Consider the following 72089-nt stretch of genomic DNA (forward strand, 5'->3'; position numbering starts at 1 on the left):
TTATTTGGTATTAATATGTAACACAGGCGCTCCTTAAACGACCCTTTAGATGCAACATAGATGTTCCATGTTCAACAGATGTCCTATGGACATAAAGAGTACGGATTAGACCAGCGTTGCCAGATTTCGAAAGCCCGGTTATCGTACGGAGCTATGATATGGATCGTATTTTAAAAATTGGGATCGTACGGCTCCTCAACCGCCTCTATTAATGAAAACTCCCCGAAAATAGTCACATGTTTTGTGACCAGCAATTTTTCTTTTAAATTTATATAAAAAGATTTAAAAATAAATAAATTTTACGATGCACGGTGTAAGGAAACGTATGTAAATTACAGACCAATGGTTTTATTAGTTTTATAATAAACCAAAGGTTTTATTAGTTTTGTTATAGACCAATAGTTTTAGTAGTTTTGTTATAGACCAATAGTTTTAGTAGTTTTGTTATAGACCAATGGTTTATTAGTTTTATCAAATGTAACATAATCACTCATAAGTATGCCATAAAAGCAATTTCTTTAATGAAACCTTGTTCACGGGATATGACGTAAATTACGTCACTTAGAACTCCGTGATGAAATACGCGTCATCAACTTTACCGATGGGAAACGGAAGTTAGTGAGAATCCCTCTCGCGTTTCTGGCTTTGCCCATGTCAAGTTTAGCACATGATTTCATATCCATGGTAACCTTTTCAATAGCGCAAGGATTATAAGCCTTTTTTCCTTTTTTGGGTCCGCTCAATGTATGTTCCGCGTGAAACAAGGTCTCATTGATTTTTTTTCAATGGAAATATTATACAGAGGCTGAGTAATTATGTTACATATGGTTTTATTATAGACCAATGGCTTTATTAGTTTTGTCAGAAAACTATATAGGTATACACCATAAAAATCAGAAAGTAGAACGATTTTTGCAATGGTATTCCACGCGCCGATTTGTAACTTGGTTATTAGTCAGTAACGCCGTCTTTTAACAATATCCTTTATTCGAAATGAAGGTAGCCCTTTTTAGTTAAATTAGCGGGAGAGGCCGCTACGGGCGGATTCCGCCAAATTTTAGTAAAGCCAAACCTACGTTTCTAATCGGCCGGCATTCAGGCATTCTTTGCCTCTAAATCGAGAAGTGAAGACAGGCTTCCGTTAAAATTAGCGACGACTACAGGGCTACCTTTCACGAGCTGCACTTACTCTGATCCCTGGAACTAGGCTGTGCCTGAATTTCCCTAATTCAGCGTAGAAGTCGGAGCTCTGCGGATATATTACTAAATAAAAGCTCTTAACAAGCGTCGACTAAATATGCCTAGCCGGAAATACGGCCCTGAATCTTGGATCGTACTTTGGATCGTATTTTATCTCGGGATCGTATTATAGACGTACAATCCCGCCTTCGGATCGTATATCGTACCGAGCGTCTAAATATCGTACAAATACGATCCAGATCGTACATCTGGCAACTCTGGATTAGACCACTTAGAGTACACGTTGAACATCTGTATTGCATTTGTAAATAAGTAAATAGCATCTAAGTCATACGTAAGGAACATCTGTAAGACATATGGAGGCATTTTATATGTTCAACCGATGTTTTTAGGCGCACTTTAGATGTCATACAGATTTGCAGTGTACTTATTGATTAAGTAAGTTTAGCTTTTGAGTAATTTTCAAGAAGATGAAAGATTTTTGCCTATATTTGGCTATAGAAATATACAAAACATCTCACTGCGACGGCTTTAGGAAATTTTTGTCGTGTGAGTGTGGCCTTCGAATGCTATATCACATGTATCGCTACTTAGAGTGGTTATGGATTCACAATGGGCTGAAGTCGGTCCTTTGTGGCTAAGGGTTATTAGAACTTGAAAAGCTACATTCCCGGACCTTACTGTAGGGCATATCGTTCACACTGATATCAGAGCTCGCAGATAATTTAATTTTTGTTTCAGGATATTAGTTTTCTTTCAAGCTGGAATCATGGAGCTACAAAAAGCACGGTTAACTGCGAAATGCAGCTCTTCATTTTCACCTAACAAAGTGATCATGGTAGCTGCACCATTGGGCCTGGTCCATCAAGCCCCGGCTCTGAATTTCCTCTTGTGCGGCTTCGCAGCTGGACTTCTCGCTTTTTTCGTGGAAGTAATTGTGGCAACAGTCGAAATCCAAAACCTACAATGTTAATATTTTTACAATATTTGTGTATAATTCCGTATTTGGTTTTGTCATCAGATTCGGGACCACAATTATTAGACGCCCTTCTAAAATTTTATTTTCCATTAAACGCCTAAGTCTAGTCTAGATTACAACCTCTGATTGTCCCAAAGATTTAAAATCAAATAGTATAGGCTTTAAGAGTACTTAGATAAAAGAATTTCAATTTCTTAATTTATTTTAATCATAGAATACATGGTGTATTTATGACTATTATGTAACAAATATATTAAGTTACATTAAATAATTTAAAGCAAATCAAAATTTCGATTGCAACAGCTATTGCAGTCTACCCTCTTTTTATTATATTTCAAAAGCATGTAAGAAACAAACTGTATCATATAACCGTTTTATTTATGGATTTCAGTTTAAACAGCAGATCAGTTATGATATTCCCAATCACAAAGACATTTCAACAGTTAAGTACACGTTTTTTAATTTTACATTAACTGTGAAATTCAAAATAGAAATATTCATTGCAGAAGCATGTTCCTTAAAAAAGAGGATATTTAAATCGATTTTTATTAATTTTAAACCTTTATTAACGTTTCATTGTTAATTTTGTTTAATTCACAATGTGCTTCTGATTTGATCTGTTTGTATTTAAAATTTAAATATTCCGTTCTTAATGTTTGCATAGCAAATTTCGCCAAATAAAATTTAACAAATACTGTTAGTTAAAGACTAATTAAAAATAAAATAAAATTCAATGAAATCTTATAAATAATTTAGAGACTTTATAGATTTATGAGTAGGTTGGTTTTTGTAATACACATCTAACAGATGGCTCAAACACTTCTACAGGCGGCGGTGGGCCAATAATAGACCAAAACGAGATTAACAAAAGTTCAGTTTGAAAGGTCTGAAATTCAATGTAAAGCCGACCATTTATAAATAAGAGAAAACAAAGAGTAAAGTAAACTTGAATGACGAACATTTTTAATATAATGATAAAAACACACAAACGAATGCATACGTTTTATTAACAATTGATAGGATCACCCTTAAACTAAATTTATATTTCCACACAAAAAAACTTTTAAATCATTTAAATTATAAATGTGGAGCACGTATAAATAAAATTTTCCACAGAGTTTGTAAAAAACAGGATGATTTTCAACTAATGTTAAATATGATAGGAATTCTGTTTATAAAAATATTTTTGAAATTAATTAGGGAATTTGAAAATATTTGCTAAAAAACTTTCAAAACAACAATTTACTTTGATTGGAGATATTTAATATTAATTATATATTTACCAAAAAACCAACTTTACAGATAAAAAATAATTAATTTGGGACTAAAGTTTTAATTATTATTTTTAATATTTACAAATAAATTATTTCTTACCTCAGATGGTTTTCAATCAATTTTCCTGCACAGTCAAATCTCTTATAAAATTTGTGACAATATCACCGAGCTCAAATATTACCGACATTTTTGTTAATCCAAAAATCAAGCGAAATTGATCGATATTTTTGGTTATAAAGGGAGAATCTCCGCCTGTATGCGAGTTGTATTGATGGATTTTCAAGTGTACGTCTGTTAAATGTAATTTTTTTAAAATTATGTTTACTATTAAATCTAGAAGTGACATACAATAACTTATCATTTTACTAAGTGTTTGTTTAAATTATTTGAGAAAAATCAATTACAAAACTTTATTTTTTCATCTTGTTTTTTAATTGTCATTATTTTTGGAAACAAATGTCTTATTTCATTCTACTTCAATTGTGATTCCTGGAGCTGTAATTCAAATAAAAAATAAAAAGGAGAAACCTGATAGTTTTGTTTTAAATTTAAAATTTTTGGGAGTTTGAACGTGTAAATTGTTGAGGTAATGGGGCATCTTAAAAGTACGGGGAAACTTTCCATGTAATTAAACTTCAAATGCAGCAACTTGCCTCAATTGTAATAATCACATAGATTAGTAGTGTACATGAAAATAATTGTTAACTTAGGTTCCAGTATAGAATATCGATACGTCATTTAACATTTAAGTGACTTTCTTGTACAAAACCCTCAATACTGTGAAACGTCATTTTTGAAAGGCCTCTTAACAAGTTCGTTGACATTTACCCAATATTAGAATGTTCACGCTGAGCTACGGCCGTGAGTCAGTATTTGAAAGAAATTTGATCTAAAACAAAACTAGTCCCGGGGTCTTACTGAAATGGCAAATATCACTTTTCAGACCTTCGTTTAATTTATCGAGTAATAACTGTAATAAAATTGTTGATTTTCTATAATTGGAAATTAGTAGATAGTCATTTATCTGTGTTATTCCCGGATGTGTTGCGCTAATTGACCTCTGTGAAATAGAGATTGGCTATGTAATTAAGGTATAAGTTACGATTATTAAATTACAAAATAGCACGAATCAGTTATATTGGTTTTAAGTTTCGCACTATTTCCTTCATCTAGGAATTAAAAAATCTATAAAGAAAATATTCTTAAGAACTTTAAGTAATATAAAAGGTAGCCATGTAGTCAAAGAGCGAGCATTTTCCACGATTAACAGAGGATCCACGGCCAATGATACACCGTGGCAAGGTACATGGCGTTTATTTTGGGTGAACATTGCTTAAAAACGGGAATATCAACTGGCATAGCTATTTGCTTTAAGATAATGAAGAGAAGAATTTAAATTTACATACTTTTAGAAAATAGAGTACTTTCAGAACCATTTCGAATTGGAATAAGATCCTCCGCGTCGAAGAATAGAAATATAATCTGATTTCTTATTTCTCCAAATTTAATTTGACTTTTAAAATTAAGCAGGCATTCTGAACGCTTTGAAATACGGTTTACTGGCTACCTCGTTCACTAGAAGGTATTAAGCTGCATTGTTTAGTCAACCTGGAGATAAGTAAAATAAAATTGAATTACAAAAATTAAAGGAAACTTACTTTAAAACCTCTATCCTTTCTGGAGATGTTATTTGGGGAATACTTAAATTAGGAAACAGACTACGACCACTGACGGTAATGTATTTCCAAAATGTTACACCACCTCATCAGTGGCGTATTAACTGTCAACCGGCCCCTTGGTTTATGTTTATTCGACCTCTCTAGTCTTGTTTCGTCTAGGCTCTCTTGGGGCTACCATTGACAAGTTCCGGACCAATAAGCTTAAGATTAATTAGTCTCTCTGTTAATCCGTCACTGGACATTGCAACTTATTGAAAATAATTTCATATTTCAATTTATTTTGGCCCATAACAAATAAAGTATAGAAATGAAATATTTCTCAGCGTTAAATTGCATTGCTTAAGAGTATTATTATCTTACAAATAAAACTAGGACATACGATAACAATCTTTGATTTTCCTCCTTTCTTTCACATTCAAATGTCCAAATAATCTGTTATTTTCGTCAAATTCACGTTAATCTAAGATTAAAATAATAAAATATCTACAATTTTTTCAATTAGTAATCGCAACAATAATTAATGGGATATGACTAAAATACAAACTTTCCGCATAAAGTTACCATCGAACCTTATTTATCGGTTTTAGCTTACTAGTAGATGTTCGGCAAAGTGAATATTATAATTATGTAAAAAGGTGTGGTTTTGCTCTGACTGCGCATTTTTCTTAAAACCTATAAAAGTTCGCGTTAAGATATTTTAAGATTATTATGTCTTATATCATTTGTTTTTGCGACAAAACGACAAGAACCCTTCCCATCTTAGTTACGGAGAATCACCTCTATCGTCTGAACGCGGTGTCCAGAAAGGTGACCCTTTGGGTCCTGCCCTCTTCTGCCTCATTGCCCATAAAGTGACTTCCCGTACTACGATAAGCAAATTCTTGCAAATGTGTATAATTAGTTATTTTGTTTTGGCCACCATTGGAGAATATCTTCAAAGGTTTCAAGTAAAAGTTAACTTCTTTATTTCCAGAAAAATATAAAAGTGTCTTCAAAGTTTTTATCATGTAGGGGTGAATTATGGAAGCAATATGTGTCGCTACGACACGCATTCCAGTTTTCCGGTTTTATCTATAAATACAGAGACATAGCGACATGATAGGATATAATTCCCCCTGGCAACTTCATATTCTTATAACGAACGGAATCAAATTCAGAAGGTATAAAATCTATCGCGGTGCGCCTTCTTTTGTGGATTGACAAAGCAAGTAAAAGTTGTATCGCGCTTATATGGGTGAAAATTTCTATAAGCGTCTTTCCGATTCTAAAATTTCAAACGCTCTAAGTTTCTTTCCAAGAAGAAATGTTTCTTTAGTTAGAAAACTTATAAAAGGAAGAAGCAATAGCTGATATTTATAATATTTATTAATTACAAGACTGTGTTTGTAAAAAGCACAACAGTATTTTCCGATAGCTTTCTACATCAGTCTAAACCAGAAACTGGCGATGTTTCACTATATAATGTAAATCCCGCATTTGCATCCGCAAATATAGGCTTTGTCCCTAACAGTCTTTCCCTTTACTTCAGAGAGTTATCTCGTTGTTTTGGGCCATCGCTGCTGGGGAAGGTAGGGATGACTCAACATCGCTCGCGTCGTCCACCTTTGGAATTCTCCGAAAGTGGCGACATCTGACCCGAAGGGTTAAGAGCGGGGTAAAGTTACCGTTAACGCTTACTATTGCACCACAGTGAGTCCGCAAATATTTCTTGGCGGGCTTTCTTCTCCAACCAATTAGGTTGGAGACCAGTAGCATCATCAGAAGGGCCCGCTATATAAGGGACGTCGGGACAATGGACTAACTCCCTCTTGGTTACGGACTCCGACCTAACCAGTCATATCTTTTGTATTCTCTTTTCTAGAGAAAGTTTAGTTGCCATGCCTTGTAATATTTGGTAAATATATACATATATATATAATATATATATATATGTATAAACCATGTACGAGAGTCAAACTGTAAAATACCCTATAAAAATAATAATAATAAAATAAACGTATTAACATTTGCAGCAACTAAACCAACATAAAAAATATCAGAAATATATGTGTACAAAAAATTCCAAAATCATATAGAATATTACACCAGTTTTTAGAATATAAACAACCTTCGTCTAAGTTTAGAGTACCCTGTTTTTATAAAGAAGCCCTCATCAAATTTTCTCTTTTACGAATTACTCTCTTTGTATAAAACCTTAGCCCCTTCCCAATCTATGTTATGGTTCAAGGTGTATTCCGACTTCTCTTCTGCTGTTGCTGATAATAACGGCCCCGCGGGTTCAACCCATTCACCAGTCAGTATCTCGAAAACGTCTCGCACGGTGAGGATGTCGACTATTTGTCGTTTCCAACTCCTCCAGTTCTCCGGACCAGACAGCTTTTCAACGTCTTGGCGAAGTAGGCTATCCATGGTGGCTTTCGGGAACTGTTGACCAGGATACGGATTACTGTGATGGTAACTGGGACCAGGATACCGGATTCAGCAAGCAGTAGACTTGTTCATCAGTGTTGCTGTGGCGCAGTGGAAGCGTGCTGGGCCCATAACCTATTGGAGTTTTAAATCCAATGTTAATCAGTAGAGTTACCCTACACTAACTAACTAATGAAACTAGTAAGAAATCATAACGTAGTAATTTAAAATGACAAACGTTTATTAAGAATGAATACTTTACAAGATGAACGACATATTAGGAGTGACGGTAATAATAAACGCTGTAAGCGAATATATATACACATAAGGTTAAAAAATAGTAAGATAAGATTAGTGATTAAAAATATATCTTATTTACAATAAACATTTTTTAACCTATTAAAAAAACTAAACGAGAAAAGCCGATAACGCTTTTTATCTTCAACAATTGTTTATTCATTAAAAATATACTATTATTGATGGCGAAACATTTATAAATACTACATAATCTTAAAAAGTAAAAGAAACCAACATTTGAGGGGAAATAGAAGCTAATAATAATAGTAAAGCTATAGAATAATTTTTTCAACTCTTGAGATTTTACTTTGTAAATTACGGTATTAGCGTCAGGGTAGATATAGAAAATTTCGTGTCTAAACTTAATAAACTTTCAACTCCAACGCTTCTTTGTGGTTGTTTTGACCATAAGTATTAAGCAGAAAACGTAATTTGCCGGAATGTAAACCGAATTTAAAAAGGGCTAAATTAAACAATCGTATCGTAGCTCTACGGGAAATGCACGTTCACATATATAATTTGTTTCAACATTTCTCTGAAGCTATATCAAATTATTTAATAAGCATACTTAATAGTCTGTTTAAGTAATTTCAGGCTAGCAAATTGGAAATGGACTACGCAACGCAATGTTTAAAAAAATGGGTGGTAGCAACCGACCAACCTTTTAAAGCAGTCGAACACCCTTCATTTAGACGAATGTTAATTTCGATGAGCCCAAGAAATTTATCTATTGTAAATAACGTTCCGCAAAGTGCCAGAACAATCAGAGAAGAATTACTGAGGTCTTACGATTCTGAATTTCATAGTCGTTGAATTATGCAAAGTATGTTTCCGTTAATTGTTTTAACTTTAACGAGTATATATTAAAAATTAGACTTCAACCGTGTTAATAATTACCGTTTACGGATATCGGTATTTCAGGCTGTTTCTACTCAAGTTTCATATACCATAGATGCTTGGACCTCAAATAATCGACTTCCATTTCTCAGTGTTACCAGTCACTGGATTGACGATAACTGGAAACTAAGTAACACACTTTTGGGATTTTTACCGTTTTCTAATCGACACACTGGAAAGAATATATGAACTTGGTGCAGACTACTACATCAAAGGTATGTTTACATGAAATATTGAAATGATAAGTTATATACTGCCATATATTAATTTCTGTTGGGTTCTAGTCTTAGTAAAGTATCGGTAAACGGCTTCAGCTAGAGTATCGTAAATCTTTGAAATTATTTGTATATAGAGGCGGCTGCGTTTGACCCAAAATATACCGGCGGCGTACTCCAGCGTTTATAAAAATTCGGAACCACTCCTTCTGCGTAGAGTTTGCAAACTCTCTCCCCACGGGTTAAAGGGGTTTTCCCCCGAGATCTTCGGTTTCCCCTTTCCATCAAAACTTGCTGAGGTTAACGGTTATAGTACGTGTAGGGAGCTGTCGGCTAGTTCGCCTGGCATTAAATGCTTGCCACCACCCTAATACGCATTATAACCCGGCCACCGGAAAAATAAGGCAGTAAAAGTCGCAAGCTGACTTGGGCCAGTGGTGGTTGAATTAAACGTAGGGTGAGTGGTAATGTGTAGTTTCTCGGATTTTATTTTCCTTAAATCTCTCCACGCAGCAGCGCGCCTCGACTTAATTTCGACAGCCCAGACTTTTATATCTCCCGTCCCCATTAAGTATATTTTAATTGAGGGCCACTGGCCTAGGGGGGAGAGAAATTGGCCAAAATTGGTTACGTTACTTAATTGTAGGTTACGGTTTTTTTTCATACTCATTTAATGAGTCTTGTTTTCCGATATATCGGCTTACAACTAATTACTTAGAGCCGACTTGATTCATAAACTATAATATCCGATTCAGCTTATCATAATACAAAATTAAATATTTCGAAAATAAAAATTGTTTTTAAAAAGGTTCTGGCTATTACAATGGATAGTGCTTCCAACAATGACACCTTCACCAAGGAACTAGAGACTACGGGTACTGAACTTGGAATTAGATTCAGCTCGGAAACACGTGTGCGATGCTTTGCTCATGTTCTCAATCTAACCGTTCAAGAGATATTAAAACATCTAAAATTGGAACCTCAGTTTGACAATGAATCTGACTACGAAGAGTCTGCGGAAATTTCAAATCCGACAATTTCAATTGGAAAGTCTGTTGCTAAGGTACATACAATTTTAGTTTAGTAGCGTAACTAGAAATGCTTAAAGGGAGGGGAAGGAACTATACCGAACACAATGATACAGGCAAAGTGAAGGGGTCAAAATTTAGTACAGTCAAAGATATATGGCAAAGGGAGGGGTTTAAAACCGAACGCCCTCCGCTTGTCTGCACCACCGTGAGTTTAAATTTCTATCCACCTGGGGTAAAGAACAATCATCCTAATATTAATTTACGAAATTCGGATTAAAAGCCATATACTTTTGACTTCTAAGGGTAATTTATCAAATGAATAGATTTGGTTTTTAGTTCTCTAAATGAAATAGATGACTGCACCTCTACATTATTGTTTAGATTTAATAGTATGATTATGTATAAACAACTATTTAATTATTGTAGATTTGAGCTGTAGTATTGAAAATAAGACTTTCGCATCAAAAAGAGAAAGAGCTGTCCAATCTCAATAACTCATTTGAGTTGAAGGATCTTAAAGTTGTACTTGATGTCAGGACAAGATGGAATTCGACGTATGCTATGTTGTGCCGTGCAGTATATTTGAAACAAGTACGCTGTCTTGTGCTTTTTTTAATAAATTGGTCAAATACGCAAAGTAATACACTAATACACTTAGCAAAAGTCTATACTACCGTAAAAAAGGACCAATACGTGTATGTTTGCCATTTGATGGATTTTTAAAATGAAATTAGTTTGACTATCCATGGGAGACAACCCATGGATTAATTAACAAAGGGATAGTTTTCTTTGAAAATACGTTTATAATTATAGCAGACGAATTTGAATCGTTTTTGGGTAAAACGATTCAATTTCCTCTGCTAATTGTAGTATTCTACCCGCTTCCATAGGTCTAGTTCTGATTTTTCCCGCAAGGTGGAGTTTATAAAAAACTTATTTTATGTTCTCAATAGAATTCCTAAATGAGAAAACTATCACCGTGTTAATTAATCCACGGATACCTAACGTAAATTAGTTGTATGGCGTCGTCTGTTTGCCTTAATGTATAAATGCAATAGCTTTAACCACAGATTCAAACAAAACACGATCAAAAACTTGTTTTTCTTTGATACCTTTTAAGTTCACCAATTTAACTCGCCGAGATATTACCAATTGGAAATAAAAATAACCTTTCCTATTTTCTAAGTCTTTACAGTCGATAATGAAATCTGACGGGGATTTAAGAAAATTATATTTAACCGACAGTGAATGGGAGAACCTCGAGAAAATCCTCACACTTTTAAAGGTAAGCAATTTGCTCACTTAATTTAAAAAGGCAGTGGCGTAACTAAGAACTCCGGGCCTCGCGCGAAAAACGACTTAATGGCCTTTTTTTCCTTAATCATAAACTTTTGGGGGCTCCCTAGTTCTCTGCCCCCCCCCCGCGCACCAAGTGGTCTGCGGGGACGCTATTTACGCCACTGTAAAAAGGCTCTAATTGTGTTGCAACGTCTCAAACACATAATACCTAGGATTTTGACCACGCTACGAAAATGTTTTCAAATAGTCACTATCCTACTATATCTGCCGTTATGCTAGCCTATTTCTGGTTAATGGATACACTTGAGAAGGACCACGTTGGCACCGTCATAAATGATGCTTGTATGGCTGCTAAATCTAAATTTTCTAAGTACATGGATATGTCTCGAGTTGGAAATATTAACCGAGTTGGAAATATTAACCGAGTTGGAAAAAATAAATAAAATTTGCCAATAGTATTTCCCTAAAGGCCTTTTCACACGAGTGAACTCTTTGATCCAACTAGTTGGTTCGCGTGTGTAGAAGTTCATTGACTTAATTCACCAAAAAAGTACAGGAGAAAAAAATGGTTCACTGATACATTTCTGGTGACTCGGCATTTTGATTTGAAAAGGTGGCACATGTGAAAAGCCTTTTACAACTGGAGGATCATATGAACCCCTGATATAGAAACCGAAGTTATTTTAACGCTAGGCTGATGACTAGGTTAGCTTGACGACGTAATTCCTCCTACAAAAATCGATAGCTTTATTTTTTTATGTAAAAACAATTCTCCTGTGTTTCAACCGGACAATGGAAATGGATAATTTTCCCATACTCATTTTAAAGGAATCTTGCTCGTAGCGCCATAGACTCACGGCTGCTGGGCATAGATCTGTTTTAAAAGGACCCGCCATTTTATTAAGTTGTTTTCGTAAAGAAATACTTTTCGTAATTTAATGTAATTATTTTTAATTCAGGCTGATAATTTGCCAGTTACACCGTTAATGGTTTTTGAATCGAAGAACGTTTTGTCAACGAACGTCACTGTGACGTTCGAAGATCAAGCCATTTTTTGCACGAATTCAAAACGAGCTATCATTTTTATATTTAGCGCATATTACGCTTTTCATCTTCAATAACCCCTCAAATTAAAAAAAAACTATGGAATATGTACAAAAAATTATTTCCGGACTTGAGGCCCAAAAAGTATCAATTTCTGTAACAAGTTTTGTCAACAAGATTGCTTAAATAAATTTTAATTTATTCACTTTCAAATGGTTCTTTTGTTATTAAAAGTGCAAGCCAAGAACAATATTAAATTCTAACTCGAACAAAAAATAGTGTAGTACGGGAACTGTATACAAATAGAACAGTATGAAGTTCCTTACGAGAACGTCATTTCATTCCAAATGGAACGGTAGAATGTTCCACCTAAGAACGTCATTTCATTCCAAATGGAACGGTAGAATGTTCCTCCTAAGAACGTCATTTCATTCCAAATGGAACGGTTGAAAGTTTCTCCTGAGAACGTCATTTCATTCCCAACAAAACGGTATAAGTTCCAAATAAAACCGTATTTCGAAATAGAACCGTATAAAGTTCTGCCCGAGGACGCCATTTCATTTTTAGTTAAACTTAGTATAGTTTAACTCGAGAACAGTATTACCATCTGTTTGGAACGGCATAAAGTTCCGACCGAGAACGCCATTTCACTCTAAATGGAACCGTATAAAGTTCCAGCCGAGAACGGAGTTTCACTCTATATGTAAAGTTTTCTTCACGAGAAATTATGCTACAACTTAACGAAACCAAAGGTTTATTTACAAAATTTTACAAGTTAAATGAAAAATCCGACTTGACAAAAATGGCCTCCGTTCGTCCCGACATTTATTCTTCTTCTGTCCTTTTCGCGCTTTTTTTCGTCGAAAACTGTTCAGTACCAGGCTCGGGGCTGCCCTTACAAAAGAAAGTACCACTCCCCGTTGAAATAAAGAAACGCGAAAAAAGGCTATTCCCGATGAGAAAAGTTCTCGTTACAACGACCTTGAAATGTTCGAATGTCCCTCTTTTGGGAAAACAATTTGGGTCAAAACCTCATGGGTTTTTCTACACTCCCGGGCCATGAGCTTGCTCATCACGGAATTTTTTTTAGCAGTTATTAATTTCTAATAAGCACAACAATTTAACCGCTCTTCTAATCAACGTTCCCGAAGGTAATCTCAACAAACAAGACCGTGTTTGTTTATCGCGCGATCTTCCATTGTTGCCTAGGTAACTTGTCATCAGATATAATGACCACATCTCCGGCCTTCAGTTCTCCTGTTTTCTTCACACGTTTGCTTACGTGTGCCGTCTTCAGCGCCAGCAAGTATTCGTGACTCCATCTCTGCCATAAGCGATTCAGGATAGTGTTCTGATACTTCCATCTTTTCCGTAAGTCACTGGAACTAACGTCTCGAACCGTCAGTGGGAAAGGGATAGAAGATGATCGGCGCCCGATAAGGAAATTGGCTGGGGTTAAAGGTTCGGGATCAATAGAATCGTCGTTAAGATAGGTTAATGGTAGCCTCTGTCTCCGTTAAGACAGTGCCCATCTCTTCAAAATTGAGAAACGCATTTCCCAACGTCTTCTTCAAAGCTGTCTTTATCGTCTTAACCAGTCGCTCATAAAATCCTCCGTACCACGGCGCTCGTTCAATGATGAATTTCCATTGGATGCCTCGAGAGCCTAGAAATTAACCCATCTTTTTCACGTCCAAATGCTTCCAAATGGTGATCAACTCTCTATCGGCCATCTTGAAGGTTTTAGCGTTGTCTGAATAGATCGTTTTTATTAGACCTCTTCTAGAAACAAACCTCCGTAGAGCTAATAGGAAACATTCGGTTGTCAACTTGGAAACCAACTCTAAATGTACAGCTCTAATGGTTCCACAAGTGAATAATGCGATGTAAGACTTCTCCCTTTTTCCATTTACTCCCTTAACGTATACGGGCCCTGCGAAATCAACACCGTTACCTCGAAGGGAGACGACTCGCTTATTCTATCTTTCGGTAACGGAGCCCACTCTACGTCCATGGGCTTTAATCTCCATTTCTTACAGGTAAGGCAACCTCGTAAGACTTTCTTTGTTGTTTGTCTGGCCTTTGGAATCCAAAACATCTCTCTCACATCTGTAAGCGTGGCCGCCACTCCCGAATGCATTACGTCGCGATGGGCGGCCATGATTACCATTCGAGTAAGTTGATGGTCATTCGGAAGGAGAATAGGATGTTTGGTTTCAAACTCTGTCGTCGTCTCTGAAGGGTTTTAGATTCCCAACTTTTGATCGAAGTGGAAAATCCTCTTTATTTTCCATGGCCAGTAATTCTTCTCCAAATCCTTGCAGCTGACTTTGTCTTATCCAGTAGAGTTTAGCTTGCCAAAGCTCTTCCGCTGTTAAATAATCAGGTTGGCTTTTCTTTCGGACTGCTGCTAGAGTATAGCGCTTTACCCAGGCCGTCACTCTGATTAATTTTCTTAAGTCTTCATACTTGTTAATATCTAACAAGTCTTCTCGTTTCGGTTCGATCACCACGCTATTCTGAATTGTCTCTTGACGCGACACTCTTCTTTCTTCGTCCAGCTTCTCCGGGTCTGATTTGATTTCAGAGCGGTGTACCCAGAATTCACGAGGCTGACTGAGCCACTGGGGTCCGTGCCACCAGGTTGCGTTTTCTCTAAGTTTCCTTATTCCCTGGCCTCGACTCAAAACATCCGCTGGGTTCTCTTTTCCTTTGCAATGTTTCCAAGCCCTTGGTTCCGTTGAATTTTGAATTTCGGAAACCCGATTGGCGACAAAGGGCTTCCAATCTTCCGGCGAACCTCTTACCCAGCTGATTGCGATTGTTGAGTCGCTCCAATAGCAAACATCGGATTCTTGAACCGGAAATAATTTCTTTAGTCGAGTAGTTAGTCGAGCACCAACCAACGCTCCCAACAACTCTAATCTAGGAAGTGTCACCCTCTTAAGTGGTGCAACCCTAGTCTTCGAGGAAACCATATTTACGATTATCCGTCCCGTCGTTGTGACATATCTGACATAAAGGACCGCTCCATATGCCTTTTCGCTGCCATCCGAGAAGCAATGTAATTGACATTTGGTTTCTTCTTCATTCGAATTCGGTCTATAACATCTTGGAATTTTCACCTGTTCTAAAAGTTCAAGTTCCAAGCACCAATCACGCCATTCACTGGACAATTCTTCGGGCAAGGGATCGTCCCAATCTACTCCGCATTGCCAAATTCTTTGAAATAAAATCTTGATCCTTACCACAAAGGGTGATATTAGACCTAACGGGTTAAATAGTTGGGCGGAGGTTTTCAATACACTTCGTTTGGTGTCTTCTAAAGTTGACGACAATTTTATTAGCTCTTTGGCGTCGTACGAAAACTCATCCGTCTGAGGGTTCCAAGGAACCCCCAGTATCTTCCGGATTGGGTATTCTTCTATGGACGATACCTCAATGCCGTCTTCCTTTAAACGTTTGCAGAGTGATTGCGAATTCGACTGAAACTTTCTCAAGTTCATTTTTGCTTCTCTGAGAATTCTTTTGGCTTCTACCGCGATGCGATAGGCTTATTCGTCATTTCTTCCTCCCGTTAATAAATCGTCCGCGTAAGTATCGTCGTTGATTATCTTAACAGTTTCTGGGTACTGATCGACGTACTTCTCCGCGTGGTATCTTATTGTCTTTGCAAGTATGAAAGGGCTGGACGAGACTCCGAAAAGAACTCGAGTGAATCGTAGTTGAATTATCTTCATGGGTTCTTGCAAATTAATGGGTTCTTGGAACCACAAGAATCTTACGGCGTCCCTGTCTTTTAGTTGAATTCCGATTTGAAGGAAGGCCTTCTCGATGTCCGCCGTAACTACCACTTCATGAACGCGAAACTTGACCAATACGTCCTGAATGTCCGGGTTTAAATGAGGTCCCGTTAAAACGCAGCCATTTAACGAGAATTTTCCCTTTTCGTAGACTGAGCCGTCAAATACTAATCGTACCTTCGTCGTCGCGCGTCCTAGGTCAACTACCGCCCGATGTGGGAGATAACTAATCGGCCCATTTACTTTTTCGTCTTCCACTTTCTCGATAATTCCTTCTTCAAGATATTGTTGTAAAGTATTACGGTATTCCGAGAATAATTCTTCGTCTTTCTTGAATTGAGGGATGAGGTTCATAAGCCTTCTTTTAGATGCCAGGTGATTGAGCGATAAATCTTCAGGAGGTCTTGCCCACAGAAGCGGTACAGTATAGCGGCCATTCTCGTATTTTACCGACCCATTGAACAGCTTTATCGCTTCTTCATCCAGTGCACCTACTTTTGAACCGGAATCCGCTATTCCTAATGATTCCAATTCCCAGAATTTTCGTAACTCTTTCGATATTTCTTCTTGTTCGATAAATTTGGTATTTATCAAGTTAACACAAACTGTATTAACTCTATTTCCAACATTCTGATTCGAGATTTCCGTGGGTCCTTGAACCACCCACCCAAACGTGCTTTCTACGGCGGTTAGCCCATCTTCGTTTAATTTTTCTATTCGGCCCGTTATTATTCTCCAATAAAAATCTGACCCTATTAGTACAGATAATCCGTCCTTTCTGTCGTTCTTGTGTAATGGTTTATCAGCCATTGGTAGCCTTTTGTTTTCAAGCGCTTTCTTTATTTCCGTTCCTGGAACATTGAAAGCTGCCATATTAATAGAGGGCGTTTCCAAAGCTACTACTTGAATCCATTTTTGAGGATCTAATAGGCTCCTTAAAGTCAGTAGAACCTTCTTACTTCGCACCCTTTTCGGCGCCTTCTCTCCAAACGTATGTATTTCCAGATCTATTTCTCCCACAACGGGGAGGTCGAGCTTCTTAGATAAAGCTTCTGAAATGAACGTCCTTTGACTACCGCTGTCAATCAAAATCCGTACGGGAAGGTTTTTATTTTCCCCCTCCGCTTTTACTCTAGCCGTTTGTAAGAGAACGGAATCGGACCATTCATTCTCCTCCGTCGCCACCGAGTTGTTACTCGTGACGCTGCTTTCTGTTTTGGGGGGTATTTCCCCTTTCTTCCTTTTTTCTGCCTCGGGGTCTTGGCATACGGCTTCGTGATGCCTGCGCTCACATCGTGGGCACTTAATTTTTTCTGCGCAAGTTCTCGCTAGATGGCGCCCATATACGCATATGTAGCAACGACCCAACTTTTTCATAATCCCCTTCCTTTCTTCTACGTCACCTACCTTAAAACAGGCTTCGCTTTTGTGATTTATCTTTTGGCAAAATAAACATGGAAACTCTGTACCCGTAGCTAAACTAGCGGCCGACGCTCTGCTCGGTTGCGTACTCGAGAGGTCCGTTTTCGGTGGGTCCGACCGTTTGTAATTTGAATTTCCCGCGCCTCGGGTTTTATACCTTTGTGCTTGCGCGTCATTCTTTTTCTTCGAATCGTCCCCCTCCTTAGCTTGCGCTGCCTTCGTGCTTTTATAAGATCTGGCTCGCTCCCTACTTTGTACCTCTTTCCTCAGAAATTCCATCAAATCCAATAGATTTAATTCGCTATCATTTTCGTTTGTTCCAAATTAATGTCTTCTGGTAATTTATCTAAGATCATGGGACATAATATCGTTCCATAGCTATCGCCAGCTGCTACTCCCAGTGCGTGTAGGCTTTTTACTTCCACCTCGCATTTGTCAAAGAAATTTCGCAGCCCCACTACGTCCTTTGAATTTTCTATCGGTTCCATGTGTCTTAACTTATTAATGTGGACTATAACCCGATCGTTCTTTCCTCCAAATCGCTTCTTCAGTAGCTCAATGGCATTTTTGTAATTTTCTTCCCCTAATTCTAGACCTTCTATTACATTCGCCGCGGTTCCCTCCAAATATGATCTGAGGTAGCAAAACTTATTGATGGGGTTTATTCCACAATTGTTATGAATTGCTGCCTCAAATAGGAACCAAAAATTTGACCATTTGTTTGGGTCACCATTGAATTTAGTGATTTCTAGTTTCGGGAGATTCGTGATTTGAGGAGGACCGATAGGGTTCTGGGTTCCTTGACTTGGCCCAATTTGTTGGATTTGAGACGGTAAACTAGGATTAAATATTAAAACTGGGTTATTTTCCACAGATCCTGGATGATTGGAGGTCGCCGGTAGTCCAGCGCTGATTGTTTGATTAATCACGGTTGGTGAGGCAACAGCAGTCGCTTCGAGCGATTCTTCAATCTGGTATGACCAAATTAATACCGTTTCTTGAAATTCTTCGGATTGTGATATATCCTCTTCAATTTTTTCAATATCCAATTCGTCTTGAACCATAGTATCCATTCCTCTCAGGGCTTCCGCTTTTTCATTTAGTGTCTTAAGCCAGGCTTTTAATTTATTTTTGTTTACACCCTCCGGTCCATCATATTCCTCTTTCAACTTATTTGCCGTCTTCGTAATTTGTCCTCTAGCCGCCGCTCTCTTTTTTATTAACCGTTTCAGATCTTCATCTTCTACTAATAAATCTTCGCCCTGTTGTCCGTCAGCCATAGCACCTTCTTGTATTTCTCGTCCGTTATTTCACGTATTTTTTAATTTAACATATTGGTTAAAGTTAAGATCAAAACCTTTCGGGGGCTATTTTGCTTACTTTCACTTAGAAGAGCATCTACGAAGGAGGAAAATGTAATGTATTCTGATTGATTCTAACCATTCCCTTACACTTCTTCGAAACTTTTCTGAAAAAAGTTGCTGAATTGAACAATTGTTAGAAAAATTTCGATACAAGATATAATAAAATGTTCGCTGTTACTAAGATAAATAAATCAAACTGAAAAGCATATGAAATGAAGATTGAAATTTACTTTTGCGATAAATTGTTAAAATGACGAAATTAATCAGATCTCCAAGGATAAACGGATTGGCCATAGTTGATTCTTTCAAACGATTGGTGGTTTCAACGAAAGCAAAAAACGGAGCGACATTCTGTTTAATAATAATAATAATTCAATATAAAAGAGAGATTTTGAAAGCCATTTATTTTCAAAATAAAATTCTACCTATTTTCTGCAAATTGTTAATTATGGTTAAATATACATGAAATTAAAGGTAAAAAAAGCCCTTCGGTATTAGCAAAGTTATTATCACTAGGTGTACAAAAATTACTTAAAGTTGGATATGAGATTTAAGGGTTTTTTCAAACATATAAATTAAAATTATCACTCGCAAAATCAAACTTTCGTCTTTGTACTAATTTTAAATATCAAGTAAATATAACTCCTGCGGAATTAAGACCTTGCTCATTCACAGTATACTTGACAACAATTGTAGCAATATTTTCTAAGTGGCAAAATTTTACCTTGAAAAATATGGTTTAGAAAGTCCCAGCCGCGATATGGCAACGATAAATAATTATTAATTAGCTATAGCAAGAATTGATCTATTTATATACAGAGATAATATTTCTATTCCGACATGGAAATGGAGGCGTTCTTATTTAACGCGTCACTCACGCGAATGTCAATCGCGCCAAGAGGACGTAATAATTAGGGAGCCAATAATGTGCCGCCTGGGGATGGTCCAGGTTCTTATCCTGGAGCTGCAACGGGAGCGAAGGGAAAAATCGACGAAATATAAACATTACCTCTATCAATTATTGGCTATAGTAACAATAAAATAGTTCTTAAACCACCCTTGAATTGACATAGCACCATAAAACGTAAAATTATTAAATATATTTGAAACTAAATGAAATTTAAGTATACTGATATTAATTTCAAACACATTAGATTAGTACATGAAAATAATTGTTAACTTAAGTTCCAGTATAGAATGTAGATATGTCATTTAACATGTAAGTGACTTTCTTCCACCAAATGTAACACTTATTAAGGCTTGTACAAAGTCTCAATTCTGTGATACGTCATTTTTTAACGGCCTCTTAACAAGTTCGTTACCATTTAGCCAATATTAGAATGTTCACGCTGAGCTACAGCCGTGAGTCAGTAATTGAAAGAAATTTTATCTTAAACAAAACGAATCCCGGGGTCCTACAGAAATGGCTTATAATTCTTTTCAGATCTTCGTTTAATTTATCGAGTAATTGTTGTAATATAATTGTTGATTTGGAAATGAGTAAATAGTCATTTATCTGTGTTATACCCGAATGTGTTGCCCTTCTTGACCTCTGTGAAATAGAGGTTGGGTATGTAATTAAGGTAAAAGTTATGATTATTAAAATACAAAATAGCAAGAATCAGTTATATTGGTTTTAAGTTTCGCACTATTTTCTTCATCTAAGAAAATTTTAATTAAAAATTTTATAAAGAAAATATTCTCAAAGAGCGAACATTTTCCACGATTAACAGAGGATCCACGGCCAAATATACACCATGGCAAGGTACATGGCGTTTATTTTGGGAGGACATTGCTTAAAAACGGGAATATCAACTGGCATAGCTATTTGCTTTAAGATAATGAAGAGAAGAATTTAAATTTACATACTTTGTGAAAATAGAGAACTTTCAGAACCATTTTGAATTCTAATGAGATCCTCCGCGTCGAAGAATAGAAATATATTCTGATTTCTTATTTCTCCAAAATTTAATTTGATTTCCAAAATCAAGCGTGATTACTGAACACTTTGAAATACGGTTTACTGGCTACCTCGCTCACTTGAAGGTATTAAGCTGCGTTGTTTAGTCAACCTGCAGATATGTAAAATAAAAATGAATTACGAAAATTAAAGAAAGATTTCTTTAAAACCTCTTTCTTTACTGGATACGTTATTTGGGGAATACTTAAATTAGGAAACAGACTACGACCACTGACGGTAATGCAATTCCAAAATGTTACAAAACCTCAGCAGTGGCGTTTTAACTGCCAACAGGTCCCTTGGTTTATGTTTATTAGATCTCTCTAGTCATAGCCAACTAAATTACACAAAGCCCGTGCGCGCTCCCAAAAGGAGGGGCGGCATTAAGAAATATTCTACTGGTTAGGTTTTCTCCCGATAGATGGCGCCGCTACTTGCCCCGAGTAAAGTGGTTGCTGCATTTTCCTCATTTTCTCCAAATCAAGCTTCAAGCCATTTAATTTTGAGATCTTCCTGAATTCGCAGTTTATGGAAGCAGGTTTCTAAATGTCCTTTATTTTTTCAGTTTTGTGTGATCTATTGCAATTGGGTACTAAAGAAATAAAACCAATTTTATTCAAAATACAAAATACACGCTTCTTTCTAATATACTAATAATCAAACAAACTATTTGTATAATCATAAAGTAATATTAATTCTTCACATATCAATGATTGGCATTTACAATAATATCAATTATAATAATTTAAACTTACTTAAAAATTTGTAAATTGAATTTTTATTAAATTATCCATGGAGTAAATGAACTGAAAAATAATATAAAAAAACAAGAGAGACACGCATGGAACTTTTAAAACTATTTATTGGGGTGTATACAGCCCAATAAATAGTTTTAAAAAAACCATGCGTGTCTCTCTTGTTTTTTATAATATTTTTCAGTTAAAAATTTGTGATTCTTCAATACTTGTTTAACTCCATTGAGAAGTGCAACAGACGACCGTTACGTAAAGCCGCGCGCAATGCGCAGACACGGTGACGTCATTGGGAAAACTAGCAGCGCACTCAAGCGGAAATCGTTGCGTCCTTAAATGATCCAAAATAAATAGGATAAAATTGAGCGTGCAATAGCTTTGTATAATTTAGTTGGCTATGCTCTAGTCTTGTTTCGTCAAGGCTCTCTCGGGCCTACTAGTTTTTGACAAGTTTCGAGCCAATAGGCTTAAGATTAATTAGCCTCTCTGTTAATCCGTCACTGGACATTACAACTTGTTTAAAATAATTTCATATTTCCATTTATTTTGGCCCATAACAAATAAAGTATAGAAATGAAATATTTCTCAACGTTAAATTGCATTGCTTAAGAGTATTATTATCTTACAAATAAAACTAGGACAGACGATAACCATCTTTGATTTTCCTCCTTTCTTTCACATTAAAATGTCCAAATGATCTTTTATTTTCGTCAAATTAACGTTAATCTAGGATTAAAATAATAAAATATCTAGAATTAGTCAATTAGTAATCGCAACAATAATTAATGGGAAATGACTTGAATACAAACTTTTCGCATAAAGTTACCATCGAACCTTATTTATCGGTTTTAGCTGACGAGTAGATGTTCGGCAAAGTGAATATTATTTTTATGTATAAAAGTGTGTTTTTGCTCTGACTGCGCCTTTTTCTTAAAACCTATAAGAGTTAGTTAAGATATTTACGATTATTATGTCTAATATCATTTGTTTTAGCGAGAAAACTACAAGAACCCTAGTGACGGAGAATCACCTCTATCGTCCGAACGCGGTGTCCAGAAAGGTGATTGGGTCCTGACCTCTTCTGCCTCACCGCCCAAAAATTTAAAAGTACCTGGATGATTCTTCACTCGGCGACGGTCCAGACACAGTTCTTAGTGACTTGCTTCTTCTCAAAGAAATTTCCGAAGACATTGGTCTCTAAAGAACACTTCTAAATGCGAACTGTTAGTCCCTAACGCCGGCGAATTCGACGATACATACACCCAGGGTCTTTTCTCCACGGCTGCTCGCGGTATACAAATTATCGATCGCAGCACCTACTTCCTTCTACGTGCTCCCATTTCGGTCGAAGCTGTCCCCGCCTGCCTCTGTAGCAATACCGATAAATTAAAAACAATGGCTGGAAACCTACACCAAATAACGGCACATTAGGATATTTTCCTACTAAAAATCTGTTTGGCCATCCCAAAGCTTTCGTACATCCTCCGTTGTGCCCCAATCTGGCGGGACGAAGATGGCCTTAACGTCTTCGATAATACCCTCCATCCGGCGCTCCAAGAGGTTACCAATACTATAATGGAAGAGGCCCCTTGGGTACAGTCTTCCCTTCCAGTTTCTAAGGGTGGCCTTGGAATTCGCCATGCCTCGAAACTATCCCTTCCGGCTTTCTCTCCTCCGTATCTAGTGTCGCTGACTTGGTGCGCGTGATCCTTCCTGACTTTATTACCGATTCTCCTGACCCCGTTTTGCCTTACGCCTTAAATCAGTGGGAGTTTCTTTTGGAGGTGAGCGTTCCATCCGCTGACCATTGGAATCATCAACCAGCTTGGGAGGGTCCGCTCGTGGACAAATCATTCGCCTTCTTGACTGACACCGCCTACGATGACCGCGATAAGGCAAGGCTGCTCTCGGTGAGCGCTAAAGAGTCCGGTTGTTGGTTGAACGCTCTCCCATCGCAGTCCTTAGGTACCCTCTTAGATGACGACTCTTTTAGGATAGCCGTTGACCTTCGGCTGGGTGCTAAAATTTGTGTTCCACACTCGTGCAACTGCGGAAGCCATGTTGACTCTTTTGGCTCTCATGGCTTGAGCTGTAAGAAAAGTGCGGGTCGGCTTTCGCGCCACGGCGCTGTTAACGAAATCCTTAAACGCGCCCTAGTAACTGCTGGTGTGCCATCCATCCTCAAGCCTCCTGGCCTATCGCGGGATGACGGGAAAAGACCCGATCTGGTCCCTTGGTCAGGTGGAAAATCCGTGGTGTGGGATTTCACCCACACTGACCCTCTAGCGCCATCGTATTTGGCATCTTCTTCGTCATCCCCTCTCTGTGCCGCCACCCAAGCTGAAAACAACAAGAAATCCAAATACGAGGGCCTAGAAATTCGATACCTATTCAAAGCCGTTGCCATTGAAAACTCTGGGCTCTTTCGGGTGCAATGGCTTGGAATTGGTTAACTCCATCGGTCCGAAAATTCGGAAGGTAACCGGCGAGTCGCGTTCCGTCGAATATCTCACGCAAATTATCGCGATCGCTGTCCAAACAGGCAACGCGGCCTCGGTATTGAACACATTTCCTCCGGGGGCCTCGCTATTGGACTGTCTACTCACTATTCATTAAACGAGTTTTTTAACATAATTTAGCGCAATTGTTGTTTTTATTAAAACTCCTCCTCGAAGACCTATCGGTCCGCGTTCTTTAAATTTGAATTTTAGGTACGAAAATGTATTTATGCATATTTCTTTTGTATATTAAATGAACAGAGTTAATATGGAAACGTTTCAAATCCAATTATTTTTGAAAAATTGGAACCATTTCAAGTATTTTTTAAATTAATGTTTTGGCCGGAAGGTGCTAGACACAAAATTCCACTGAGACAGTTGTAGAGCACTGTTAATATTGTACAATGAAAAAGACCAATTTTTCACGAAGATACGAGTTGATGAAAACAGTTGTCCAAATAGGGCAATAGCCAGTTTTGTGCGCAAATATACAAAACAGGTTAATTTTAAAGTTGATTTGTACAATTATTATTGAACATTTACATGTAAGGTTCAATGATATTTCCGTTGGCCACGATGCATGTTTCGGCACGTTGAAGCATCTCTCGAAACGATCCGGCGATCATACCAGGAGTGAGAAGTGCGATGGCTGTCATAAATAATTGTCGTAAATCATCTAGTCTCGCAACGGGCATTTCGTAAACCCTTTCTTTGATGAAACCCCACAAGTGAAATGTTATCTGCGTTTTGTCTGGAGGCCATTGAACGGAACCGTTTCTATCAGTCCAACGCTGACGAAACTCGTAGTTAAGATGATCCACAAATCATCTAGGTTGAAGAGGTTGTGCACCGTCATGTTGGTACCATAGTTGTCTTCAAGTTTCCAGTGGAATGTTGCCTGATATTTCGTTCTTCCAGAGTTTGCCAAGTAATTTTATACACTAAGACGATTGGAAAGGGAAAATGGGACGTTAACTCTATCTCCGTCCAAAACCCGCCCAAACATTCAGTCGAAATTGTTGTTTATGATGGTAATGGAAACCCTATTGAGTATTTTCATCAATCCACAAATGTGGTTGTTTTCACGGTTGAAAGGTCCATCTCAAACAAAGGAGCACCCGTCGGTCACCAGAAGATGAGTGATGAAATTCATTTCATGATGATGAAGATCAGACATGTTAATTAGCCAGTTGCAGAAATCATATCGTCGTTCCATATCTCCTAGGTGGAGGGTAGCACGAAACGGATGAAAGTTATGATTGTGAAGAGATCTCCAAACCTTGTTTCTTGATAACCTAAGATCGTCGCTTTTAATGTAGTTTTCTGAAATTTGCAGGATATATTTGTAAATTTCACAGTAATCTCAGAAATTTTTGTCACCGATACGCGTTAGAGCAAACGTTTAAAGGAGAAAATTAAAGAGCGTACTCTCGAACCAACATATCAAATTTGTTCCATCGAAATGATCTTTTTTCATTTAGATATTACGTTATGACTAAAAACAAGTTGGTAATACGTATTTCTAAATTACGTTATAAGCATAACACTACAGTATACCAAATAATAAGTTTTAATTTAATCAAACAATTAGTCATTTAAGACCTACTAGATACAACTAAACATATTTTATGGCGAATTTTAATGCTTTGTCAAAAGATATTTTTTTAAGTTCATTAAAATCTGAAAAGTTATTCATTTAAATTAAATATGCCTCGTTGTTCTTTGATACAGCACGCTTTTATGCTAGCGTTATTTCTTGGTCAATTTTATCGTTATGCCACGAGAGTAACCAATTGTTCAGAAAGCGCAGTCCCAATCACCACATTGTCCTCAGAGTGCTTCGTGGCTTTGAAAATTACGGTATCCGAGGTTCCAATTATCAGTTATCATCCCATCAACATGGAAGATATCTAACTTGCCTAATTTTCTGCTTACCCTCGTGAAAGCATCGGGACCGCTAGCAAAGACTCGCAATTGTCTAAGGGTTATGTCTGGAGAGCTCTTGACCATATCCTCATCAAGCACTTCATGATGGGGATATGGCCCGAAGATTTCACTTTTTGAACCTGGCTCATGAAGATGACCCATGAATATCCGAATTTTCTACAACAAATGACAATATGTGATGAATGCTCTCTGTCAAAGCCTTTTCAACCATCAGAACCTATACGTGTAGAGCTATGTCAATCCTCACTGGTATTTACTCATCACCATCAAAATGCAATTTAAGCCAAACATCTGGTTAGGAATCGTCTTAATGGACCGTTGATTCTTCTACCTCATCTCAATGAAAATAACTACTTGGCCTTCTTACAAAACGGAGTTGCGAAAGAATTTTAATAACTTTCATTGACTGATGTTCGACGACTTTGGCTCCAGAAAGCCGTAAAGAACACGTTTCTATGACTCCAAAATCGCCGGACTTAAACCCCTCGGATTAACGCGATCAAACGCTTTGACTTGATCCAGGGATAAAATAGCTAGAGGACTCTTGGTGTTGTAAAATATAAAGTGGCAAAGCGCACAATTGAAATGCTAGAACTGAGAGTGCGATTTGCGTCAACATTTATTACTTTAATTATTCGCTGGCCGAGAGATTTGCTCAGGATCTTGTAGTCTCCAGTTTTTGATATAATTTTTGTTGATGAGTATGATCAAAGCGATCAAAGAAAGCTTGGTAAGTGCTCTAAGGTAACGACGAAGCATAATAGTTTCAAAATAATTTCCACCGTTATTGTCCAAATATATTGGAAGAGTTCATTAGTCATGGCCTGGCAGACTCTTTACTACATCGTCAAACCCGCTCTTTGTGAGGTCAATTTCGAAGGGAATTATCTCCGAAAATTTCGGAAGGAAAACGTGATAATTAGTTTCATCTTCAACTGGTTCGTAACTAAAAAGACCCTCGTAGAAGTTACGCAATTCCGTTATAACTTCCAGACCATTCTGACATGTTTGTTGACGTTATATATTCTACTTGTGCCTTTAAACTTTTCGCTCTAACGAATATTTCGAAGCTAATGCAAAATCGACTTTCAACCTGATGAGAGTTCCTTCTGCTTTTTTTTCTCCAAGAAAGTTTAATCTTAAGAGTAGTATAACCTTTCTTTTTCAGGTGTTTGCTGAGTCAACAGAAAGCTTTTCTTGAATCTACAGGAGTTCGCCGGAGGTCTTCGACGTAGTACGTAAGCAAATTCTTGCAAATGTGTTTAATTAGTTATTTTGTTTTGGCCACCATTGAAGAATATCTTCAAAGGTTTCAAGTAAAAGTTAACTTCTTTATTTCCAGAAAAATATAAAAGCGTCTTCAAAGTTTTAATCATGTAGGAGTGAATTATTCAAGCACTATGTGGCGCTACGACACGCATTCCAGTTTTCCGGTTTTATCTACAAGTGCAGAGACATAGCGACATGGAAGGATATTATTCCCCCTGGCATCTTTATATTCTTGTAACGAACGGAATCAAATTCAGAAAGTATAGAATCAATCGCGGCGCGCCTTCTTTTGTGGATTGGCAAAGCAAGTCCAAGTTGTATCGCGCTTATATGGTGGAAAATGTCTATAAACGTCTTTCCGATTGTAAAATTTCAACCGCTCTAAGATTCTTTCCAAGAAGAAATGTTTCTTTAGTTAAAAAAGAAAGAAGCAAAAGCTGATATTTATAATATTTATTAATAACAAGGCTGTGGATGTAAAAAGCACAACAGTATTTTCCGATGGCTTTTTACATCCGTCTAAACCAGAAACTGGCGATGTTTCAATATATAAAAGAAGATTAAAAAAAATATTTGAAAAATAAACGTTTCGACATTTGCAGCAACTAAACCAACTTAAAAAGTAGCAGAAATATATGTGTACAAAAAATTCCAAAATCATGGTAAAATATTACCTTAGTTTTTAGAATATAAACAACCTTCGTCTAAGTTTAGAGTACCCTGTTTTATAAAGAAGCCCTCATCAAATTTTATCTTTTACGAATACCTCTCATTGTATAAAACTTTAGCCTCTTCCCAATCTATGTTATGGTTCAAGGATTTTTTTGGTATACACCTAAACCGTGAACCATAACATAGATAACATATTATATATTATAATTGGAGCAGAACGTTTGTTGAGCAACGGAGGTGATACCTGCTTTATAACTTGATAATCCACGAAAGTCCAGTATATAAGGGTTTCGAATATTGGCAACGAGTGGCGTTTTATCTAAGAAAGTTTCTTGCCAGAAACAAAAATTAGCGTGGTTGACTTTCATTAAATTAATTTGTAATATATATATATATATATATATATGTATATATATATATATATATATATGTATATATATATATATATATATATATATATATATATATATATATATATGGATCATGGGAAATATTGGTGGACATTCGTTGGGGGTAGCATTCCCCGGAAAGGGGGATGAAATTCAAAAATTGGGTTAAGTATCGCATTTTTAAGCCGTAGAGTAAGACATGTTCAGTGATGTAGTGCCGTTCGGGAGTTAGTTTGTCTGATTTTTGTCTACGATAGTAAAATTTTTAAGTATCTAGCAATGTTAAATTATTTGGATTATGTGTTTTATAAAATAAATGCGTTTGAGGATCTATTTTCATATAAAGCGTTATTTCATTAGCGTATTTCCATGACCATAAGTGCTAGAATTAAAGGAATTTACGTTTCGAAAATAATGTCCTGAAATTAATAAAATGCCAATTTTTGCTCAAGATGTGAATACTGCTTGATAATGCAATTCTAGAAGGTTGGATCGTGTAGGTGTTGGTAGCGTTATTCGAAATATTACCTTAATCTTGGCGCTGCCCACTGAGCAGAACTTATGACAATTAAAAGATTGTGGCCTCTCCCGGCATTGCAAATGCAATGTTTACATATTCGTGACCAAACTTTTTATTTCAGACTGTTTCTCCTTTTCATATAAATAAAGTTTTCTGAGAAAAAGGCGAAATATATAAATAAAATCCTTCCAGGCGTTAAATTGCATTGCTTAACAAAAAATATAGTTCATTTTTGACATGCAAGAATAAATTGCCCAAAAGAGCATAAACTTGTAATTAATACCTTGAAGGTAACGTTCGATTAATTGTTTGTATAATCCATTTCGTTTTGCTACTGGAAATCACTTAATCCTGACTTCGTTCTAAACAATAATACGTTAGTATTTTATCAGTTTCTATATTGAACACCTTCATTTGGAAGAAAACGACTTAAATACAAATAGATGGCACTAATGCCATTGTTTCATAGAATATTTAATTCTAATCCTATCCGGATAATGAGACGCGTAGTTACGTTAGAAGATTTCGCTAATATGAAACATCTTGTATTTTGACAATGCCAACTTGTCATTTATGTCAGATTTGTGAACCGAATAGGTCAGGCCTAACGAATTAACAACCATATTTTAGAATGGTGTACACTTCTTCTGATTTCAAAATTTCAATAGTTTTGTGGGCGATGGGTTTAATTAAATACATTATTTATCAAAAACTCTAAACTCAAAATATTTCACACAGAAGCGTGGGTGAAAAAAAAGTGTTTTAACGCTTCCTGGAAATAAATATATTTTAAAGGTTTATGAGAATTTGGAATCTACGGTCTAATGCACCCTTTGAAATCTCCACAGTGGTAGGGTGGGCCAAGTGGGTCAATATGTATAGGAACAACTCATAAATGAAATTTAATAAAAAGTGTAAATATAAAATGTGTAGGACCAAAAATAGTTTTAAATTAAAAATCTTATCTAGCTGATCAATTGAATAGGATGACTTCGCGTAATGGGTTACAGATGCTCGAAACGAAGGCACTAGTCGCTGAGTGACAGTTTTTGGGCCTGGTTTCAATTGATAGTTTTATATTAGCTCCTAAAGTTTTCGTCGTAAGTCATTTTCCTCTACCTACACCAACAAAAATGTACCTCAAAGTTCAATTTCCATTCCATCAATTGCTAAAGTGTTTCAAATTTGAAAATTCTATTACAATAGGCTATAACAATAATCGTGTTATTGAAAAAAGCTTCCGAGCAATATCTACTTCTCATATAATATTATACGTAGAATAAAGTAGACAAAACCCGTTAACTTATCTGATCAGATAAATTCTGTAAAAATATTTTTGGTCATAAATGTAAATCAGATAGTATAGGTTTGTATGAGATAAGCAGACTTAAAAAACGGAAGATGAGGAAAGCAATCTTCTCTCTAGCATCGCGGATGTTTATCAATGTTAAATGTAAATCACTTTACTGGTCTCATATTTAATTGATTTTGGGAATAGGCATAATCAGATAAAAATTTATCTTATTTATAAAATGTGTTAAATTAGAAATCTATGGTACCAATTACGCGCCTTCGTCTACGAATTGCGCAATAAAAAGCTAAATTACAAAAACTTTTTAAACACAATCCTTAGGGATTTGTATGTATTAGTTTCACGTTCTGTGTCCCCCGACACAGCCGTTGTTCGCACGATTTATCTCCGTACGTTAGAGAAACAAAGACACACGATACCTGAATCGACTGAAAATATCATGCTCTCGGCGGCATTGTTAACATTTGTGAGATCAAAAGTGAAGCATTTGCCCAGTTTTGGATTTAGGGCGATTTTTGAATTTTAATTTACATTTCTTTAATTGAGACCTTTTTTTTTAGAGTTATATTTTTAGCTTGTATTGATCATTTCTAAACTAAGGTTTCGGTTGCATTCAGAAATTTTAATTTTAAGTGAGATTTCCGGCCAATTCACGAGACCCCACAACGAACTATTGTCATTTTTGAGTTAATTGCAAATTACCACAGGCAACATCTAAGGTGTTCGCGTTTCGCTACCATGTTTCCAAAACCAGGTAACTCGAACAATTCGGATTGGGGTTATTTAGTTAATATACAAGATAATTGGAAATTTATTCAAATTTCAATTTCATATTTAAATTACATCGGGATGATTGTGTACTTAAATGTCCGTGATATCTGTTTGAAACTTAAAACGGTTGAGAACAGCATTTGAATTTGTTGGTTTTAATCAGCTATAACGGCGGAAAGGAACGAAAATTGGGTCTAAGGCTTTGATTTCTTAGCCATAAATGTTGCCATTTAAGAATTTTTCTCACCTTGGATTTTACCACGGACGATTTTCCTATGAAACCTAGTTTTCTTTTCGTAGTAATGCTTTTAAAACGCTAAAAACAGCTTTACTATTATTATATAGCATACGATTTTAAGTTAAAAATCAATTAAGCTAAATAGAGATTACACGCTTTTCGGCACTTGGGCTTCGAATTTTGGCCACACCAATTACATACATAATACTGTATATCAAAAACATCGCGTTTAAAAAGTTAATTAAAGTTGCACGTTAAGGTCACGGAATTCGTGCAATAGAAGTAATTAAGTTTCTAGACGCTATGTCGGAAAATCGTTTTTATTGATTTAATTCCAACTATACAGGCTGTTTGAAATTGATCGATACAAGCGGTTTTTGCTATAACTCTTTATTTGCGATGAGCGAAATTTCCTAGGGGTATGCGATGACTTGTAATCGTTTTACATTTTAATTTTCACGAAAATCGCGACATTTTTTATGGTTTTGAAAAAATAATTATTTTTCACCGACTGGTTGCGCACAAAAAGGTTTCAATGTTTAAGTGAGAAAGCAGACTCTAAAAGGTTAGAATTAACTTGGTTTGTTTAAAATCAGATTTTTTTTCATTGAAATATAAGGTCATGAATAAAACAAGTTGGTTGAAGGAGGCTATAGCTTTTTATTTCAATTATTTTAATCTAGAATTCGAAGTTACCACTTCGAATTTCCAAAAACCAAATTAGTTTACAAATGTGCTTCACTTATACCACCGTCATCTCCGATACGGTTAAAAAGATTTCGAAAAGAGTCTTGGATCATTTTTGGAGTGCATCTACATTTCTCTTGAACGGTGGCCACAGGCGTACGGGAGCTTACTTCTTTCATTTTAATAATGCCCTTTTGATATTAGTTTTTTGTATCGAAAAACATAAGAAAACAATACTTTGTTAATGGACACATTTGGGTCCAACGAATAATAGAAACTGCACATTCGCGCGATTTCCAACGTTTTGGAGGTCGATTATTTACGGACAATTACTCGAATACGGTTCAATTTACGACATCGTTTCTTCGACCTTTTTCACACCTTGTTACCGAAAGAAAACGCTTGCAAGTTTGTGCCAGTCTTCTCTAAAAACTACCCTGTATAAAAAAAGCTTACTTTCCCTAATTAATTACTTAAAATATCATATTGTTTAGCCTTAAAACAGTCTTAAGAATGTCTTACAAGATTCCTTAGGTTTCCCTTCACAATTTTTTTATCAGTACACTACATTTCTCTAAAGGGTCCATAAAGGTTCCCTAGCTTTATCTATAAACACCTTATTTGTACAATTAAAATGACATCAGTTTATTAAGTTTTATAATTTAAAATTTAGTTTTTTACCACCTCCTGGCCGTCTGGCCATCGTATCTAACGTTATTTTCGTTGATTTGGTCACTGATGGTTTGGTTGAGCGCAGATTTTGGGAGACCCGCAAATTGTTTCGTTACAAAGCTTGAAAGATTTTATTTAAATTTAAAATATTGTATAAAATGAGAGGGCGTTTTAACCGTTAATTGTGTAACAATGATTTTTTTAAATGGCATTTTAATAATAATTTGTCATAGTTATTTGGCGTTCAATTTAAGGGATAAGTCTCTTTCCATTGTTCATTCTTAAATACAAGGATCAGGGGGGGCTCAAAATTATTTTTGAATTATATAATAATAGTAATTAGCTAAGCTAATACACAAGGCACCACCCTAGGTCAAAGTCGTCTGAGACTTTTATGGTCTTCCAATTCAGGTGGCTGGGTTAAATGGCGTCGAACTGTCTTGACTCTTCTCGCGCCTAGAGACTGCTTAGAAGCATCGATTTGATACTGTACCCATAGGCAATGTTCATATTATCCGTTTCAGAAAAAAAACCTTTCGGAGCAAATTCCTAGCGAAAAGAACACATTTTACAATAAAAAAGTTGTAGGGAATACTGCAAAACCTACAAATAACATATGTTCGATCACAAACGAACAATTTTCCACTTAGATAATGAGGTTTTCAAAAACAAGTTCGCCATAGCAGGCCAAAGGGATATTTTACAAAGCTTAGTTAAATTAATTGTTTTTGAGAATAGCATCTAAACCAACAAGTTTAATAAGACCTACTAAATTTACAAAACAAGTTTTTTCTTAGTTGATTTGTACAATATTTTAATTTAGTTTTAGTATATAAACCAAAACAACCCAAAATGAAGAGCAGTCAGAGTTTTGCAAGTTTGCAAAGGTCAACAATACCTTTGTATTCTGCTGAACAGCGCGCTTTAATGGTGGAATTATTTTTAGTGGAGCCCATCGAAAGAAGTGGTATCCTAACAGATTTCCTAGTCACAACAACGTTCTCAAAGCTGATCGAGATTTTCAGAACCATGGAGATGTCAATCCATGATTCCGACTAGCTGATCGTCAAAAAATCGTCGAAGAAAATATAGTTTTAGCGTTCTTCGTGGGATATCTCCAAGCAAGCATTCGAAGTGCAAACGGAGAGTTGGGTTTGCCCCGAATCTCCATTTGGAGTATTCTTCACGAGCAAAACTTTAATCCTTAGCGTGCAACACTTCAATAAGCTCTTCACCACGGAGATATGGTTGTAGATTTGACTTTTGTAACTGGTTTAGCAACATTGTGAACGAAACTCCGGACTTTTTAAAAATCTGCTCTTGGTGACCGATAAGCGTTCGTTTGGGAGATACGAACCATTTGACCACCAAAAAAGAATCACATGTGAGGTGATGTGAGTCCACGATGATAATTTCCCACCACCAACAATTTAGGTTAAATGTGTGGACGGGTCTGGTCAATGGTTAACTTATCGTACATTGACATGTTATTCTCAAAAACAATTAATTCAACTAAGCTTTTTAAAAGAACCCTTTGGCCTGCAATGGCGAACTTATTATTTTGCTGACCTCATTATCTAAGGGAAAAATTGTTCGTTTGTCTTTGAACAAACGTTGTTTGTAAGTTTTTAAGTATGCTCTTCAACTTTCTCATTGGAAATTGTTCCTAAGCCTTATCGGGCAAAAGATAAATTTAAAAATAAAGTGAAAATCTATTCGTTTATCTGCAATTTACAATATAAAGCGTTCCCAACTAAAGTCGCATACCGTGCAAAACGAGCCACCCTGTATACATTAATGAGAAAAATAATTATTTCAGTTTCTGCTAACCAATATATTTTTCTGAATAGCATAATTATCTTTCATTAAGTTTAAAAATTTCATTAAAAAAAGTTTCATTTTTAAAGTTCCTAATGATCATTAAAGTATCTAAAAACTTTTTTATTAAATATTGCTTGGCTCTAAAACATTTGCAGTCTCGGTCGAAGAACAGCAATTGAGTTATTTGATTTATTAAATTTATTCGATATCTTCATTAAATATTTTATCAATTTAGTCAAAGCTGCATGGTCAAAAAAATTATTGATAATAAAAAATTTCAAATTATAAATTTAAATAGTGATAAATTTTACCGTAACTATATAAGAAACAAAACTAAACGTATAACATTCTTTCTCGACACTGACGCGCCCCAGATCTGACTCGGATTCTCAACTGAACTGCGTATGGTATAATTATTGAAGTATATCTAGAATTTTTAATAAAAAAAACCCTCCTCCTGACCTTGAGTACCATAACAATTGCCTTAAAAATACTGGATTCCCCTTTAATTATAAAAGCGCCTTATACCCTAAATTAAAAAATTTAGTTCAAAACTGAAGCCTATCTATGGGATTATATCTTAAAAACTACAATAAAACTTAAGCGTTAAGCTAGTAAATATAGCGTGATTATTAAAGAGCAACTACTGAACACATCTGGTAGCAGAAACCATTACAAAAAATTAGAAGGATGGTTTCCATTCTTAATTCCCCATTTCAAAATGAACCGGAATAACCATCAGCTAGTTTTAAAAAATTTCAAATGTCTCATTGAGTTTTAATTTTTTGCTTTAGATTTTCTTTTGAAAGATCATCCTAATAGTGACTTTCAATTTCCTCAATTTAAGTTTTCATTGATAACCTTTAATTCAAAAGGTGTTCAAATAAGTAGTTTTTATAGTTAAATAAGTATCAGCAATTCACTTGACAGCCACAATTTTCATCAATTTCATGCCACGCTTCGTTAAGTTAAAAGGAACCACCTATGGACTGCATTGCAAAGGAAGATAAAATTAGGGAATAAGGTGGTTCCTTTTAACTTAACGTTGCGTATATACTTATCTCCACCACTCTCCCCTTATTCGGCTTTCCGTTGCTATGCATGCAACTCGTTTTGAAATTTTTAATGTTTAGGCTTAGTTTCTCTATTCGGTGATATAGTCGCAAACCAGATTTCCCACACAGTACTGACGAGTCCCAAATATGACGAAGACGGTCTACCGTTGGAATTTCTAAATATTTAATTTAATTTAATTTAGTTTTTCACTCGAAGATCTATTTGGTTCGAGTTTCGCGTCTTTTTGTTTGCTCGAAGACCCATCGGTACGAGCCATTAGTAAGTTTTTAAATTTCTTCAAATTTGTTTAGGGTTTAGCTTTATTATCCCTTTTCATAATGCCACGCTTCACCAAGGACTTCACGATGATGATTTATCTAATTGTTTCAGTATCGTGACCGATGAAAGTCAAGATTCCATCCGTTTGTTCAACAGTCAGAGAAGCCATGTGTGGAACGATGAAACCTGCACTGGGGATTTCGTCAGAAAAAGCAGATCGAATTTCAAAGAAACTTCTCTGGTGGTCTACAAGAAGATCGCTTTATCGGACATATTTTTTACCAAATCACCTAAATGGAAATATGGCCGTTATGGAGATATGCCTAAAGAAACTCGCTGCGAACAGCTCTAACCTCAGGTTGAAAGGGTTTAGTAATTAATTGTTTTAGATTCAATTTCAGATGCAGTCTGATGTCTCATTGAAGCTTCATTTTGCAATTTTTTTAATTTGACCTATCGCTTATATTCCTTATAAAATTTCTAAAATCAACAAAAAAGTTCTCCATTCTCAACACTCCCATCGCAAACTGACCATTTTTTACCATATTAAATGGGTTCTTAAGTGGTGTTACTTCAATTTTTTTTCACTTGAGGGGCGTGTTTTAGCTTTAACTCAACTAGGAGATCGCGTTATTGGACATATTTTTTCCCAACTCGGCTAAATGGGCAGAGCTACCGAGCATTCCTTGAGAGTGAAGTTGCAAATTCGTTGGAAGATTTACCTTGGATCAAACTCCCACATATTTGGTTCCAGCATGATGGAGCACCAGCTCACAAGCAACAAGATGTGGTACAGTATCCTTACCCCGAGTTCTTGGGTGGAATGGTTCAATTCTATGTCTTCTTAGATCCCCAGATCTGACACCGCTGGACTTTTTACGGTGGGGATTCGTAAAGGAGCAAGTTTATCAGACGCCAGTCACTATCGAAGAAGGCTTGAGCCAGATAATTATTGTATCGTTCCAACTTTTAACTCCAACTATGTTCCTAAGTACAGTCTTTTACAAAAGTCTTCGACAAAGGGAGTTTTTGCATTTATCTTAAAATTTGTCGAAACGTGTAAACGATAGAAAAATGAAACCAAAGGCAATTTTTTATACTTTTTTATTTCCTTTCACGTGGAGTTGTCGTATTTTGCAAAGCGGTAATAGTTACGGCGGAAACACCATATGTCGTTTTTAATAACTTTTCAAATAATGGAGTTATGCCCCTGAAACAGGCATTTTCGGATACAGGGTGTTCGTGTAATATTTAGAAAGTGTCACTGTCATTGCTCTACCACCAACGGTTGCAGAGCTATAGCCGGTTGAAATTTTCGATACAATTTGGGAAAAACTCAAAGACGTCAAATATCACTTTTGGCATTACACCGATAATGCAGTGCGTTTCAAAAACAATTAATATTGTAAAGGAAAAGAGACAAGAATGGAATCAATGAAAGTATAAAATAGCTAGGTGAAGAAAACTATAATCACTGGTGTAGCAAAATGTTTCCGTCTTTTAACCCCTCAACCGATTCTGCTAAATTCGTTTTTACCACAAGTAACATAATCTTATTAGTATGACAATTTCCATTGTTTCAATGTTAAAACTTTTAGTCACTGGGTCTATCAAACTATTGTAAAAAAAGCCATTCACTCGAGGAAAGGATGCTAAACCAGTAATTACAATTTTCTACACCTATTTTCGACTTTCATTGCTTCCATTCTCGTCTCTTTTCCTACAAAATATTAATTGTTGTTGAAACACTCTGCATTATCGGGGGAATGCCACAAGTGATATTTGACGTCTTTTAGTTTTTTCCAAATGGAATCGAAAATTGCAACCGGCTATAGATCCTCAACCGTTGGTGGTAGAGCAATGACAGTGACACTTTCAATATGAATTGACCACCCGGAATCCGAAAATGCCGGTTTCAGGGGCGTAACTATTATCGCTTTGCAAAATACGACAACTCCACGTGAAAGGAAATAAAAAATATTAAAAATTGCTTATGGTTTCAATTTTCTATCGTTTACACGTTTTGAGAAAATTTAAGATAAATGCAAAAACTCCCTTTGTCGAAGACTTTTGTAACAGACTGTACATGTCAAAATGTGTTTATCATCGTGTACAGCAATGGCTGGCGGAATTTTTGAACATAAATTATTTTAAGCATATTACATAACAATGTAATATGCTTAAAATAATTTAGAAATCTGACTAGTGCTTGGGTGGAACCAGTGTGCATTGATATTGAACTAAGACCATGGCAAAAAAGTTTATTGGAACAATGAATTCCTTCAGAAAAATAATATTTTTGATAGGTAAAGATGTAAATGAAGGATAATCGTGAATGTTAAAATATTTGAAAAGCAACAGTTTCTAGGAGTGAAATCCTTGTTTATTCCAGCGTGACTAACTTTTTGTATATCATTATAAGAAGTACAAAAATATGCGCCGAACATTTGGCAATATTTGAAATTTTAAAAGAAGGTTAGCACTAAATAAAATGGTGTATAAACATTTACACCCTAAATGTAATTTGTGTATTTGGTAATTATATGCCGAAATTTTTCGGCTTAAGTACTGATAGAATTGTACGATTTTATATTAATATCGAAATATTTATGGTAATAAAAGGTGTCAGATTTTTTTCATAAAAAACCATTGGACTTTTTTTCAAATATTCTAAAAATTAACTTTTAATTTCCACAGTGGTTTGTAAGAGCATAGACAAATAACATAGGGACTCATAAGGCAAGCATAGAAATGTTTGCGCATTTCTGTCTAGCCTAACTAACGACGCGCCCTCTAGCGCGGGTCTCTGGAGTAAGAAATTTAGGACAGAATGGCAACGTCCAAACGAGTCAACGAGAAGTCGCTAATAAAAGGTAAAAAATGATTTTTGAGTAGTTTTGATACAGGATTAATTAGGCCTAATTTTGTGTTAGTAATAATAAATTTGGAATTGTTAGAAAATGAAATGAATCTTTCTAGCCTTGTGTTTAGAATGTTTTTTGATAATTGCTTATGACTTCTAGGCCTTGGCTAATAGGTTTTTCTTTTCAGATATTCTTAACAACGATTTTGAAAACCTAATATGTGAAATATTATTAACAGACTGATTAATTACCTTTCCAATTTGTGGAACTGGATGTGGATTTAAAAAAGTTGGTCCAGATTAACCTATGAAATGTAGTGAACAAACATATTTGGCACTCTTCTTGTAGTCGAATTTATCAATATAGGCCAAGTCCCAACCGCTGTTCAATAACCACGTTTCAAATTTTGTAAATTGTTTTTTAGGGTTTGGAAACCTATAGTATTTAATTCCCTCAACTTCACCCATTGAATCATTCTTGCAGTCACCATAAAAACCCTTTTTTAACGTCATTATACGTAAAATAAATTTATTAATTAAATTATTTTTTCGTAAATAAACCTATATTTTCCAGTCGCCATTTTTTTAGTTTATGGCTTTACGGGTACAGATAGAGAAACAACTTAAAAAAGCATTATTGTGTTGAATATAATTACCTATTAATCGTGATTTTTCGCGTGAAATTCTGCTATGCCATTAAAAAGTTACATCTTAACACATATTCAGCCTTATTCAAAATAAAACGTTTAAGGGGAAACTGTGTAGTTATCTATAAAAGTAACTGACGGCTCCAAAAAAGATCATCTGTAAACTTTTCAGTTTAATTGGTAACAAAACTTGTTTTAATGCTTCGAGAATTATTTTATTACTACAAAGTATGTTGATTACACCGCCATGGTGTATAATATCCATAATTTTACATATTTTTCAATCGGAATAATTTGTTTTTTTTTGCCCCAGAAATTTTATAACAAATGGAATTTGTTGTACCAATCTTTATTTCTATTTCCATATTTGTTATCCCATAGCAGTTGTTTATACTAACCGTGGTTTCCTTTTTCTTTGTTTCTGTTTGAACTTTAAGCCCTGTGACAGACGAGACCGCTACCCAGTATTGTGCAATGTCTTTTTACTTATCCGCACTTTTATGGGGCTTTGTTAGTTGCGTAAACGAATCATAATATTACCCCTTTAAAGCCCCGTTGCAAGTACACAATAGAAGAACCTGTGAATACACAAATAAAACAATTCATCGTGTTTTGGTTCATTTAGCTAAGGTGTAGAATTAGTCATAATATGATAAGACTTAATGAAATTCTACTGATTGTATATTAAAAGTTTTGTTTACTAAAATGAGATGACTAGTTTCGCCGACCCGTTCGGGGCTTCATCAGGTTACTTTAGTAAATAAAAACTTTTTATTATAACATCAGTAAAATTTCATTGTTTAAGTGCCATTACTAATCTACTATTAGTCGTCATAGATTACTATTAAAATCTTTGATAAAATTCGAGCTGCGAAAGTGTTTTTTTAAATGAGACTTCAGAACTGGTGCTACTTTAAGTCACATGACGTAAATTTATCCACTCAATCTCACTATTTATACCGAGCTCTCATTTTGCACCGGACAACGACAACAATGTAAATTTCCAATAAAAAAACCTCAACCATCATGGCGTCCATTTTTAACGTTTCATCTGTGACCAGAGGCATAGTCATAGGGGGGGGGGGGGGGAGCCCAACCGCCACCATTTTTCCAAAAATTGGCAAACTAGGCATGTCAGTCTTTAAGTTGGAAAACTTAAAATTTCCTTATTTCGAAGTAATGATATTGGCTTTCTTATTTAAAGAAACTTCAATTCGTTAAAATATATTTCTACTACAATAGGGTACAGGACGACGAAATATAAATCACGAAGTCCTATAAGCTTTTAACTATACTTTTTTAAGCCTAGTTTAAGAAGGCCTTTTTATTTCTTCGTGTACCACGTTTTATCGTCTGTGACGTATCTTTGGTAGTTGTGGCGTAGACACGGGCGCTTCAAAAGTGCCAGGCCCCTCCTAAATGTTTAAAAGTACCCGATTTTGCCTAACGATCATTATAGACTCCAAAGCAAATACGAAAGCCAACGACTCTTTAAATATCTCAAAAAAGCACAGATGTAACGAACCCTCAGAGCAATTGCATTTAAAAAGCGCTTGATGACAATTTTTTATTCTAGCAATTTATCAAAGTGTCAAACAATAGAGCTCGATTTCCTAATACAGTACTAAGAAAATAAAACCACAAAGGTTTCAAATTCATTTTTTAATTTCTTACACCTTCAAATACCAATAATGCAAATGAATCCCAATGAAATCAAACTTTTGAAATTGTTCTGGTCTCACAAAAGCAATGACTATTTAATTTGAAATAAATGTTTTAAGGTACCTTGTCTATATAAATAAAATATGATGTTTGTATATCATATACAATACGACCAAGAAACTATATCTACAAGCGACACCGACCTGTGAAGTTCACAACCCAGGCAGAGCGCGGGGGAATCGTCACGCCCAAACAATCGTTAATAAATCCCTTCTAAATTTTAGGTGAGAACTTGATTTTTTAATTTTTTTTCTCTTATCACTCTGCCTGGGGTTTTACACACCTACACGGCAGTATGCCTACAGAAACTCGACAAACAACCGCATCGTTTCTTGACGCGATTATTGCGGAAATAAAGAAGGTACAAGATTCACAAAAAGATCAAATTAAAACTCTTAATGAAATTACTGATAGGCTAGATAATATAAATACTAAACTAAATGCGATTCAAAATAAACTTACTGACGTAACAAATGATATTAAGGATATAAGATACGATGTCACTACTCTAGAAGCGTTGACTAATAATAGATTTAAACACTACGAAGAAAAATTAGAGAAACAAAGGCTAAGACTAGAAAACCAAGATGTAACTTTAAAGCGCAATAATTTATTAATTAAGGGTCTACCTGATACTGAAACCGAATCCCGTTTAGCTTTAACTGAAAAAATTGGTAATTTATTTTATAGTAAATTAGAGATAGAAACAAGAATCATGCAAAGTCAAGTCTATAGAAAAGGTCCCTTTAATCAAGGCAAGGTTAGGACTGTAGTCTATAAAGCTGAAAACTATGATTTTAAACTACAACTATTATCTAAAAGCACTAAATTAAAAGGCACGAACATATATTTAAGCCATGACTACACTCCTGAACATGAAACGGCCAGATATCAATTAAGGCTTTTCGCAAAAACTAAACTCCCTGAAAAAGCTAAAATAATAGGAACTACAAAGATAATAATAGGTAATGAAATATACAAATATGATTTTCTAGCAGAAAAAGTCGTTAAAGAATAGGAATGTTTAATGTATCGTTGTTAATTAATCCATATTATGTAAAATATCATTTATTGTAATATGAAAAGTGCACCTAGTGGGCAATTGCAGGGCCTTTATTGCTGAAGAAATAGACGTGTGAAACTTGGTATAAAAATAACTATGGGGATTTCCTTGAAAACTATACTTTTGTTGGTAGGGGAAGGAAAGGTAGAAAGGGGGGAATAGGGTTTCTACGTCCGAAATAATATAGGCTTTGAGATTGTTGATAGGGTTAATGTAAATAATGAACATATTGCGTCTTACGGCATAAAAATTGATAATATTTATCTCTGTGGAATTTATCGTACCGGCAATCTCTCTGATTTTTTTACAGAATATGAAGCTATTTTACTAAATCTTGGTAATATAAATGACAAAAAAATTATAGTTGGTGATTATAATATTAATCTTCTAGATCCTAACCCAAATACTGATATTTTACTAGACTTACTTACAAGCCTAGGTTTAAATCAACTAATATATGGCCCCACCCGTGTAACTGCTGAATCTCAAACTCTTATAAATCACTGTTACTATAACTGAAATATTGATATAAAAATTAAGAAAGACTGGTCGATTACCGACCATACAGCTATAACAATTAAATATGATGAAGCTATTTCTGAAAACCAATTAAAGAATGTAGAGTTAAAAAAAATAAATTGGAACAATATCTACCAATGTAATGAAATAGACTTAGCCTTTGATCTCTTCCTAAACGCGTTTTTAGATATTTATAACCAAAACTTTCCTTATCGTAAAATCAAACACTATAAAAGTTCGTCGCGGTGGATGACTGCAGAAATTTTAAATCAGATTAAGTCCAAAAATAAATTTAAAAAAATATGACTCTAATCCAAGTGATTTAAACTTGACTAATTACAAAGCTGCAAGAAATCAATGTAATAATTGTATAAGAAATGCCAGAAATATTTACTTTAAAAAACAACTATTAGATAATGAAAAATCTAACGTTTAAAAGGTTGGGAAAATTATAAACAACTTAATTCGAAAATCAAAGAAAATTAACCAACCTATAAATGTAAGTTCGGAAAATTTAAACCCTTTTTTTAATTCCCATGTGCCAGCAAACAATAATAATAGCAATAACTCATTTAAAAATGTGAAAAACATAAGCAATTCTCTATTCTTAACCAATGTAACTGAAACTGAAATGGGAAAATTAATCTCAACCTTAAATTCCGACCCAGCTCCAGGCTTAGACGATATTTCCCCAAAAATTATTAAATTAGCCGAACAATATATAAAAACCCCTCTCACGTACTTAATTAACTTGTCCTTTACGACTGGTAACTACCCAAGTAAGCTTAAAAATACTGTAATTATTCCAATATATAAACGTGGTGATAAAAATCTTCCAGATAATTATAGACCTATCTCTCTTCTATCCATTTTTGCAAAACTATTCGATAATTGTTTTTATTCTCGTTTGATTAAATTCTGTGAAAAATACCAAATAATATCCAGCAAACAATTTGGGTTTAGAACAAACAGTAGTGTGGAATTGGCTATAAATACTGTATATAAGAAAATTATAGATAATCTAGACGATAGTAACTACGTTGTTGGGATTTTTTTAGACTTAAAAAAAGCCTTCGACTATGTAAACCATGAGCGTTTATTACATAAACTTTATTTAATGGGTATTCGAAGACCCAGCCACGCATGGCTAACCTCATATCTTTATAATAGACAATGTCAAACCAAAGCTAATGGTGTATTATCTAGTAAAGTCCAAATCAAATGTGCTGTACCACAGGGCTCGGTTTTATCACCCATATTATTCAATCTATATATTAATGATATGCTGACTAGTTCAATGGAGGACTACTTTTATCTGTGCGCAGACGATACTTAATAATAATAATAATAATAATAATAATATTTATTTCGCAAAGAAACAAACTTTGCAGGCAACGACAGAGGCAAAGCCTATACGTGGTGGTTATCGGGACAATACAAACAAATAAATTAGATTACAGAACGCAAAAAACAAAGTTAAATAAATAAAATCAAAAATTATTAAATTGAAAATTAAGAATTTTGTGAAAGCCAAATGCCAAAAAGAAATTCCGTTACTAAGGAACGAAATTTGGGGATAGAAAACTCAGTGGAATTCTCCCTGATGTCGGCGGGCAATTAGTTCCATGTACGAGCACTCTGGATGAAAAATGCATTATCCAAGGCCAAGCATCGGGCAAACTTTACGTAGTACGTAGGGCAAGACTGCCTTGTACTATATGTCATGTAATCGCAAAGATTGAATGTCGCTGACCTGGTCATTTTCAAGAGTGTGATCATATCACAAACTGTCTGCGAACAGTTAGTGGTAGTAGATGAATGTCAGCTAGTCTTTGACTGTACGAGACATATCCAGGCAAGTTAGCACGCGGAGACTTCAAGTAAAATCGAGTGAACGTCCGCTGAACACGTTCCAGAGAAGCAATGTACTTCTTAAGTGAAGGATTCCAACCCGGAGAGGCGTAGTCAAGTACTGGTAAGCACAGCGAACGAAAGAGCGTGACGGAGGCCCGGGTATAACCAGTAGTGCGGCGAATAAGTCAACATAAATTTCGGACGCGATTACAAGCGTGGTTGACATGAGACGCCCGTTTTAGGTCCCTCGAAATGAAAACACTGAGGATCCTCATAGTAAAAACGCGAGCAATAGCCACACCATTGATCTCATAGGAGACATCTACTTTAGAATTCCTTCTACTAATTATCATGAAGTTACATTTCTTGATATTTAGGGAAATGTTATTGGCAACACCCCATTGGAAGACACGAGTGACATTATCCTGCAGCGATAAACGGTCAGCCGCAGAACGAATCGCGAGAGAGATGTAGCTATCATCAGCATATTGGTAAAAAGAACAATCGTGAGCCAGAACCGATGGTAGCTCAGAGACAAAAACGTTGAAAAGTAAGGGTCCGAGTATTGATAATTTAATATAATCATTAGGAACCTTAACCTAAAATTAAATGATATTTTTATATGGTTAAAAACAATGATCTAGAATTACATACTGACAAATCGGTCTACATGATATTTTCTAATTCAAATAAGAATTTGCCTTATAATGAGTAAATCTCTATAAATAATATTTATCTAAAAAGAGTAACGAGTTATAAATATCTAGGAGTACTATTTGATGAGCAGTTAAATTGGAATGAGCACACCTCTAAAATCGCCAAAGAAATCTCCTACAGTATCTATACGATAAGTAAAAATAGAACTGCTTTAACAACCAATATTTGTAAACAATTATATTATACCTTGATCTATTCTCGCATTTCATTCTGCATATCAATATGGGGCATTACTAGTCTAACTAATTTGAAACGCTTTTTTATTTTACAAAAAAGGATAATTAGATATATAAGTCATGAAAATTATTTGGCTCATTCTAATCCTAATTTTATTAAGCTAAATATTCTAAATAGGCCTATTTATCAAATCTACGATTTTTGTTGTGTAGTGTTTTTCTTTAAGTCAATAACTACTTATATTTAGAATAATTTCCTCTTAAACAAAGCCAAACTAACGTATACTAGAAGAAATAACGTATTAAATGTGCCTAGGGTTAAAACCGCTAAGAAACTCAAATCAATATTTTACAGTGCTTTTAAGTTATTTAACAATTGTATAACCAATGAAATTAAGACGTTAAATCATTTAAAAAATGTTGCCAAAAATATTGTACAAAATAAATTATACAAACTTCCCTAATTCTAATACCCCCATCCTATTTATTTATATGTATAAATATCCATATATTTCTTTTTACTTAACCTTCTTATCTAATCCTGCCTAAAGGTTGAAAGTGGCCTAAAAGTCATCTGTGACTTGGCCTACTATTATTCTTGTAGATCTTTCTTTACTGGAGCAAACAAATAAACATAATTATGATTATATATATATTGGGTTGTTACCTTCTATGCACGCTCAAGATAATTGTCTGATTCGCACGAAATTTGGCCTGTGGCATTGTGGCCCCTGACGTCAGGTTATAGGGGCGTCTTGAGATTGCTAACCCTCGTAGTTTTTGTCCACGGGACCAATAACCGGTGACCGCAAGACCGAAACCCCTGATCTCACGCTTGTCAAGAGACGCGGGTATTAAGAGACACGGGAGTTTATCTCTCTGGCTCCAAATGCCTCACTTAACTGCTGCATGGCACAACCTTCAACCCTTTTCGCTTGCGTTCGTTCTCTTTTCTCAGCCCCCCCCCCTCCCCTCTCTATCTGTGTCACGCAGACACCTTTGCCCGGGCCGTATTCATTCCAAGCATACCCATAATACCAACCGATATGCCATTTGATTTTAAATGCCTGCAATTTCCAATCAATCTTAGCTTCGCAATGACAATTAATAAAGCGCAAGGACAGTCACTTAAAAATTCGGGAAACCCATGCATTATGTAGCGTGCTCAAGAGTTGGAGCTGCAAATAACCTGTACATACTTACTCCAAACGGAGAAACTAAAAATATTGCGTACAAAAATGCTTTATAATAATTACATCTTAAACTAATCAAAGAAATCAAATATATGTTAATATTACAAGATATGATATTCGGCACTATTAAACGTTTGCAATTTAAAAAAATGCCTATTTACTATTTAAAAATAATTTAATTTGCATATTTAAAGTGCATTTTGTTCCCGTTTTCTAAACCTGAATTTACTCAACTAGCTGAAAGCACGGCCGGACGCCGGGCTTCTCAGCTAGTAATTTATAATATAAAAAGTTGTCCACAAATCCATCGAGTAATCTTAAGGCTTACTCTGTTAACGTACGGCTTCCAAAAACTATTATTGAAAACGTCATTGGAAATGGGACAGCATCGACGTCTACTTCCTTTAATTAAATAATTCGAAAAATAAACCCGGAATATAAATTTATTTATATAATTATGTTTTAAAATTGTCTTTATCTCATTGGCACATAAATGGGGTGTTTTGTCATAATTTCCATTTTAAATGGTGTAAGTTCAATTCTAAAGGATTCCAGAATATAAAGAATAATATATGTAACCAAAAAATAAGACATCTCACTTAGCAGGATTGGCTAGTTTTAAAGAACCAATTTAAAAAAATACCAATTTATGGGCAGCCACAATTTTGTGATTTGATTTATCGAACTCTATCACTATTTCATTATTATTGGTGTTTACTGTGTAGTTTAACTTAGGGGATATTGAAACTCCCCGTTAAAAATCTAAAACAGGGTAGCTCTAATAAATTATTGGCATTTTCACTTTTATCAATTAACATAATCGTTGTAACTAATTTTTCAATGTTTAAAAAAAACTCGAAGTAGCTTTGAGGACATGTTACTTTTGGTCTTTTAAAAACCAAAACATCGTATTTAATCTTTCAAAAGATTACTGAAATATTGTTCTTAAGGAAGACGTTAGTACTGAATTTATAAATAATTGAATGTCAACAACTCAGAATGTAGGTTTCAAATTTGCTAATCTTAAACAGTATTCGACCCCGTTGACCATAGAATTATCATTCTTAAAACATGGACGTTAATCTATGGAAGCCTCGAAATTCTTTAAAGTGGGGTGGCGAAGTGGTTAGCACTTTCGCCTCACAGAAAGAGGAGCCGGGTTCGATCCCAGCTTGAGGCGTTGGGTGAAAACTCAGAAAAGCTCCTTCAGCGTTCAGTTTGCAAGTTCTCTCCCCACTGGTTTACGGGGTTTTCCCCGAGCTCTTCGGTTTTCCCTTCATAAAAACTAGTAGAGGTTAACGGTTAAAGTTAGTGTAGGGAGCTGTTGGCTCACGTGGCATGCAGGGCTTGCCACCACTCTCCTACGTATTGTAACCCGGCTACCTTAATTAATGACTTTAAAAGTCTCTTGATGATATAGGCCTATGGTGGTTTAATTTTGTGCTTGTTGCAGCCTACTACCAGGGGCTAGAAGGCCACACTTACTTTGAAGCTCTCTGGCGCTCTTTTAACCTATCGCAGAGAATAGCGACAAAAGACGGCATACTTCTCAGCCCGTCCCCTTGAACTCCCTAAAATATATGTAGAGAGTTTGAATCACCCTGTATAGTATTTATTTACTCTCACGAATGTTTTGATAAATTTGGATTTTAATTGTTTGTTTGTTCCCACACCGATCATAGTAAACTCCACAGCAAATTCAAGAGTTCGCAACTCATAACGGTAAAATAGAACGGAGCTCGTTCTAATGATGCAGTCCGAAAACAACTGTTTCAAACTTTATTAACAAAACGTTACCAGACATATCCAATACCCCTTTTTTCCAAGGTACTATTTTGTAGTAGCGAAACTAAGGTCTGTGATTGTGCGGACCATAAATTTTTTTCAGCTTAGAAATCCTGGTAAAAACCTGTTATGATAGCATAGATTTTTGTGACGCGTGCTCGGACGCGCGTCTAAAGAATCGATTTAAACATTTCAACCGAAATGAAGTAAGGTTGCGTGACTCCTACATACCTCACCGCTTCTAAAAACACGTGGTTTCGAAGCTCCACCTTCAAAATTCAAATGATTCATTGGCTCTTACAAGGAGACTACCCGAGGTGTTTATCACCAATTTTGTTGAAACTCGGGGGTTAAGTAGAACCGAGAAAACACCATGCTTTTTTAAATGGAGAGGTCAAAACATTTTCAGTTGCCATAGGAAATCAAAAGCCCATTGCAACTTTTCCCTTGGAAATTTTCATACTACCATAAGGTCTACTTAACCCCCAAGTTTCAAAAAAAATCGGCGATAACCACCTCAGGTAGGTTCCTTGTTAGTAACTGCGTGACGGACGATTGTAACTTGCTACCAAACGTTTGTCACCTGCCGTTGTTCAATAGTAGCGGGGAAGTTTCTCTGTGCCGTGGTGCGCCCTCTGCAGCACAGCTGGACTCAATAACTTCCTTAGTGAGAGTTAAAAGGTAAAGCTTAAGAATAGAAAACCCTGAAGGCGAGATTCTCTTGGGGGTAGCAAATTCAATCGTTCAATTTATTATGCCTTGAGTTACCAATAAATTGAAACTAAATCAAACACTGGAATTGTTCTGTTCACACAAAATGCAACGAATAAAAATTCCTGGCACCGAATAAAGGTACCTTGTAATTTATAAGATGAAATACTGTCCACAAATCCATTCAGTAATCCAATGGCTTCCCAGAAATAATAATAATTTCCGCCTCTGATAACGGATGACTTGGCAATTACAAACTTTTATTTAACGTCGTCATAGGATATGGAACAGAAATGATGTCCAGTTCCTGTAATAAATTGCAACTAGTGAAAAAAATTAATAAAATATTGCTTACGTGAAACCAGGCCTGACGAGAGAGGCCAACGCCCCGAGTATTGTTCTCCCTTTTTTTGACGGTCACAAGTTTCCACTAAACGTTTTCGAGGAATGGCTTAAACTGTCTAATAAATAACTTCTTTTTTTATTTTATAAAACTGAACATGCCATCAATAAGAGACTTATAGATAGATCTAACATATTTCAATAAAGCATTTCATCTGGGACATGATTGTAACGTATAAAGTTTTAATATTATTTCAAAAACGACTCTCGAAATCAGAAACAAACCGTTTCCTAAAATTTGAATTTTGGTTTTCATCCATTTGGAAATTACTAAGACTTTATATGGATAGTTATTATTCCTCTATTTAAATTTAATTATCCTAATTGGTTGATAAAACTTCTTTTTTTTAAATGAAATTGTTCGGTCGAAAGGGACGATACAAGTGAAACTACCCTTAACGTTTCTGACACCGTTATTATTAACGAAATCAAAAAACATAAAAATAGTAATCAAACTGTAGGAAAAGGGCGGTACACTATACTGATATATAAATATTTAAAAAACACTTAGAAGTACAAAACCTGGAGCACCTACAGTTATCGAAATATGAAGGGTCTTCACATTTGAACAGTAACTGTTCAAATGTGAAGACCCTTCATATTTCATGGCAAAACCTTCTAACCAACAAATTTGGGAAAAATTAGATTTTTATGCATCAGTATTACTAAGGCATGTACAAAAGTACTGTAAAGGTTTCGGGTAAAAGTCATAAATATTTAACTATTTATGACTTAAAAAATGGTTTTGGATTTTATAATTTTCGTATTAAAGCCACGTTAAAATCTTTTAACTTAGGTTTTGAAAAAGTCAAATATCTCAAATTTATGATCGTGTTGGTTAAACGGTTTTGCCATGGGACAGCCGAGTTTAGCTTATTAGAAAGAGCGGTTCTTATTCAAAATTCTAGAATAGTCAAGTAACAGTCTGTGGCTCCACCTATTAACACGGAGAGTGATTTAAGTAAAATCTGTTATTTTCCGTATCAAATGAACTATCGAATGAAAGGCTGGAGCAAAACAGGAAAATGGCCAAGTACGATGTGGAAGCGAAGGTGGGCATCTTCGCTTCACGGACTGCCTTTGAAGAAAAATTACTTTCACCAGATTTCTTACCTTCTTCGTAAAAATGTGCACTCCATAACTAATTTTTCAACGTCCAGATCTTGTAAATTACGGGTAACATATAATTTGTATCAACCTTTTACAAATTAATACATGACACTAGCACACACGTTCGGGGGACATTTTCCACAGCCTCACACGCCATTTTGAAATTTAAAGTGACCTTTAGCACTCTTTCCGGTTGAACTTGACCTTTTGATAAACTCACTTCCCTTTGAATTTTCACGATGTTAGTTACATAATTAACGATTAAAAACATATCTCATTTCATAATATATTTTATATACAGGGTGTCTCAATTTGCTCGATCAGGCCATTTTTCTCAAAATGTATTTATGCTAGGGTTCTGAAATTTCCAGGGTTTATTTGTTAGGTATGGAAGGCTTTGGTTACTAAATTTCAGAAAAATCGAACGATCTTGTGCCGTTTTGGAAAATTTATTTTTTCACCGATAGGTGTCACGCAAAATGTTTGCATAGAAACGTTGTAGGGCATAGTCGAAAGTGTAAAAATAATTTTGGTTCGGTTGAAAAAGACCTATTTTTCACTAAGTTTGGAGGTCGGGGGGGGGGTTAAATAACTTGTTCTTTATTGCTTATTATAGACCTTAGAAGCGCTTAAGTAATTATAGGTTTCGAGGGGTGAACAAAGAGGGCAGAGGGAGAATTCTAGAAAATGAAAATTATGGTGAATGGAAGCAATGAGAAATTATGGCGATTGGGGAAGGGGGAAAGGGAGAGAGAATCTTGCTGTTACCGTCTGGCGATTGAAATAGTAGCGCGGGTAAAACAGACTCTGGATAATGAAAAATTCTGGTTAACGAGGGGAGGGGGAAAGGGGGAAGCAGAGAGAGATTCTAGGGATTGCTTTCTGGAATACGAGATTATATTCTGGAGAATGGGGAAAGCACATAGGGGAAAGGGAAACAGAGAGAGATTCTAGGGATTGCCTTCTGGATGACGAGATAAGATATCAGACTGATAATCTCGTCCTCCAGAAATCTGCGTGAGAAAAACTAATTCTGGAGAATGGGGGAGAGGGAAGCAGAGATATTCTAGGGATTGCCTTCTGGAGGACAAGATCAGATATCAGACTGATAATCTCGTCCTCCAGGGGGTAATCCTTCTCTTACCACTGCGAATAATTGAAGCCATGGTTCAAGGTCATTGATTTTTGACGATATCCAATCGCCCCCCTGCGCGTGATATGTGATCGGAAAAGTCCAAATTCAAAGCTAAAAAAGACTTTGAATTATTCACCCGGGATCGTTTTTTAATGGACACCCTGTATATAATACGGCGACAACTGCATAGTAGGCCAAAAATAGTAAACACAAATCCGTTAGGAATTGTGTGAGAAAATGAATGACGAAAGCGAAATTCAATTAATACAAGGTCTCTCAAAGTTGTTAGGGTTAGAGTTCCGCGAAATGAAAAATGATCTTGCAAATTACGTCTTCCATAAAAGCCAGATTGGAATTGTCGAGAAAAGTCGATATCAATTACGGTTAGTGTCTCTTCTGACATTCGCTGAAGACATTATCTTCTAACTAAGACAAACGTTCCGAAATTATCACTTTGGAAACAAAGTTAAAACGAGGGGTTATTCAGTTTGAGTTATTCTCAAATTGACTATTTTCTTTAGAAAGGATGGAGTCCGAGTAGGTTAGTCAGGTGATGATGACTTTTTTAATAATATCGTAACAAATAACATTTATTAATTGTCTTCTAAAAAAGAACCATCCTGTTTTTGTTTTGATGGCAGCGATGATTTCCACAATCATGTTCAAAGCGACATGTTAGAGATAGGTTCGCACGACCAGGGCCAAATTAAGGCTTTCGGGGCCCTAGGTTCAATATTTCATTGGGGACCCGGCAGTTCTGTATTTTTGTCAATAATCCCTTAGCCCCTTTAGAAGTTGAAGTTACCAAGCAACTAAATCACCTTCTAGATAAAACGTAGCGTTAAAATTAATATATAAATTGTGTTCAATCATCAGGTTAGAGCGCCAATATACATTTTTAATTATCATGGTTTTTTTGTCTAAAAGACGATTTGAGGGCCCTCTTGAAATCAGGGGCCATAAGCCCGGATTATTTTAGCATTTTTGGTAATCCGACACTGCACCACGTGATGATCATCAACCAACTCGCCAGAAAACGTTTTATTAAACATTTTCCACCCTTGAAAATAGAAAAGTTTAGCGAATTTTGCTGGTTAACATTTAAAGGGAGTATAATGGTTTTCGGAATGTGGGGGTTAAACGCTGTTTTTCCCTGCGCTCAAGAAAGATAAGTACGAGACGGGCGTCGCAGATTTGTAAAGAAGTGTAAAACAGCGCCACCGCGGCTGCAGTGTATTTTTCAAGAAGCTTGATCTTCCCTGCCGGGGTTATACTCTATTTAGCTAGGTTCATACTACACGATTTTTTGGCCAACTTGTCGGTCAACTTATTTATTGCAATTTTCCACCCGGTGAAAATGGAAAAGTCGGTGTTTGGGACAGTCTCGAGTCCTCTCGTCCATATCGGAATAATCAGGGTTAGGAAAAGTGCCGGGTCCGCCCCAACGGCGGGATTCTCAAGGATAGCTAAGGGACACCCGTGTGTTGGTCATCCTCACACGGCCATTCACATTATCTACCTACCAGGTCGTAATTATCGTAACGAAAAAGTGATTGACAAATGAAAAGAATCACAAAATGGAAAAATCTAAAACATAAGTTGCCTAGTGTCATAGCCAGGATTTTATTTCGGATTGATCGCACAAGTGAATAAAAATAAAACTATTTTATTCAAATGACCATCCTTTTCGGGGATACTGGTACTCCCTGTGCCCATACGATTACGCCACTGCTATAAATACTGCTGACCTGGGCTAAAGCTACGGAGTGATAGGACACAACTTGTTAATAATATGTATCTATGTTTTTCTCAGAATAAATGATATTTTTGGCAGTTGAATGATTAACCTTAGTGTTTAATTAATATTAAATAATATTGAAAAAAATAAAAACCTTATCTTATCAATTTCAACCTTCAATTAATAATCCCCTGAGCAACCTTTAATCTTGTAATCGTATTTTGAATGTTAGTTTATACTCGTCAGGATATCATTATTTTAACCTATCAATCGAAATATCCCTTCTTGTGAAGAAACGCTATAGGGAACACCTACCGTGAACCTTCACACGAAGGAAGGTTTCATCTTAAGAACCCTGAAGGTTTTCGGGCAGTGAAGACTGAAACTTTTCGTTTGCGCCGGTGGGCTTTTATTCTTCGCTTCGAATAAGAAGATTCGAACGAGAGGTTTCCAAAATTCACAGTGCGAAGGAAATTTTCGGATAGTGAAAAATTTGTAAAATGCCCACCTCTGTGTGGAAGCGTCTTTGGTGTTATCTTATGTCATGCTTTAGAAATATAATATGGTTTTTGCGAGACATTTGTGTTTTAAAAGAGGGTTGGTTGCAATAGCTGAACATTGCAATTGGAAATTCAATTTGCTTTAAATTAATTAATGTTACATAATTTATTTGTTACAAAATAGTCATAAATACACCAAAGTATATGTATTCTATGATTAAAATAATTTAGGAAATTCAAATTCTTGTATTTAAGTACTCTTAAAGCGTATACTATTTGATTTTAAATCTTTGGGACAATCAGTGGTTGTAATCTAGTCTTAGGCGTTAATAAGAAAAAATATTTTTTAGAAGAGCGTCTAATAATTGTTGTCCCGAATGTGATGACAAACGCAAATACGGAATTTTACACAAACGTTTTAAAAATATTAACATTGTAGGTTTTGGATTCCGACTGTTGCCACAATTACTTCCACGAAAAAAGTGAGAAGTCCAGCTGCGCAGCCGCACAAGAGGAAATTCAGAGCCGGGGCTTGATGGACCAGGCCTAAAGGTTCAGCTACCATGATCACTTTGTTAGGTGAAAATGAAGAGCTGCATTTTGCAGTTAACCGTGCTTTTTGTAGCTCCATGATTCCAGCTTGAAAGAAAACTAATATCCTGAAACAAAAATTATCAGCGATCTCTAATATCAGTGTGGACGATATACCCTTTAGTAATGTCCGGGGAAGTAGCTATTCAAGCTCTAATAACCCTAAGTCACAAATGACCGATATCGGCCCATTGTAAGTCCATAACCACTATTAGTACTGAAACAAATGACATAGCATTCGAAAGGCCACACACACACGACAAACATTTCCTAAAGCCGTCGCAGTGAGATGTTGTTGTTTATAATATGTATTTCAAAGTCCTACGCTACATTTAGTTTTTTTATGACAATTAAGATCGTTCTTTATCTGTACAAATAAAAAGTTTGTCTTTTATTTTATTATGTACATTTTTACCTTTAATCGTATCTCGGTATAAAAGTACCAGTTTTAACTATTGTACAGTCAGTTCCAAATAAAACGCTGTTTATTTGACACGTACGTTGCTGTCGCCGTTTTTTTCAATAACAACAGGTGTTTTGTATATTTGCAGTATATAGCCAAATAAAGCCAAAAACTCTCATCTTCTTCTTAAAAATCGCTAAAACAACTTAACTGATTAGTACGCAAATCTAAAACCTTTTTCAATAGAGGTTGCCATTGTGTCGTTTAAAAGGTGATTCTTTAATACTGAATGTCTATGCTTTACCCCTTTTACGCTTCTGATTACATTCGCGTTACACAAACAAAGCAATTAGCGGTCTCTGCTCTTTGTTTACATTATCGCCCCCGTTTTAGGAGGGAGGATTCTATTCCGCGAATTGCGAAAATTGTATTGTCGTAATTATACTATATTTTTTAATAACTAAAGGGTTAATATCCGAGACAGGATGTCGTAGTTTCCGTTACAAAAAATAAAACTTTTCGATAAAAGTGCAAACGCTCCTTACAATGAACCAAATATGGATGAAAACGTCTTTTTCTTAGCAAAATTCGAGTTTTCGTCAAGTTTACCATTTTAAAATAAAATAACTAGCAAGTTAATTTTAAAACAGTCACGACCATTTTTTAAAACTCATATCGTACGTTTAGACAAAAAATCATTACGACTCTATTGAAGCCCAAACGTCTGGGGTAAAAAAATAAAAATCGCATATAAAGTCGATTCAGTCTATGAACGCCAAGAACGACGATGAACGAACGCTTATTATATCGATGTTACATCGATCTAGTTTCCCCCTCCATCACATTAATGCACAAGCCAAAGATATCGAGTGGATTATTACCCTCTGATATCGCAATTTTTTTCTGAAACGTGTAAATTAGTTGCAATAGTACTTTTCGGGGTATTCATCAAACACCATATAAGTTTGTTTTCAACACTTTGTCAAATCACATTTTGGTAATTTCCCGCTGGTTTCAATTAATGTGACGCTTGAGAGCTGTTAATTGCGCATGTCACCGTAACTTTATTCTTGGTCATTATGTTAAATAATTATATACTGAGTAAAACCAAAATTAGACACAAAGAGACCCCATATAAACACATTCACTTTTTTTTCGTAATGATGAACCTATTCCCTCAGATATTTACTTAACACAAATAACTTCCGGCTCAAAACCTATTTTCAATGAAAATGTGAAAATTCGTCTTTTTTCATAAAAATTGTTCGGTTACTGTTCATACTTAAACAATTTGCTCCTCAACATTTGGACATTTTTTTAAAAACTGGCCAGTTATAGTTCCGGTTATAAGTCGCAAGAAGACTTGGCCCTTGTACCCCTATGGTTCTAATATCATATGTTAATTAAAATAATTTGAATTTGAATTTGTTAGCGTTGATTCTGTTTAACATTGGGTCAGCTTATTGGCACCTCTACAGAGCATTAACCGTTCGTTTGGTTGTCAGAAGACAAATACACACCTTTTATTAAATCCATCGGAAGAAGAGTGATCGAGAGTTTTCCGTAAGAAAAACGAAAGCAAAGAAATTCTGAAAGGGTTTTGACTTAAATGAAAGTTCTTCTGCTGGCTCTCGGTAATACGAAGCATCGACATGTAACGTCCATACAGTAAGGCCACAGAACCTTCGTGCATTTTTGTTTTGAAATATTGAAAAATGTTCGATGATTCCATTGTAGATTTGTAACTGGCAGCCAGATTTGTGAGAGCTCTTTCTTCTGGAGAACCCCCTATCTGTCAAACAAAAGTCTTGAATTTCAAAACAAGGTTTTAACTTAAATCGGTAAAGACTACATGTAGGTTCAGCCATACGTTCCCGCACGGTCGCACATGGTTTTTACCTCTCCGAGGGGACAAAGTCCCCTAGGAGGGGTTATACAACGACCGTGTCTGTCTGTGGGTGGGTCTGTGGGTGGGTCTGTGGGTCTGTCTGTCTGTCAGGACTGCGAACGCGTTCGCATTTTCGGTGCAAAGTGTAATCACTGCGTACGCAGTTTCTCAAAGGGTTGGCAAAACCACCGTGTGACGGTGAGCGTTAACTGATGCATTTGCGGTTTGGTTTGGATGGTGTTTTTTCGCTCACCGTCGTGACGGTTTGGTGTATTACGTTTTTGTAATGTTTATGCGTAGGTTGTGAGTGTTGAATTTGTTGTGTTTGTGTTCTGATGGTTGTGCATGTTGAGTCTGTTGTGTTTATATGCGCGTTTTCTCTTCAACTTCTTCTTAATGACTTTGGGACGGACCGAGTGCTGAGTGTAATGCTACCTCTCAACGTCCAATGGCAGGGTTTCCACCAGTTGTACACGGTATTCGTCTTAGTATCAATTTGCGATCGCATCGGGCGGGATTTGAACCCGAGACCTCCTGATTGACAGGCGGACGTTCTACCACAGAACCACCGACACTTGTTACGCCTTATTGAAAATTAGACCTTCAGCTTTATCGGAAGCGTATTTAATAGAGTAGGAAATTTTGGTTTAATTGAAATAGAATTGAAATTGAAATTATTGCATCGAAGAAATTCTAATTTAGCGTTTCTCTATTGATTAAAAACAAATGCGCCACCCAGGTTTCGAACCCAGACCATTCGGCTTGGCAGTCGAGCGCTCTACCACAGAACCACCGATAGCTGCTTAGATTCACTGAAATTAAGACAGGCATCGTAAGCATAATAGCTAATAAAGTCTTTTTTTATTAATGAATTTATGAAGGCCTAATCTGGGATTTTTTAAAGGTTAAATCTTGTTTTAGCGCAGTCAGCCGAGATTAGAGGGTTAAAGGGTAGACCCTGTGGGTGGTCCACTTTCTTAACGACCTATATATAGTTCTGTTAATTCAAAGGAGATAATTTAACGTTAATTGCTTTAAGAGCTGGCGGTTTGTCAAGTGGCTCTCTGTGCTTTGTTGATGGTAAGGTTTTTGCTTCTTGTAAATACATTTGGTGTGGATATTTGGATATCTACGATTTCTAACGCAGTCAATGATTTCTTGGGTGTGCGAGTCATTATATGATATTGGAAATTGGACGGCATTGGTCTTTTTCATGTGGTATGCGTCACAACGTCAACAGGAAGTGAACGAGTCGTCTACTACCAGATATCTACGGTATCTTCATCAAGGGCGAGTGTTGAAATAAAATGAGCGTTAAAGATGCGGCAAGTATTTCGTAAGCGAGTAATTCCAAAAAGCCTCTGTAGATATTTCTTTCATTAAAATTTGCTTCGTATTATATTTAACTGATAAACTTGTTCTGTAAAAGGGTTTAATTCAATTGTGCATTGTTATAGTACGTCTAACTTACTGTTGTAACTACTTAACTTATGATATTCTGAATAAATTAAAATTGGTCGTTTCGTCTCAATTATTTTAATTATAATTAAAATTTTATACCGGGCGGGATAGAAATGGGTTAATATTTTTAACAAATAACTCTAAATTGCGGAGATATATCTTTAAGGGTTATCTCGAGAAATTAATACCACTAGGGACAATTCTTCCGAGGAGAGGTATATTTTGGCTTGCCAACTTGTTAATTTTAAAACGCCATTTTTGAAAACATGACATTAGTGTTATGTTTTTGATTTGGATCAAGTTTTCTTATTTAAAGAAAAAATCGGTATATTATAACTTTGAAATAAACTTCGAAACCGAAGAGATGGTGTTTTATTAAAATCCATATTTTTGGACGAAATTATTTTATTATGAGGGACTTATTTAAAAGCTATTTTATTTAAGATGGATATGATAAACAGCATTATCATCAGTTGCTCAAACTGATTATTTTTCTTTTCCCACTTTTTCCAAATGAAAACCAGCCTAAATAAAGTTTAATTTAAAAATTAACAAAATTTGTCCTTTGCTTAATATGGTATTTCTTAATTTCCTTTGTTTAGTAAAGTACTTTCTAATTTAGAACTTTTCTTGAATAGAAAACTAGAAGTGATTATAATACATAAAACAAGTTGGCAAGCCAAAATATACCTCTCCTCGGAAGAATTGTCCCGAGTGGCATTAATTTCTCGAGACGACCCTTAAACATATCTCCGCAATTCAGAGTTATTTACTAACAAGTTAGCAAGCCAAAATATACCTCTCCTCGGAAGAATGGTCCCTAGTGGTATTAATTTCTCGACACGACCCCCAAAAGATATCTCCGCAATTCAGAGTTATTTACGAAAAACGTATTCTCGGTTCAAACCCTGCCCGGTATAAAATTGTAATTTTAATTTAAATAATTGAGACGAAACAATCGAGTTTAATTTATTCAGAATATTATAAATTAAGTAGTTACAATAGCGAGTTAGACGTACTAAAACAATGCACAATTGAAATTAACGCTATTTACAGAACAAGTTTATCGGTTAAATATAATACGAAGCTAATTTTAATGAAAGAAAAATCTACAGAGGGCATTTGTATTTTTCTCGCTTACTTGCCACATCTTTAACGCTTATTTTATTTTATTTTACAACTCGCCCTTGATGAAGATACCGCAGAATAGCTTTATTCGATATCTGGTAGTGGACGACTCGTAGACTTCCTGTTGACGTTGTGACACATACCATGAAAAAGACCAATACCATCCAATTTCTAATATCATATTATGACTCACACACCCAGGAAATCAATGACTGCATTAGGAATCGTAGATTTCCAAATATCCACACCAATAAAAAATGTATTAACAAGAAGCGAAAAACTTACTATTCACAAAGCACAGAAAGCCACTTGACTAAACGACAGCTTGTATATCAATAAATGACCGTAGACGAAATAGTTAGAACTCTTTGTAAATAAAAACTAACGAACCCAATTGATGAACGGCATTAAACATCTTAATCAGTCCCGAAAACGTTTAAAATTAATTACGAATTAATGACGACCCAGTTAAAAACCAGACCAACATAAGTGTAATGGCACGATGTATACAACTCGATATTTTCTTCATAAATGAACCATTACACTAAACACACAATAGATAAAAATATACGACTGAAAAAAAACTAAATAAATTACAAAAAATATAACGCAATCAACCAACAAATTCCTTCAAAAATTTAGAAACCAAACAATAGAAAATTTAATTATAGCAAGAAGTGCGACACCTTACACACAGGAATCTTTGACGTTATTATAATGAAACCGGATAAGCTAAATAACACGACGTACACACTATTAAGTTTTCGTGGAAAAACAAATTATCTCAAAAAACAAAAGGTAAAAATATAAGATCAAAGAATAGACAAAAAACTACGTACATTATCTCGATCAGTAAAAATAACATACGACCCTTCCTTTGCCTAAAACCCAGATACATATTATATTAAAAAAAGCGTTTCTGAAAAATTAAACCTACTTACAATTAAAGAGTTTAACAACGTCATTGAATAATATATTACAGATTTATAACACAACGGAAAAGGAATCAATAACACAGCGGCAACGAATCCAAGTCCTAAAACCGCGCTCCCGGTTCAATTCCCAACGAAATAAAAACAAGTTCTCAAAAATTAATTAACAAAGTTCAATAAAAAATATCCACAGATATTGTATTCATCCGTTTAGTTAAAAACCACGCCTTATCATTATGGTTCCTTTACTTTAATATTTTCCCTAAGGAAGTCAATGGCTCGGAGTCGGCGGTGAACTATCCGCAGGGTAACAATGCGAACCGAGTTCAATTCCTGATCACGATCAAATTTTACAATTAAATACTTAAATATTTAATTAAAAATAAGATTAATATTATTTATAAATACTTAATTAAAAATAAAATTAATATTATTTATAATTATTTAATTAAATATAAGATTAATATAATTTATAAATATTTAAATAAATATAAGATTAATATAATTTATAAATATTTAATTAAATTAAAGATTAATATAATTTATAAATATTTAATTAAATTAAAGATTAATATAATTTATAAATATTTCATTAAATATAAGATTAATATAATTTATAAATATTTAAGTAAATATAAGATTAATATAATTTATAAATATTAAATTTAATATAAGAGTAATATAATTTATAAATATTTAATGAAATATAATATTAATATAATTTATAAATATTTAATTAAATACGAGATTAATATAATTTATAAATATTTAATTAAATATAAGATTAATATAATTTATAAATTTTTAAAATGATGTAGAATAAATTATAGTACCTAACGTTATAACTTCGTAAAGGACATTTGCCAAAGCTGTTTTTTAGAAAAACACCGTAGCTTAACAAGCGTCGGTGGCTCAGTGGTTAGAGTAAATCTCTTGCCGGCACAAATAAATCGCAAATTGATACTAAGACGAATACCGTGAACAATTGGTGGTAACCCTGCCATTGGCCGTTGAGAGGTTGCCATAACACTCAGCACTCGGTCCGTTACAAAAGTCATTAAGAAGAAGTGGAAGAGAAAACGGACGTACAAACACAACAAACACAAACGCAAACACCACATACTCAAAAAACACAAACACAACAGACTCAACAGACTCAACACCCACAACCGTCATAACGCAAACTCAACATTCACACCCTACACATAAACATAACAATAACGAAATATCCAGTCAAACTGAGTTAAACTGTCGCGACGGTGAGCGTTATCGAAAAAAAACCATCCAAACCAAACTCAACCGCAAATTAATCCGTTAAAACACACCGTCACACGGTGGTTTTGCCAACCCTTCGAGAAACTGCGTACGCAATGATTAAGCTTCGCACGGAAAATGCGAATGCGTTCGCAGGACAGACAGACACACGGACACACAGACACACAGACTTTGTCCCCTAGAGGTAAAAATATATATTTTAATTGGCATTTTAGAAATGCCCTCAATTAGCTAGCTATTAAGTTTTTATTTAGCAAATAAGCAATTAACTTGTAATTAATTCTCCAAAAACTATATGTTCTAGAAATTATATATTTTCACGAGGTATACACTTGGCAAATAGCCTTGCAATTTGTAAATTTCCGAAAAATCATGGAATATTGCGAGGATTTACAAAACAATTGAAAATTGGCCGCTAGGTGGTAGACGAAATCGTTACAGGAAAAAATAGGGAGTCTTCTTAAAAACTTAAAATAAATGTGGTTCGGTCGAAAAATGCACTTTTTTCACGGATATATTAGGTCATGACAATAAAACAATTTCTTAGTAACAAAGGCTGATTTCTCTTTTTCAACAATAAAATAAATGTCAGAAAAGTATAATTATGTCTACAAATCAATTTGGTTACTTCCGTTCCGTAAAAAAATTGGTTTCCATTAAATATTTTACTGCCACCTAGGAGCAACAAACACAATGAGAACGCAGCTAGCCTTTAAACACGCTAACAAAGGGTTGTGTATGAATTTCATTGGACGAGCGTCACGAGCCTTTACGCTGAACGTTTTAGGGGTGGGGGGGAGACAATTTCAGAATTTTCCCCTTCGACGGCAGCAGGTGCTAAAGCGTCTAGCCAATGAAAAACGTACACAAGAAAATCCACGACTTTTGACGGGTTGCGTTCTCCTTGTGTGGGGTATTGTGTTTGTTGCTCCTAGCTGCCACCTAATTAATTCTAAAATCATTTTCGCAATTTACTCCTGCCCAAAAGTATGCCTTGTTATTCCCGTGAACATCGCGCATTGATGTTCAGTTATACTTCGGTGAAGGTAATCGATACCTACGTCCAGTAAGTTATTTCAAAGGTAATATCCCAACAATCAACCACACTATTGTTGTTGTTCGTGACATTGAAAAAGAGGGAACGCTTATCCTAGATTGCGCGGAAATTTACATAACGACATTAATATGGAAGACACAGTCCTCACCTACTTGGTCGCCTACTCTTATAAGAAGAGCATTCTAGATTTCAATTAGTCAACGTTTTATGTCTGGAGTGTTCTTGACCACCACGATTTTCATCCATTTCATGGCAGGTTTCACCAAGCACTTCACGATGCTGATTGAATTTTTGTAACTGTTTTGGTCGCATGTCCGATGAACATCAAGATTTCCTTTTCTTATGACTGTTCTTTCTCGAGAGACAACCCGTTCAACAGACAGAACAGCCACATGTGGAGCGTTGAAAATACGCATTGGTGATTTCCGTTTCGCCTAAAGGCCTGCGCTGGTCTTCTAGGAGACCGCGTTATTGTACCTTTTTCTACCAAATTGGCTTAAAGAGCAGAAATACCTAGAATTCCTTCAGAATGAAGTGGCAGATGCGATGGACGACTAATCTTTGATCGATATCCCACACATTTGGTTCTAGAAAAACGTTGCACTAGCTTACTAGCAACGAGATCTGGTACAGTATCTTAAGTAACACCGAGTTATATAGACATTGGATTGGAAGAAATGGTCTAGTTCAATGGTTTCCGAAGCTGCTATCTCCCCAAACGGTATACATTCTAAAAATTTCACATTTCCAGAATATATAGTTTCTATTAAAAATGCGTGGGCTGATCAAATCAAAACATCGGGTTTAGGAAAGTAATATCAACGACATATAGATTTAAAAAATTTTAATGTTTCGCAACGGATACTTCATGGTTTTACAATTTTATTGTAAAGTTAAAAATACAATTAACAACGCTAGCTTTCGGGTCGAAACCCCTCTTCAGGCATCTAGTAGAGTTGTAAACTAGATGCCTGAAGAGGGGTTTAGCCTTACAATAAAATTGTAAAACCATGAAGTGTCCGTTGCGAAACATTAAAAAAAATTTAAATCTATAATTTGAACCAGGGGTACGAAATAAAATATTTACGATTATATCAACGACATTTCGTAAGCCAATGAGAAAGTTGGCTCGATAAAATGAGAGGGAGGAAGCCAGAGGCATAAAAAAATAGGTAAATATAGTTTCAAGTCAGGGCTCATCTGGTACGTTTGCATAATTATCGCTTGAAATAAAATTAAAATTTATTGATGAATAGGGAACTTACTTCAAAAAATAAGGACAATCCACTACTCATAATAGGTTCAATTTTTCCACTTTCCACGATATCTTTCAATGTTTCAATTCTTCGGGGAACTCCCAAAAAAGCAATTGTGGATATGATGTATGAAGAGAGAAATTGAACAACGACAAAAACGCAAAATAACCACAGTCCGGACAGAATTTGACTTTTTGGGCTTTTCGGTACAAATATGCTTGCTAAAGATAAAGAATTATCTTTCAAAAAACATGTTTATTATTGTTTGTTTATTTTTCAATATATATACAATGAGGCGGTATTATAGGGGCTAAGTCAGCTTGCGACTTGTGCCCCTTAAAGACTTTTTACGGAGTAAATTAAAAATCCAACTGACAACGACTTCTGAGAAAACTATTAGCCCTACTATAAAAATTGCTTCGGTGAAAATTATGCAGCTGTTTGGGTGAAAAGGATATTGATCAACTTTTCTAGGTTTACACTAGAAATCCATAGAGGAAGAACCATTGTGATGGCCTTGACAAAATGAAAGTCCATTCTTGTCCACCCTTTCAGGGATTCTCAAGTTACAAGAAGGTCCACATACCAACGAGTTTTCTTGTTAGTTTCTCTTATGAGCTTTCTGATTTAAATTTTTATAAGGTTATAATTTAATTAAATATAAGAAAAATTACGTTTAAATAAAGTCCAAACAGTAAACATTCCTATGTGTTGAGATAAGTTTGTAAGTCGCTGTTTCGTATTGAATTTTTTCGGAGGCTTCAGAGTTTTAACACTTGCTTCAGAAGTGTTATCAAAACGACGCATAAATTCGAGCTCCGCAAAGAAAGACAAAGTTGAATAAGCAATGAGAAGAAAGGCTCCAAGTAGTAAGACCTGTACGGACACAAATTTCAAATTTCAAAACTATAGGCTTACTCTTCCCAGGGTGGGTTTCATTTATGTATTGGTTTATGTAACGTTTTGGTTTTAATAGATTACTTCTAAGGATTTTGAATGAACTTTGGGATGCATTTTTAACGAACAAGAACTATACGCTTAATTGCACAAGGTAAATTTGGCCATCAAAGTTCATTCTTTATAGACGACTTTAATTTAGGCCATAATGGCGTCATCAATGTTATTTTCTATTCATGAAAACCTTAACGGTCATTTCATCCTTTTTAGTTCCACATCGAGATATCGATATATATATATATATATATATATATATATATATATCGAAGTGGGACTATTGCCAGAGAGTGTAAAGATTATGAGAGGCGTCTCTTCCTATTCCCGTAACGTTAAAATTTCGTACAAGATTTTGAGAGCGCGCGCCCATGGGAGAGGTTACGAGACTATCCGACACACGATGTCGCTATTGGAATTTGTTTTAATTTTGTAAACATCCGGAAAGTATTTTTCATCAGTCATGACTGTTAAACATAGTTGAATTATGCTAATTTTAATTTAAAATTAATAAAATTCAGTTCCATGAAAAATAAAGAAACGTAAGTACAAGAAAGCGGACTATTTATAATATTTTGATACTAAAAGAATTAATTTGTTTGATTAACCAAGGAAATTCATTGGAAATTTTATGAAATGGCCGAGGCTTAACGAGAACAGAGCGGTATAAATTAAAATAATACGAGGAAACATTGAAGTTGGTAAAATGAGATTAATGTTGTATTTTTAACAGTTTCCTATCTATCTTTTCTGGGTTTTCATGTATTCATGGTTGATATCTTGTTTTTTAAGGGAACTATGTATGCAGATTTCTATGAAAAAAGATATCATGTTTTGGTATGCAGTTGCACATGGAGAATCTTCATTAGCTTTAAAACATTTCTTGTCAATTCTTTGAATGATGAATCTCTCCAAACGTCCTTTAATATTTGTCATGTGCGATAAAAGCTTAAAACTGGTGTCAAATACTTCATTTTTCTCCATTACAAATTTGAAGAAACTATCAGTTGGTACGATGAGGCTGCCGAAAGAAGAATTCTTTGCTGTTTTGAAAGCTTTAAAGTAAAAGAGCAGATTTGTTGGGTCAACAATTGGATTGTCTTTTTTGAGTTGACTTATGCAAGAAGAGCATTGAAGGTTTGAGTAGCAGCGGTGAATTAGATATCCTGAAATGTAACTAAGAACATTTTGTTTTAGCAGGTTTGGACTTTCAATAGAATTACAAAATTCTAAGTCTTCATCGGAACATTGCCCCTGGCTTTGCGAGACTACAAGATTTTCAAAATTGGAGAAATCTTCATCCGGTTCTGGAGCTGCAGTTTTAAAAGCGTCATTGTTTAAAATCATCAATGCAATTAGAATCCGGTGGTTTCAAGAGATTATTCACAGAGGTAGCCCGGTATGCAGCTCGAAATTGTTGTGGATTCGGATGATCACGGTTGCCTCCTTTCTGTCTTATAGATCCAAGAAAATTATCTACAAAAGCTTGGCTAATCCTGTCCGTTAATAAAAACTTAAAACCAAAATTATCCTTTAGATCTTCCCAGAGGAGTAGCAAGGCTTGAATTGAAATTACCATTTTCTGAAATTTCCAATGGTGAAGAGTCCTTAAAACTGAAAATTGTTGGCACAGCGGATGGTGTGAGCCTATTTTTAGTTATAATATTCATGAAACTGGCATCAATGAAATGATTCGCGCAAATTCTATGGTTAACGTGTAAATATTCCGTAGTTTTATTTGTGAGCCCATCATTATTTACATTTTTCAGCCACAAAATAGAACTAAAATTTATATTAAGTTAATATGCCAATAAGCCTATCTAATGAAAATGCGAATTTACCAGTCTTTTTCCTTTGGAAACTTAAAAAAATATAAACAAGGATTTCTTGTTTTCGATATTTTACAATTTAAAACGGAACAATATACCCCAGAAATACTAAATTATTTAAAAACCTTGTAAAACTAGCAAAAAAAATCTGGAAAGTTTTTGCGTCTCTTTTAAACCTAACATCGAAACGCACGCGCTGTGAGAACGGCGCCACTGGTGGCGCCATCGCTCTTACGGTAGTAGTGGACATTATTGGGAAAAAAAAGTTAGTACGCTTTTTTGAAAGAGAGACGCCTCTCATAATCTTTACACTCTCTGCTATTGCTATGGACAGAATGTCGTTAAGTGTTTATATGTTTGTTTGTTTGTTTGAGGTGGAAAGCGACGACGCGGTAGATGGAGCTGTGAAAAATAATTTTTATCATTATTTATATTAACGGCGTCGTCGCCGAGACTCGAACACAGATAGCCGCTGGCCGCGTAATCTCCAAAAACCAACGGCTATACCAACCTAGCCACGACATACTCAGGAGATATTTGCTTGAACTTTTACCCTTGAACAATGGCCCCGGAACTAGCCTTCTTTAAACGAAAATATTTTTACAAAATGCTAGTTCCTGGGCGTAAAGATTTTCTTTATCGTGTTTACTGTTTACTCAAAGAAAAAACAACAATAGTTATATGATAAAAACTTGCACTGGCTAAAGCTGCAGGTGATAGATACATGTTCAACTTTCAGCTAAGAAGGATCTATCATGGATTAATCAAACGGAAATAGATTCTTCTTAGGTGAAAGTTGAAAGTACTTCTAGCGCGTCACATCGCGACAGTGGCGCCGCCTGGATTTTGGCAATTTTTCTTATCGGAACCGTGTGTGGTCAGAAGTAATAAATAAGTGTGGCACTTTCTTATCGAAACCGTGTATGGTCAGAAGTAATAAATAAGTGTGGCAGTTTCTTATCGAAACCGTGTGTGGTCAGAAGTAACAAATAAGTGTGGCACTTTCTTATCGAAACCGTGTATGGTCAGAAGTAATAAATAAGGGTGGCACTTTCTTATCGAAACCATGTGTGGTCAGAAGTAATAAGTGTGGCACTTTCTTATCGAAGTCGTTTATGAGTGGCACAAAATAATACTATCGCCTTCTTGGCGAACTTGTATAGTTTGTATAGTTGGTCCAGAGATTTGTTCTCATTCGATAGAATTCTTTGACACGCACGCAGTGCCGTTAATTTCCGCACCCTCCGAACAACCCCCTTAAAGGGAAAGTGACCCAAAAAAAAACAAGTTGGTCTCATTCGATAGAACTCTTTGACGCGCACGCAGTGGCGTTAATTTCCGCCCCTCCTACCAAACCCCTTAAAGGGAGAGTCACTGAATGGTACAATATCGTACGCCACGAAAATTGTAATACGCCCTAAAAATTGCTATGAAATCATCGCACTGAGCCACTGACGCGTCTTCAACTGATTTCTTATTTTCCGCAAAATGGGAATTTTTTTTGTGAATTGGCGAATTTACATGACTTTTGGTGCCTTAACTACCCAAATGTTTGATATAAATTTCCTAAAATAAACACATTTGAATCCCAGTTAAAGAATTTCTTTAAATCATATTTCCACTAATTTCAATAATTTAAAAGAATTACTTTTGTCGTGTTTTGCTTACCTATTTCATCTTTGATACTTTCCGTTTATCTAACGACAGGAAATCAAATGGCCTCAACAGCTTTTGTATTGGTTTACCCACCCGCGTATCCTGAGGGTGGGCGGTGCCCACTCTCTAACATAGGATGGTGAATTATATATCAAACAATAGTAAATCACATGGGCTCAACAGCTTTTATATCAGTTTTTCCACCCGGGTCTCCTGATGGTGGGCGGCATCCACTCTTTAACTTAGGATGGCAATTTATATATCAAACGATAAGAAATCACGTAGCCTCAACAGCTTTTGTATTAGTTTGCCTAACTGTGTCTTCTAAGGGTGTATAGGTTTGTACACATTAATACACTGATGTGGAACTAATATTACGGCCTGGGCCGACTTGTTTAAAGCTACAACGGTAACTTTACCTTGAACTAATTTATCTCCTTATTTACAAAACTCTGTGATCAGTGGCGAAGGATAAGCCTCTTCAAGAATGCAATACGTGCCCCTAATATTTTAAAGGGACCTAAATTGAAGCCAGTATTTCTATAATTTGGAATAAGAGCATGAGAAAAAGGAGAATTATTTTGCAATGATCCCACAAACGAGTTATTTTTGTCCCGGACACTGGCATAACTATAACTTTTAGGGTTAGTGAGATATTTACTGATAATAGGCTTATATATGTTTAGGGATGTGATTCGGCTTATTTACTAAGTTAATGAACTTTTTACTCATTGAGAATTGCCACATGAGAATAATTTTAAAACTAATCTTATGAAGTCAACTGTAATCTTATACAAAGGCATTAATAATGCTATAAAATGAGTAAATTTAAAAAGGACTGGAGGTCTGTATGAATTCTAGACCACAGGTTCAATGCCGGAGGCATATCGATATGGTAATTTATCCTATTGTTTAAATGTTGTCCAGAAAAGTCCATTACTAGATTTACAGTACCAGTTGAAAAAATTTCGTAACGGACAGTTCACCATAGTTGGTGGTTAGTGAGGAAGTAGCAACGAATTGCCTTGAAATGTTAAGACATTAAAATGAGTAAGTAACGTCCCACGAAGTTGTCCACCTGAGGTGATGTTCGTAGGATCACTTTATCGCGAACCGCACATAGTGAGTATTGGTAACGAGGAACCGTTAACGAAAGAACCGGAGACTTCTTCTTAGATTTTACCACCTGATCTTTTAGATCAGTGTCACTAGGACTCAGTACTCTGAGATACGATGACTTAAAAGACAATTTCTTTTGGTTTTAATCACAGGGGCTCGTGAACTATTTCACATAGAGTGTAACTTGAAATCCATAACTTTAATATTTAAATTGCCCAATAGATCAAGGTGGGATGTACTTAAGCCAATCGGCCACGTGGGGTTGGACCTAATGTTAATGACACAGGGGCTCCAGTTATTGCTGACCCCCCTTTCGGTCAAAGGTTAAACACCACGCACATTTGGACAAAACTTCACCGACAGTCATAAATAACCCTTGGGTTAAAGATAACGAAACTACGAAGAGTAAAATACAATTAAAATTAGAAATATCTGAAAATATTCCGTCTTGGAGGTTATACAAAAATATGCCATTACTGGCTTTTTGACAATTCTCATTTATTGTCTTTAAGGGGGAATAATACAGTAAAAGCCTCTTTTTCATTCAAGCTGAACGTTTCGGTTTTAACAATTACATAATGGAATTATATTTTTCTTATTAGGCTGAGCCTGCCTCTAGTGCTTAAAATAATTCTAATATTAATAGTGAACGAGATATAAGGTCCTAACTAAAGGGTAGTTTGTTCACTTGCCCAACTTGTTTAGCTCCGGGGGTCCGAATTAAAACGTAATAACTCAATTACTTTTAAATTTAAAATTGTCTAAATTATTTTAAGCACTAAACAAGAGGTGGTTCTACACTTAAATATTAATTTTATAAGTTAAAGTACAAAATTAAAAGAGTTCAGCTTGAAAAAGCGCGAAAGTAGACAATGACCACTGTAGTCTTCCCTCTTAAAACGAAAGTATAGTAAAGAAAAGGGGTTGTAAATTAAAACAATTTTGGTATTTGAGAGAAAGTCCTAACAAAGACCAAAAGTGGAGCTTCACGAGCACATACGGAACAAGATAAAAAGTGACAAAACGGGGAATAGTGGGCTATGGCCATAAGACCCTCTAAACCAATTTAAGAGCGACCCCGCGAGTATACCTTTTAGGGAATACTCGCCGAGCGTTTGAAGTAAAATCGTCAACCGAAAAAAGGAAAAGGACGGCCAGCGTCCATACGGACGATTGATAAGTTTTAAACGAGCATTGGAAGAAAAGAAATGTAAAAGTTAATGTATTCTATTTGAATGATATTTCGTAGGTATAAAAGTTTGCATTAAAAGTTCGTAAACTTTAAATTAAATAGGGATTATATGTAATGGGAATTAAATTTGAATATTTATTGTTACATTGACGTACATACCTCCCCGCTTCTCAAAACACGTGATTTCGAAGCTCCACAATCAAAATTCAAACTATTCATTGGCTCTTAGTAACTGCGTGACGGACGAATGTAACTTGCTACCAAACGTTTGTCGCCGGCCGTTGTTCAATAGTAGCGGGGAAGTTTCTCTGTGCCGTGGTGCGCCCTTTGCAGCACAGCTGGACTCAATAACTTCCTTAGTGAGAGTTAAAAGGTAAAGCTTAAGAATAGAAAACCCTGAAGGCGAGATTCTCTTTGGGGTAGCAAATTCAATCGTTCATTTTATTACGCCTTGAGTTACCAATAATACCAATAAATCGAAATTAAATCAAACACTGAAATTGTTCTGTTCTCACAAAATGCAATGAATTAAAATTCCTGGCACCGAGTAATGTGTTAGAGTACCTTGTAATTTATAAGATGAAACACTGTCCACAAATCCATCCAGTAATCCAATGGCTTCCCAGAAATAATAATATATTCCACCTCTGAAAACGGATGACTTGGCATCCACAAACTATTATTTGCCATCGTCATAGGACCTGGAGAAGAAATGATGTCCAGTTCCTATAATAAAAAGAAACTAGTGAAACCAGGCCAGACGAGAGAGGCCAACGCCTCGAGTATTGTTATCCCGCGGACGGGCCTTTTTTGACGGTCCGGCTTTAATTTATATTATTGTGATTTAAATTCTATCTTTACCTCATTCGCACATAATCGCTGGTATTTTTCCATTTCTTCAAATTTGAACGGTGTAAGTTCAATTCTAAAATGACAAAAAAATTAAGCTTCCACAAAGATTATTACGGGTGTGTGTCAAAAATACGTGTTGTGTTGGGAACCGCGAATAACAATAATTACACTATGAAAATGTGGATGAGTGAAAGACATAAACTGGCGAACACAAAAACTACACTTTTCCGAAACAATATTTATTTAAGACTAACGACAAAATAGATTTAAAAAATACAATAAAAAGCCGACCGTAGCTCTAGAAGGTAATCTTTGTGCCAACGATTCCAAAACCGATCCAGCAAAGTATATTGCTGTCTATATTTTTGAATCAACTCCTCCCTGGAGCTGGAGACCCGTTCCGTTGTGCTGAAGATCTTTGACGGTAGAGTGGTCAGCCTTCCTTGGGTTACGAAGGGCCCTGGCGTTAAAGGCATAGGTTCACCTTTGTCCGCTTTCTCAAACGTGAGAGGACGAGAATTCAATGTGGCTGCGATGTCGGCCACCAACGTTTGCATCTGCTACAAAGTGAGATACGCCTTCCCAATTGTTTTCTTAAGGTGGGTCT

The 72089-nt window shown here is 35.6% G+C and overlaps 2 protein-coding genes across 2 annotated transcripts; both read right to left on the bottom strand.

The window, feature by feature from the left end:
- Positions 1 to 14541: 14541 nt before the first annotated feature.
- On the bottom strand, positions 14542 to 15831 carry LOC149933871 (uncharacterized). Its single transcript, XM_090181018.1, has one exon. It carries the CDS (start codon positions 15829 to 15831, stop codon positions 14542 to 14544), a length of 1290 nt encoding a protein of 429 aa, XP_090037144.1.
- Positions 15832 to 15879: 48 nt separating this feature from the next.
- On the bottom strand, positions 15880 to 17829 carry LOC149933872 (uncharacterized). Its single transcript, XM_090181021.1, has one exon. It carries the CDS (start codon positions 17827 to 17829, stop codon positions 15880 to 15882), a length of 1950 nt encoding a protein of 649 aa, XP_090037147.1.
- Between the last annotated feature and the right edge of the window lie 54260 nt (positions 17830 to 72089).

Source organism: Leiobunum rupestre, chromosome 7, assembly GCF_980474605.1.
Source record: "Leiobunum rupestre chromosome 7, qqLeiRupe1.1.hap1, whole genome shotgun sequence".
NCBI classification, from domain to species: domain Eukaryota; kingdom Metazoa; phylum Arthropoda; class Arachnida; order Opiliones; family Sclerosomatidae; genus Leiobunum; species Leiobunum rupestre.

What these genes read in the sequence shown, in the direction of transcription:
- LOC149933871 (XM_090181018.1), bottom strand. Translation starts at nt 15,831, where the DNA reads ATGAACTTGAGAAAGTTTCAGTCGAATTCGCAATCACTCTGCAAACGT.
- LOC149933872 (XM_090181021.1), bottom strand. Translation starts at nt 17,829, where the DNA reads ATGGAATTTCTGAGGAAAGAGGTACAAAGTAGGGAGCGAGCCAGATCT.